General features: G+C 36.4%; 4 protein-coding genes across 9 annotated transcripts; 2 read left to right on the top strand and 2 right to left on the bottom strand.

Moving 5' to 3' along the window:
* The first annotated feature begins 2,968 nt into the window (after nt 1–2,968).
* On the top strand, nt 2,969–5,535 carry cfap144 (cilia and flagella associated protein 144). The gene is made up of 4 exons (XM_051897252.1): nt 2,969–3,755; nt 3,836–3,895; nt 4,049–4,152; nt 4,711–5,535. Exons 1-4 carry the CDS (start codon nt 3,626–3,628, stop codon nt 4,822–4,824), a joined length of 408 nt encoding a protein of 135 aa, XP_051753212.1. The 5' UTR covers nt 2,969–3,625; the 3' UTR covers nt 4,825–5,535.
* Nucleotides 5,536–21,910: 16,375 nt separating this feature from the next.
* LOC127514509 (transmembrane protein 125) lies at nt 21,911–35,504 on the top strand. Of its 5 annotated transcripts, XM_051897418.1 has the most exons (6): nt 21,911–22,366; nt 29,728–30,286; nt 30,381–30,515; nt 30,658–30,716; nt 31,152–31,261; nt 34,197–35,504. In XM_051897418.1, exon 6 carries the CDS (start codon nt 34,261–34,263, stop codon nt 34,930–34,932), a length of 672 nt encoding a protein of 223 aa, XP_051753378.1. In that variant the 5' UTR covers nt 21,911–22,366; nt 29,728–30,286; nt 30,381–30,515; nt 30,658–30,716; nt 31,152–31,261; nt 34,197–34,260; the 3' UTR covers nt 34,933–35,504. The 5 variants fall into 5 exon arrangements, with proteins under 5 accessions (XP_051753378.1, XP_051753375.1, XP_051753377.1 ...); XM_051897417.1 differs by lacking the exon at nt 31,152–31,261 and having other exon boundaries at nt 21,912–22,366; XM_051897415.1 differs by having other exon boundaries at nt 29,728–30,716.
* A 2,827-nt stretch (nt 35,505–38,331) lies between these two features.
* Nucleotides 38,332–53,035, bottom strand: ap1m3 (adaptor related protein complex 1 subunit mu 3). Its single transcript, XM_051897410.1, has 12 exons — nt 52,753–53,035; nt 51,198–51,354; nt 51,012–51,079; nt 50,701–50,831; nt 49,003–49,150; nt 46,498–46,624; nt 43,188–43,330; nt 42,136–42,207; nt 41,698–41,856; nt 40,794–40,919; nt 40,608–40,683; nt 38,332–40,199 (listed from the first exon to the last, which is right to left on the bottom strand). Exons 1-12 carry the CDS (start codon nt 52,792–52,794, stop codon nt 40,177–40,179), a joined length of 1,272 nt encoding a protein of 423 aa, XP_051753370.1. The 5' UTR covers nt 52,795–53,035; the 3' UTR covers nt 38,332–40,176.
* Nucleotides 53,036–53,331: 296 nt separating this feature from the next.
* Nucleotides 53,332–60,216, bottom strand: c6h1orf210 (chromosome 6 C1orf210 homolog). 2 transcript variants are annotated; one of them, XM_051897411.1, is made up of 5 exons: nt 60,070–60,216; nt 56,152–56,269; nt 55,335–55,785; nt 54,336–54,419; nt 53,332–54,210 (listed from the first exon to the last, which is right to left on the bottom strand). In XM_051897411.1, exons 2-5 carry the CDS (start codon nt 56,254–56,256, stop codon nt 53,810–53,812), a joined length of 1,041 nt encoding a protein of 346 aa, XP_051753371.1. In that variant the 5' UTR covers nt 56,257–56,269; nt 60,070–60,216; the 3' UTR covers nt 53,332–53,809. The 2 variants fall into 2 exon arrangements, with proteins under 2 accessions (XP_051753371.1, XP_051753372.1); XM_051897412.1 differs by lacking the exon at nt 60,070–60,216 and adding an exon at nt 56,450–58,591.
* Nucleotides 60,217–72,089: the final 11,873 nt, after the last annotated feature.

Raw genomic sequence — 72,089 nt, 5'->3', positions numbered from 1 at the left:
CAACGGATACAATAGATGCCTACACACCTTTGATGCTTGGCCCCTAATTAAAGGAGGTGAAGTCCAAGCAAAAGACTTTGACTTGTGTTGCATATCCCTTTTAGTAGTTCTGTGCTAATAGCCTGAATGAGACAATCAGTATTTCTCTTCAGGCAGGTAATCTTCTGGACAGTCAACCGCTCGGTCTGTTCTGCTCTTAGCAGATTTCAGAACAATTTAACACAAGCTATTTAAGTGATTTTCAAACTATTTAACATTTCAAGCTAAAGCTATTTAATGTGTTACTCCTTAAACATTTTACTAAGCTCACTTTACATGCATCGAGGCTGCAAATGACAATTAGTATTAGGAATTCAGGTTTGTGAAAATAGATGAAAATAAATTCTGAGTGATTAGACCTGATGTTGTTAATTGTATAATGATCATTTGGGAGAAAACTCAGGATGAATTCAAAACTGCAATGCTTGTAGACTGCAATATGTCCTTATATCAACAAATCTAGCCCAATTTTATTTTAAAGACTAAACACAGACATTTAGGACAGACTGGGTTGTATTATTTGGGTACATGGTCTCATTTTTCACCCTGAATCCTTAACATAGTCCTATAAACAGAGAACATGCTGCTGAAACTTTGATCAAGCTGAGGGAACACTTACAAAGTAGTGCCAATCTGATTTTTCAAGAGAGTTTCCCATGACCAGGTGGCGTCTCCATTGGGCCTCAGTGATGGCGAGTGTATTCAGTACAATCAGTGCCATCAGTGCTGTATGACTCCTGGGGTTTATCTAGCTCAAGCAGATAGAGATTTTGCAGCCGCTCCCTCTGCCTGTGTGACTGAGGGAATAAAGCATCATTTCAGCTGAAGGTGGGCGACAAAGAATGATGGTAGGAGCATTTATCTGAACCTCAACATACACTTACTCACACCTAAACAAACACACACATACGCATTCACATTATCCCTTTGTGTATGAGATAGAGAATTATCATGGTGTGCGTGTAGACAATAGGCCTTGAGCGAGTGTGTGTTTGTATTTTGGCACAGATTGTGGTTATGGATGACTGCTAGTCACAGACATAGCATGGACTCATAGTTAGATGTGCTGGGAACTTTCTCACGTTCTTAAACCTCCAAAAAATCAGCAAGCATCTTTAAAATATAGCAAAACTTTGGTGTAAAACAAAGAATTGTTAACAAGATGGTAAAAAAAATATATAAATAAATAAAACAACAATGGTACACTGCATGTGGTTGTGATGCGCAGAACAAAATGATTCGTCTGTGTTTTGACTGTACTAATGAATTTTAATCCTCCAAGATCAAAGAGCAAAATTCTAATAATTGCACCATTTTATGTAACCTAATTAGATACAAGAGCAAACATTCCCATGTTTGCTCTTTTATCTAATTTGCTCTTGTATCAAATTACATAAAACCCAGGGCTGGGTCTAAGGGGGGCTAGGGGGCTGTGCCCCCCTACTATCCACAGGATACTCAATTATTTGTGATATAAAGTGTAAAACATTAAATTAGTTGAGCGAATTATAGAGATAGTGAGGTGTATTTCTCAGTTCTCCCTCACAGACACACTCAGCACTTTTTTATCTTTTGTTCTTTATGGGATAGAGCCTGCTCAATGCCCAACTCTCATTGGAACTTCCAATCACCTCATGTCTGATTGCTTCTCAGGACGGCAACTGACATGAGCAAATGACAGCTGTTTCATAATTGAGCTCTAGTCACTAGTCCTGGAAATATCAGGGAACTGTAAAATTTTGATTTCCATGCCATGAAAAATCGTGAAACATGGAATAGGTTTGCTCAGCTTTGCTGTTATGCTCAGCTTTAATATATATTCGCTATATATATTGCACACTTTGTTGTTTTGCAAGTAGCCTGTATAATCAAGATCATAAGTTTGCATAGACCTTGCATAATCTGCAAAATGTTAATAATTAAAATAATAATAAAAATAGGAGGGATCATAAAAATTACATTTTTTTTATTTAGTACTGCTCTGACAAATGTAGTTAAGCAATATTACATGAGCAAAAGTTTCCCGAATATCAGCACGATTGCAAATACAACAGATCAATAAACAAAAGTTGTTATTAATTAAAACATTTTGGTCTATTTCACAAACGAAAATGGTTCTGAACAAAGCAAAAGCAGCAGTTGCGTCTCCCTTCAACACAAAGTGGTGTTTTGTTTATGAATGATGCAATGATGGGTGAATTCAAGGAGAGCTGGATCCATACACAGTGAGTTTTATTAACAGAACAAACATAACAATAAATCCAACACGAAGACCAGAGAATCAGGGAACCGAATGAGTACACCAAAACATACAGCCATGTAGGACCAGACTCGACAAGGAACACAAGAAACACCGGGGTTTAAATACGCAAAGGCTAATGAAGAACAGGTGTAGCTGATAAGTAAGCATGGAAACAAATGAGGGTAACAATGGAGACAAGCAGGTACAAAGCAAACAGGAACTAAACAGAGGAAGTGAACACAGAAACAACAGAAAACACTTCAACCTAAAAGTCCTTAAACACAAGACAGGAATCATGACAAATGAATCAGCAAATAAATGATTCTTTGACTCATTTATTAAAGACCTGCCGCCACCTACTGGCAGTTTCAATTTCATATGAAATGATGATATATAGAAAAGTATAATTTCATTTTTATAGTTCATACTTCTATATTTAACATTTTACATTTAAAACACTAATTTCATAACATTATTCCCGCAACTGTAATTGCAGTGTAAATGCATCTAAATACTACTAGTATAACAATAGTAATAATAGTAATTTCTCTCAGTAAAGCACAACATTGATTTTACTGATTTATCAATTCCAGCATAATGCTAACAAATGACATAGTTATTTATTTAAACAAAGAAATAAGTGAATGAAATTAATTTAAAGGTGTTTTACAGTATGTAACTAACTTTATTTTTAGGTATTTTTTATAGTAATTATGAGAGGGATGCCCTTTTTTCTCACTTGAGCACCTGCCTCCCAAATGTCTGTGCATGGCCCTGATGAACCATTACTGTTTTTATGTTTTGTGATGGTTGTTCACGAGTCCCTTGTTTTCCCTGAGCAGTTAAAATGAGCACTGTTCTTCAGAAAAATCCTCCAGGTCCTTCACATTCCTTTTCCAGCATCTTCTGCATATTTGACCCCTTTCCAGCAGTGACTGTATAATTTTGAGATCCATCTCTTCACACTGAAGACAGCTGAGGGACTCAAACACAACTATTTCACAATTCTTGGTTTTTATTCCACAACAGTTTTGCACATTAAACACAGCACTTTACATGAAAAAAAAAAAAATCTTTATTATTTATTCACCATTGAAAAGGCCTACCACTGAAATACATTAGGACAGAAATACAGACAGATGAACGTCTGTTCCAAGCTAATTACTGGGCTTTGAGCGCCCCCGTGTGGCGAAAACAATATAGCATTTTAGCGCTTTATTTACGGTTGCCAAGCAACAAGATTCTTAGAGAAGAGGAAAGTGTTAGCCATTGCTGGAAGTGATTCGGTGATCATACCAGCAAACATTAGCAACTTTAAAAAGAACTGATAACACTTTAGTAAATATGGCAAAACCTAAAGAAAAAGACCCTGTGGACATAGTTCACCAGAATGCTATTCATGTCGAGACAATAATGAAGGAGCTGAGACACCAGAAGCTTTACACGGAGTTTAACATCAACCCCTTCAAGAAACGTGAGTGCAGAGCTTCACGTATGTCTGAGTTTGACTGCTGTAAATGTTTAAAAGAGCCTCTTTGGGTTTTTTTTTTTCAGTGCACATTCTGACTGACAAGCCCATGTCCAACATCAGCTACAGAAAAGAAGAGGAAGACCGTAAGTATTTCAACTACATTTGACGTAACATTAGCAGAATGACGGCAGTAATAAAGTTAATAGTACTACTATTAAATGTGCTCACAATTTGGGTGACTGGGTTTAATGGTTTTGTAATTAGAATACATTATAATGACAAAATGTTTTTTACAGCTGCTTTCCTCCAGGCCATACATGCGGCCCGTCTGGAGCCAACAAAGAAGTACTCTCACCCTCAGACTGAAGCACAAGAGATAGGGTGGATGTCCAGTCCTCTAGTAAGTTCTTATCTATCTATCTATCTATCTATCTATCTAAAAATACTTCTAAAACATTTATTAATCTTAGTCAATGTTAATTACTAACACTTTTAATTACAACATGTTTCTAACACATTAAAATCAAAAGTTATATGTGTTAATATTATTTAATGGACCTAAGCTAACATGAACTAACACTGTCTGAACAGTTGTGTTTTTATTAACTAATGTTAACAAAGATTAATAAATACTGTAACAAATGTATTGCTTATTAACATTAACAAATGGAACCTTATTGTAAACTGTTACCATATTTATCTACCATATTACTATACATGTAAAAACAAAGAGACATTTTGAATGCTTATTTTGATAAATCTGCTAAATTCAGCAGCTTTTGCTTCTAAACTTGCTATTTTTTTTTTTTTTGGTAACTGACTTAATTTTAAATTTGCAAGCCCCATAGTGAATTTACTCCCAATTTACATATCATAGTATCACAGATTACTACAGTATAAAATAGAAAACATCTTTCATAATCGTCCTACTAATCACCTTTTTTGTGCAATACTTCAGCTTGTCTCAGACCGCAGTGACAGAAGATTAAACTTTCCACGGCAGAACTCTGAAATCACTAAATACATGGAAGCTGCCTGGCGGTTGAAGGAGCAGACACAGAATTTGGGATGACTGTTTGGGATATATTTTCCTGATGCCATATAGCACTAATGCAGATAAACAAGCCTGGATGGTATCTGTGAGCACTGCAAAGTGGGCATTTTTTGTTATCACAAATAAACACCATAAATGTGCAAGTACAAATGTGTTCTTACCATCTAGCAAGGCAGGTCATTCGATTTTAAGACACAGCCGGGGTGTTTAGAATTTCAGTCGTGTATCTGGAGATATGTAAAAGTGGGTCAAATGGCCACCATTCATCACATGAATGTAACTGCTCCTGTCTAGCAGAATCTCTGCAAAGTAAGCAAAAGAGATTAGTTCATAACTAATCGATCTTAGATAATGTCATATTATACAGAAACAGGATTCACAGCTTGTTGTGCAAATGTGCTTTTTTTCACAAGAAAAATCAATAACTCTGACCATAATCCACTGGCTGTTTATTGGAGCATATTACACTTAATGTATCGGCCACTCAGGTCAAGATTTATTACATTACTTCCCCCAAAAGAAATTCTGCCTTTATATGAAGATACAGTAATATTTTTGCTGCTTCTTTCTTACAGAGATGTACTGAATTGATTTACTTCCTCGCATTTTTGGTAAAAATTAGGACTTAATATGATGTAGAAGGATGTATCCCTGGATAACCAAAATGTACAATAAAAACAAGCTTTTGGAGCTTTTCAATAAAAATAAATTTATGGATTATTAAAAAAATGTTTTTGCAGTATATTTTGAGATAATGTGTCAAGAGATTTGAAAACCTAAATGTTTTATTAAAGGGATAGTTCAGCCATCATTTACTCACCCTCATGTTGTTCCAAACCTATATGAGTTTTTTTCTTCTGCTGAACACAAAAGAAGATATTTTAAAGAATGTTAGCAAGCAGACAGTTGACGGTAGCCATTGTTTTTTCTTTCCATACTATGGAAGTCAATGGGGTCCATCAACTGTTTGGTTATGCATATTCTTCAAAATATCTTCTTTTGTGTTCAACAGAAGAAAGAAATTCATACATGTTTGGAGCAACTTGAGGGTGAGTAAATGATAGAACTTTCATTTTTGGCTGAACTATCCCTTTAAGTGCTTAAAGTTTAATATTTTATTTAAATAATAAATATATATGTTTTATATTATATTATATTATAACTTCTATATAATTTGGTCATTGGTGAACTTTATGACCTTCTCTCTAAGACACCTTTCTAGCCAAAAGTTTCATTCGATTATAGTCTCTAAATAATCCTTATCTGAGTCATCAAAACTCCTTTCCTCTCCTATGAATGGCTAATAATTGTTGATCTTATTAGTGTACATTAGCCATTAAGTATTTAGCTGAGGTGAGCATTACTTACAATTAGAGTTTTCCTTGTCCTGTTTCCATGTAAAGGAACCTTACAGATTGTTGGTTTGAAACCATATATACTGATTAACAGTATAATGTGACATAATACTATATTAATTAATCTTTTTGTGTGATATGAACATCACAACTCTTTAAGTATGTGTCCTAGATATCAAAACGCAATCCAAAAAGCATGTCACATTAAATTAGTTTCTGTACTTGCAAAGTTTTCATCTTTTCTTTTTATATTAAGATAATCAAACAATATGAATCTGTAAGAAGTTAAAGAGTCCACTCAGCATCAAGGAGTCTGTGGAGGTCTTAACATATCCTTTGATTAGTCACATCAGCCTCAATCAATTTGTCAGCAAAGGGTAGGAAGGGGTGACTGTCTAAATTGATATTTCAAGTCAGCACCAATATGCTGTATCCGACAAGGAAATGTACTTCACTGCAACATCGAGATGCTCAATAAGGTCTTAAAAAGGTTAATTAGAATTCTTCTTAGTTTTCACTCATTCTGATACTAATGATCAGAAAAGTTCTTTTGCCCCTTGTTGGCAGTGCAGTTGCTGGATTTGATGTGATTTATTGAAGTGTGTAGAGACGATTGAGTGCTAACACTGCTTTCATCTGTAGCCACTAGGCCCTACGCTGTGTAGCACTTCAGTGAACACACAACAAACTCATTTTTATCACTCTTTTCTTGTTCTTTTTTCTCTGCTTGTGTGCATCTAAGTGTATCAAATTAGATCGCCAACTAAGAACACTGGCAGCATGCTAAACTGTTTTCAGCAGGTACAGCACATATTATGTAGTAACATATTCGACTAAATTGTTAGTGGGTGAATGATAAAATGATTTAAATGTTCCATACAGAAAATAAGGCCTTCCCTTTGGATTTAGTGTTCCACAGAAAAATACAACAAATCCAAAAATCTGGAAATATTAGTGAATTTAAAAATAGTGATTTCACTGTGCTGCATTCATGCCATGTCGTAATTACCATAACTTCGAGATGACAACATGTGACGTTCTACTCGGAGCTGTTCACATCCTCAGACTGGGAATTATGCATTTCTATAGCACCACTATCAACGCCTAAATGAATCTGCAGCAGTCACATGGTACAAGCAGAAGTTGAAATCTTATAATTGCGGTAATTACGACATGGCGTGAACGCACCTATGTTCACCCCTGGATTTATGTTGACGTGTTTCCTGTTCCTTGTGCCATGTTTGTAGTCCTTGGTGGTCCTTTTGTTCATTGGTTCCCCCGTTCATTAGTCTCGATTGTTCCCAGGTGTGTCTTTTTGGATTGTTAGCCTTGTGTATTTAATCCCCAGTGTTTCCTGTTCTTTATTAGGTCTTCCATGTATGGATGTATCATCTGTGTCCTCAGTTCTGTTCCTCGGATTTCTGGTGTTTTTCGAGTTTATTTTGTACCTTTATCTTTATTAAACACACTGCATTTTGGATCTAGCTCTACTTTTTTTCTGAGTTTACGGCGTTATTGTTCTGTGTGAGAGCGTGTGTACTCAGGGTTCCCACTCATCCTGGAAAACCTTTAAAACCTGGAAAATTGATGACAAACTTTCCAGTCCTGGAAAACTCATGGAAAATGAGAGAAAATGTAAAATGTCCTGGAAAATCTTGTTGTTGTCCTTAAAAATTATTTTTTAAAAAGTTCTTCAGTTTTTTCTTAGCCAAGAACAAAGAGTTTATCACTGGCCAAAAACAATTACCTGCAGAAATCACTTACAGAAAGTGCGATGTTCCGGAATGCTGAGGTTTGACATGTGAGAGTATTATTTTCAATGGTGTTTAGTCTTGTGTTGCCACTTGCAGCAGTTAGCTAATGCTATTAACTGCTTTTCACAACATTGCAGAACTTTGTGAGATTGTGCTGCAGTGATTTAAAAGGGAACTCTTTATCTCACAAATTCAAAAAAATTCTCACAATTGCGAGCTTACATAATTGTGATATAAACTTGCAATTGCATGATATAACGTCAGAATTGCGAAATATAAAGTCAGAACTGCATGATATAAACTCGCAATTGTGATCTAAAGTAGGAATTGTGAGATATAAAGTCAGAATTGCGTGATATAAACAATTGTTATAAAGTCAGAATTGCAAGTTATAAAGTCAGAATTGCGTGATATAAACAATTGTTATAAAGTAGGAATTGTGAGATATAAAGTCAGAATTGTGAGATATAAAGTCAGAATTTTGAGGTATAAAGTTAGAATTGCGTGATATAAACAATTGTTATAAAGTCAGAATTGCGAGTTATAAAGTCACTAATTTTATAGTTATGGCAACAAACTGTAGCTACGCCTTTTAAAGACTTAGAGAGCAATATATTACTTTAGAGTGTGATCCTTGTCTTTTATTCCTGCTATCGTAAAATTGAAAATGTCCTGGAAAAGTCCTGGAAAATGATCGCTGAAAAAGAGTGGGAACCCTGGTACTGTGTAGAGGGAAACATGCTCACAAGCAAACTAGCATAATGTCTGTCTGTTGAGAGTAACTGCTGGTGTGATTCACTGGCTAGCTAATTTTACTAGCTAATTACTGTCTCCTATGGGACACAAAGTAGTCTTCCTTAAAACTGGAAGAGGCTAAAACATGCTGAATCATCCAGTGAGTCACATTGCAATTTTTGTTGATGTTTTTGACTTAGGGACGTTAGGACTAATTGTTAGTACTAATTCATTTTTACTACTTTAAGTAGTATTGTTTGGATATGTTAATTCCAAGAATTAGTAGCTGCAAACAAATCAAAAATGTGTATAAAATGTAATAAAATATACACTACCGTCCAAAAGCATGGGGTCAGTAAGATTTTTTTTTTTTTAAAGAAATGAATACTTTTATTCAGCAAGAATGCATTAGATTAATCAAAAGTGACAGTAAAGACATCTTTAATGTTACAAAAGATTTCTAATAAATTAATACTGTTCTTTCAAACTTTCTATTCTTCCTAATGCTGAAAAAATGTATCTCAGTTTCCACAAAAATATTAGGCAGCACAACTGTTTTTTCACATTTATAATAATAATAAATGTTTCTTGAGCACCAAATCAGCATATTAGAATGATTTCTAAAGAATCATGTGACACTGAAGCTGAAAATTCAGCTTTGCCATCACAGAAATATATTACATTTTAAAATATATTAAAATAGAAAACAGTTATTTTAAACTGTAATAATATTTAATAGTATTGCTGTTATTGTATTTTTGCTCACATAAATGCAGCCTTGGTGACCCCAAACTTTCGTTTATCCACCTTTCTCCTATATGCCCCATGATGCTTTGTGCAAATTATGGGAGTAACTTGTGAACAATCAGTGAAAGGTTCGCTCTATGAATGCAGAAATAAGCATTTTCAAAAACTGGGTACAATGAGATTATTCTACTATTCTTCTACTAACCCTTAAAAGGACATTTAAAAGTGTAAAAACATTAACAAATTATTACCACAGACCGAATAACCCCTGATTATTTATGCAGCAATATTACGGATGTGTTAAATATCACTGTAGTAATATACAGTATGTCTGTATTACGTAACACGTTGCCTTAATCAATATGTTAAATAACTGGAACATTGAGCGGTAATATTTCAAAGTGATTTCATTTTCATTTTGACCGACAATAAATATTGTATTTACCTGATTTAGAAACATTCCAGTAAACACTACTAACAGGGATTAGAAGTGAAAAGGAGAGACAATTACACTTTAAAGCATCCGTGTAAAAACAAACCTGGAAAGAGACGTGAGGATTTGGGGAGAAAAACAAGAGATTCTTAGGGCATTCCAGTGAATTATTCATAGGATATATTGTAAATTAAACCAGGAGAACAGACCACAAATGCGCAGTATATGTTGTCTTTTTTCATACTGTTATAGCGGAATACAAGGGAAAAAAGATTGAAAAAAGCTCTTGCCATAGATATTCTTGTTATACAATGTCACATTAAAATACCAAGCGTTACATTATTCTCTTGAAGTCTGAACATAACAACACGAAGGAAATTTTACAGCTCATTCAGTCAAACGGGATTATTTGTGTAGCCTTATGATTTTAAACGATTTGTTTTATCTTTTTGAGTGGAATTTCCCCAAACCGGAAGTGCCTCACATAATATAAAAAGCGGAAGGCTCGTTAGGGAAAAGGAGGATATAAAGTAAAGGAATTATAAAAAATCCGTCTCCACTATCACAAGGGGTCAAGGGTTGTCTTATGTTACCCCCTGCTGGTCGTAACTACATCAGCTGCACACAAAAATGATATTTCTTTGTTTTTGGCCAAATATGAATCTCTTCAGGTTCCAGAGTATCATCAAGTTGAAAAACTCATGTATTATATTATGCATTCAGCATTGTTTTTCCTTGCTGTCCATTTTTGAGTCACGACCCTCCAGTTGATCCCTACTAAGAGAACCACATTTCCCTTTTATCTGAAAGGGTCTTAAAAAATAAATCAGCTGTAGTGAGTCACTGAAACATTTATGTGTATGTGTTAAGAAAAATGTTCTCACAGCTTGAAGTGTGGCACAGATTCAAATTCAGTTACTACTGGGTTCAAACATTACAGCATTCTCACAGGGTTTTGCTTTGGGACTGTGTTGATATGAGAAAACTGATGACAGAAAAAAAATGCAGGCCTATCTTTCAACATATCAAATTGTATATATTTACACCCTGGAGCATTTGTTGTTTTACTACAATACAACTTTATACCACTGAGTGTTTTTTCACTATGTACAGTGTGTTTCTTTTTTAGTGTGAAAAAAGGATATATAGTACAGATATCTTAAAAGCTGGCATGCTTCTGTATTCTGATGTGGATCTGTGCCTCTGTGCAACTGACACAGATCCCCACAGCCCACTATAGTTATGAACCCAGTCAGGCTGAGCAGCATCAGATCGTGTCTGGGATGATTAGTTCATCTTACGTGACTCTGGTCAGCAAGCACTGACAGAGTCTGGCTGTATGGCATCATCTCCGTCTCGACGGAAATTGCAAAGGTGAGGGATGCCGACTGTACCTGAAAGCTAATATGCTGTAACTGTAGCCAGAGTCACACACTAAACTGGTGCCTGGTGGTTATTATGCAGTTAAAAGGACTATTCTAATCCTTTGACCATTCCCTTAGCAAACCTAATTGCAATTGCAGCCTGATGTCTTAAATCATCCTCTGGGAAAGTTAGGAAAATGTTCTTAGTACATAAAATGGAAACATTCTGTTAACGTTTTTCACAATGCTTGTGTACTAAAAAAAGGTTTATAAAACATTTATAAAATTGACTTTTTGAACATTCAATAATAATAATAAATAAATAATATTTCCGTAACTTGGGAACATTAGAAAAACATTCTTTAAAGTCGGCATGAAAAGAAGTTGCGATAGTCTTTTCTTCCCTATTGTTACATCAGAGTAAAATGGCTTCTCGAACAAGAAAAAAATGTAGGGCTGGACTTTTGTCCATTGGGAATTGAATGGATTGTTGGATCATTGTGGTTTGCTATTGCTGCTGTGAGTGACATTGTTCCGTCCTTGCGGCAAAAAAAACGAAAAGAAAGAGATTGCGTTACTCCCTAAAAAAGTAACTAATTGTGTTACTAAGTTACTTTTTATGGAAAGTAATGTGTTACATTACTTTCACATTACTTTTTCTCATCTGGGCTGGGCATGTTTACACAGCGAACACAACTCAACATGGGGACAGGAGAGTTGTCAGTCAATAAAACAAAGTAACTTGCGTTAAAGTAACTCAAATATTTTGTTTTAAATTTAAAAGTAATGTGTTACTTTACTAGTTACTTGAAAAAAGTAATCTGATTACATAACTCGTGTTACTTGTAATGTGTTACCCCCAACACTGAGTATAACGTTACTCAAACACTAAAAAAACTGATGTTTTTAACGTTCACATAAGTTTTGGAAAAAAAACATTATACATTAGCTAATAATAGGCAACTTAAATTTCTTTTCTGCTGAAGTGTTTCTGTTGCCGTATATGCACTCTATAGCATGGAGTTTGGTTAAAGACTGTCTTCTGTTGATTGGTTTTACGTGGAACATCCTCAACAGCAACAGAGGCAGAGAGCATGGCTAAGCTCTGTAGTAACACAGGACTTGCTGTCTCATCAGAAATGAAATGCATGTTTGCTGTGGGGTGAATACAGCTTTCTGAAATTACAAAGACCCAGTACTGTTAGATGAGTGTAGGAACCAATTTATGTTTCTTTTTTCCTTTGTTGTTTGTGTATATGTTTGGGCAGAATGGTGTGTTAAGTTACCATGTACCACTGGTGCAGCTGTGCTAGTTGATGAGTCAGCACTGACGAAGGCTCATGACTGGCCTGGGAACCTATTTTGTGAAGGCAGACTAAACACATTGATGCACCTTCTCCAGAGATATAGCACTCAAATGGCTTCAAAGGTCACATTAGGCCATTAGATTCTCCTATATTAGTTGACTTTACTTCGTTGGCAAGATTTTAGTTAATTATCTATTTTAAGATAAAATAGATAATTGATTCTTTGGAGATAGTTTCTTAAATTGGCACATTTCTTCTTTTTCTTAAAAAAAAACAAGCAGAAAGCACAGTCTTTAACCGGTAATCCTAAAAAGACTTTATTTTCAGTCAACCAATTATGACTATTGAGCATACTTTTCGTCATTCTAATTCATATTCATGACCCATACAGATAAAGTTTACAATATGTCTTGTAGTGTTCCTATAATACATTATTGTGTTTTTCTGACACAGTCTGTCAGAAAGAAGCTGTATAAGTTGACAAACCTGTATGAGTTTCTTTGTTCTGTTGAACACAAAAGAAGATATTTTGAAGAATGTCGGTAACTAAACAGTTGATGGGGACCCATTGACTTCCATAGTATTTTTTTTTTCCCCCCATACTATGGAAGTCAGTGGGGCCCATCAAGTGTTTGGTTATCGACATTCTTCAAAATATCTTCTTTTGTGTTTGGCAGAAGAAAGAAATTCATACAGGTTTGGAACAACTTGAGGGTGAGTAAATAATGACAGAATTTTCATTTTTGGGTGAACTATCCCTTTAATGTAGTATTTTGCATGACCCTCTTTTAAAGAAAATACAGCAGTAGTTACTTTGACCTGACACAACAACAGATAGAAAGGAGAAAAGTTCATTGGAACGTCAAACATGGACATATTTTAACATAATGTATAAATTCAGAATGTCAAACCAGGTTTAAAATGCAATAAATGGTCAATACATGTATATTAGAAGGACCCATTTGACAGGCTGCTTCTACCTTGTAATCTTCTGTTGTCATTTTATTTTTCACACCCAAGCTGTCTCACCAACAGAAAACATTGTTTGTGCAAGTCCACGGGAGGCCGAGCTCATAAAACTGGCCCATGTGCGAAAGCTGGCCATTTAAAACACATGGCATTTCTCTCCCACTGTGACACTGATTGGAACAGAGCAGGCAGATTAATCAAGAGAACGCTGGCATTTCGCCGAGGACATCACCACAATCGCGAAGGAAATGCGACGTCGGCTTCCATCAATCCGGAGGGGCTAGAGAGAGCGGCGGGATGAAAGACAGAGTGATGAAAGCCGGGCTATAATCACTGTTTTTTTACTCTCCAGCTCCTGAAAAATTAATCTTATTATTCCTTGATGCAAGTGATAGCAGTCTGCGTGAAGGAGGATGTCTAAGACTTCGAGATGTGGCTTAAGTGACAAATACGAGGATTTAAAGCGTGTCCAGTTTACGGATGAACTGTCCTCAATATGAACTCTGCCCTCTGTCAGTGCGGTGCCAGTGTTTGATTTGCCTCTGTCTATATTGGGCTTTTTTCACACGCTTTCCAATTTCTTCACTTTTTTCCATTATCCTTCTAGTTTCTGCTTGCGTAGTTGTTTCTTGTTTTCTTCCTATACCTTCAATATTATCATCATTTTCTTTTCTTCATCCCTGTTCCCTACGGGCTTTGCGCAGTAATGGAGCATGCAGTCTTTCTCACAGCTCCTTACTCTCTCTCGCACACACAAACAAACAAACGCACTGTCAGGAAGACCACATATCCAGGTAGGGAGTTTGAGTTGTTAAAGAGGCAGATGGAGGAGAAGGAAGACAGACACATTCAGGGCATACATGTCAGCTGAGATACAGACCAGCCTGAGGATTGACACAAAGATCTTAAAGATGATCATTCATCATCCTGAATGTGTTAAAGGGAAATCAATTTTCCTTGATGTTTTGAAATAAGAGATTTTTACACTTTTTTCATTCTGTGACCTTACTGATCTTTGCCACTTAGGACAGCTGAGCATTCCCTAAGCTCTGCCACTTTCGGTTACTCAGACCAAGGGGTCAAGGTTAGCCACTACTGCTGACTGGATGCCATAACTACACCATCTGGCTGCAAAAAGCATCTTTCACCATTGACGGCTATTCACTGCCAATGCCTGATTCTTGGAGGGCTCTTAAAGTCACCATGAAATCAAAATTGACCAATCTTATTTTACTTTTTTATATTGCAGTAATTATCAGAAATTACATATCTGTACACATTTTTTTAAAATTCATGTGCCCTCATAATCTTTAAACAAAATAAATTCCCCTCTCTCTTGCAATGTCATCTCTTCTCTGATGATGTGTTTACTGGCGTGGGGGCGGGACAATCTGTCACTCATATGAGATCACAGAAAATAGCAAACCACAACAATCCAATTATCCAATCAATTCCTGATGGACAAAATCAAGTCTCACCCTACATTTTTTTTCTGTTTCACTCAGATATGCATTAAAAGAAAAGACTACTGCAACTTCCATTTCATGCTGACTAAATATGAAAGGGTTATGTTTTGCTTTCTTGCTTACTTAAAGGGATAGTTCACCCAAAAATAAAAATTCTGTCATTAATTACTCACTCTTATGTCTTTCCAAACCCGTAAGACTTTTGTTAATCTTTGGAACAGGAACACAAATGAAGATGTGAACAAAAAGTTCATAAAGAGATCATAAAACTAATCCACATGAATTGAGCGCTTTAGTCCAAATTTTCTGAAGAAACTCGATCACTTTATATAATGAACAGATTAAATTTGGGCTTTTATTCACACATAAACATTGATCAGCAAACATAAACAAAAGCTCAACCAAACCTGCTTGACGCGCGAGAACAAACGTGAATATAAGCCTATAAGCCTAAATTTAATCTGTTCATCATATAAAATGATCGTATCTCTTCAGAAAATTTGGACTAAACTGCTCAATTCATGTGGATTTGTTTTACAATCTCTCTATGAACTTTTTGAAGTGTCAAAGTATCAGTTGCGTAGCTGTCTATGGAGGGACAGAAAGCTCTCAGATTTCATCAAAAAGATCTTCATTTGTGTTCTGAAGATAAACGAAAGTCTCACAGGTTTGGAATGAGATGAGGGTGAGTAATTAATGACAGAATTTTCATTTTTGGGTGAACTAACCCTTTAAAAACACTTCAGATCTTATGATACAGTAAATCTTGTCTGAGACCAAACATGTTACTGTAAAGAAACCCTAATGTATTTCAGATTAACTGTACTGATAGGCCAAATTTATGGTTACACCTTTAGCTGTTTCCTATTCCTCCAATATTAATGTTTACATAAATATTCATTTTTACATATTAACTGATATCCCATATGTTTAATACATACTTGCTAATTCAGCGTTCTGACCTTTAAAAAGGCTGTGAGTGTATGTCTGAAGGGAACTGACTGTCTTCAGTTTCAATTACATTTCTTTTCATTTTATCTCTGTATGATGCCTAATAGTGTTAAAAGCAATACTGCTTTGTACAGGGGTAACCACCTTCAGAGACTGAATTTGCATTTTCATTCAATCTGCTGTTTTTGTTCAGACCATTGAAACGTAAATAATATTCCATAAATAAATGTTACAATGTCAGTTTTGATTTCATGGTGACTTTAGGCTTCAAGTAGGACAATACAGGTAAGTGATTCATGTTGAAGATAAGGAGAATTTCTCAGCTCAGCTGCAACTGATGCAGTGATCGAAGATGGGCAAATTACAGGAACTGCTTCCTTAAGCCACATTAAATAATGTATATAAAGAAGCAGCTAATTTCAAAATATTTGAGTAAGGGGTTTCTGCTACATATCTGCTGACCAAGAACACAGTTCATCTGGGACCAGAGCGCATAGTGTGAATTTTAATTCTGGATGACTATAAATTCTGAAATTTGAGCTGAAGCTAAACGATCAATGTATGCATTGGATAAGCACTGTGAGCAACACACAAAAAAATCCAGTTACATGGATTTTACAGCCCCATTTATCATTGTCTCACTGTCATATACAATAGCTGCTTCTAAGTCCCTGGGCGGTAATATTTACTATAATTAAAATTTTAGAGATAAACGGTCTGCGAAACCAGCAAAAGGTCTCATCCTATTTTCTCTTTCTTTCTTTGGTTCAACAGCCCATAAAGAGGGATCAGTGAAGCGAATGTGTGAACTGAACATATGAGGTATGACCAGCAGAAACTGCAGGCATCCTCACCTAGACAGAGATCTAAAAAAAGATGAGCTTTTAGGGCAGTATATACATATATATATATGCATTTATGTGCATTGTATGAAATCAAATATCAAGTACAGAATCATCATGTCTCTCATTGGTTGAACAGGTTAGGCCACAGTAGCAGTTGTAATAAGTGTGATATTTCTATATGAGGCTCAGTCAAGGTGACTCTGGGACTTGCTCTCAGCAGAGAGCCAGCAGCAAGTCCGCAAGTAATGAATAATCACACACCATCAGCATGTGGAGACACACACCTGTTTTAATAATCTCTCGCCCTCGCTCTCACACACATACACTCATTTTAAGATAACAGTAACTGCTCAGCTGTCCCTGCGTATCTCCCTCGCAAAGCATTTGACAGAGCACATCTATTACCTGTCTTTTATTCCTTCCTCAAAGCCTCCAACATCAACCACTGCACTGTCCATGAATAATAACTGCCAACACAAGCTTGTTGATGTGTCGCAACTGATGTGTGACACTCTACATGCATCTATTCTTGCCTAGAGAGACACGCTATATTTTATCATCAGCATTATGAGAAGGAAGAGAGCACACACTCAGGGTCACACAAACTAAATTGAAAGTTTACATTGTCTTTTAAATGTCACAGACTTGGACTGGGCTTTATCATCTTTGGGTAGCAATTGAATTGAGTGTAGAAAGCTACAAACATAATTGGCTATGAAATTAGACCAGTTATCAAAGACAGAAATCCAATGTCATGGACAATAATTGGTCATTTCTAAAACATAAAGGCACTGGGTGGCCCAGTTTGGCCATGTAGTTCAGATTAATATTTGACCTGCCAACATTTTTTCCTATCAAGAGAGAGAGAGACAGAGAAAAGGTTTTTTTTTTGTAAAAATATTAAAGTTATACATAAAAGTATATTAAATTATTTTATTAAACATTCTTTAAAAATGTGTTAATAGCTAGGAAGTGTACTGCTATAATTTAACTAAAATTATTGTTTATAATTTTCAATCTATACTAACTGATGCTTTTAAGACTAGTTTCACCATTGTAATTTCAACAAAAAATAATTTATGTTAAACAGCTGGATAATGTTACCTTGGTAACATATTTACATAATCTAAATAACAAAGCAATGTTCAGAAAAATATGAATCAATAAATGTAAGCTTGGAGCGATTCGGGAGAGAACTGGCTTGGAATGCTTTCAGACCAGTCCCGGGCCATCAGGGCATTCGTGTTGTACGCCTGATCTGTTTTGTTGGAGCATGCATGTCTTGTTGGAGTATGGACGTGGTTAAAGTTGGCAGAGAGGTTTCTCAGAGAAGAAGTAATGATTTTATGGTGGTTTAAATATATATCCCTTTCATGCATAGAGGTCACTACAGTGGACAGCTATTCAAAAAGCATTTTCAACCTCTACAGTGGACCTAGTGCATTATCCTATACATTGCCACCAAGTGGCAAGCCATAGTATGTCAATTTTTTTCCCCTCCAAACCAAGATGGCCGATGGCCAGTCAGAAATGCCAAGTTTCTTCGGAATATCCATTCCTTCTATCCTAGGAGACTCTTGCAAGTAAAAAAAATAAAAAAATGTTGTAGCATCAAGCTATATCTAATGAGTCATATCACAGTTAAATTTTCATATTACAGTGAAATTCTGATTAATCATCTGTCCACTAAATTGGACATCATGCATCACTAGCTATATTTCAGCTACAATTTATACTATTACTGGGACTATTTAAAAAAAAAAAAAAAAAAACTTCATCTGCAGTAACTTTTTTGACTGTAAATAAATGCATGTGTTGTTAGAATGTAATTTGCATTAACATCAAAAAAGTAATGTGATTACATACGTAATGTACATTACAAGTATAATTACAAGTAATGTATGTTACTTGTAATGCATTACTCATAACAGAAAAAGTAATCTGATTACGCAATGCACATTACTTGTAATGCATTACTTCATAACATCGAAAAATTAATCTGATTAACGCATGTTACTTGTAATGTGTTACTTTACTCCTTACACCAAAAAGTAATCTAATTACTTAATGCACATTACTTGTAATGCATTACTTTACTCCTTACATCAAAAATGAATCTGATTACGTTATGCATGTTACTTGTAATGCATTACCCCAACAGTGCTCATTTCAGATGAGATTGAAAACACCTGATCTCTAGGTTTTCTCAGAGGAGAACTATGGTAGAAATGTGTCCATCTTGATCATAATCAGAATTATCAGTTAATAAGGGTAAATCAACACACTCCGGTAGACTGAAGGGAGCATGAGCATTTTCTACATGATTTGAGCTGGGTTTCCACAGTTGACAGGTTGAAGAGATCTCTGATGGAATCACGTCCTCATGTTCTGATATCAAAGACACGCAAAGTTCAACTTGTATGAAGTTCAATTGCATTTTCAATATTTTGTGTTTATATTTTTTGTATATATTTTATAGTTTTCACATGATTTTATTCATTGGTTTGTTAAATACACACAATATTGCTGGGTTATTATTACTGTATTATGTTTAATTCAGTATATCTTCAGTTAAATCCATAAACGCGTGATGTCCACTCAAGTGGACATCTGAAATTCATTTAAAAATCTTGTTTTTCATGCCCTAACAGCAATAATAACACACACACACACACACACAAAAAATCCTGACTGAGGTTATCATAATTCATGCATGAAAGAGACATATGCAACCTTGTACAATTGCTGCACAATTCTACTTCATATCATGATGTGGTCTGATTAAGTTCTGATTAAGTGTGAAATCTGTCTCATTTAGCTTAATGGTCTTACATATTGTAGGACAAAAGTAGATCACCAGTTTGATGAGGATTTGGAGAAGGACATGGTTTTGCAGAGACTCTAACTTCAATATATGTATATTCAACTTCAAACTTAACTCATGTCCTACTGAACACATGTACGCAAATATATGCAACCTCCTTTAGACTCAAATGCCACATTAAACATCAAAGCATAGCTGAAGACAGCACTTTGCTAGTATTGGCATGGCATTGACAGAAAACAGCCTTGTACGAAACATAGCATGTCACTTCAAGGCCTGGCAATTAGAATACAAATGAACCAGGGATGAGGCAGAGGGGGAATAGATCAGCACTAATGGCTGAAAAAAAAGATCAATGCTTGGGTTGCTTTCCTCTGGGTGGATGGAGCAAAAACTGGACCCTTTCCACAACAGAAATGCTCACCAAGAGCAGAACATCACTCAAAACTTCACGTCACCGATGATGCCCAAAGTGTGTGTGTGTGTGTGTGTGTATCTTCTCCTTCCCTTGACAGGAGAGTGATAAAGAGAGACTAGTGCACAGGTTCATGAATGACCTTCATAAATATGTAAGCTTCATCCCAAGAGCCCAAGAGACTAAGGGACAACATCAAAGATCCAAAAGACCTGTACATCAGGCAGCATGAGGTGGTGAAGCCAACATCTGTCACAAGATAAAGAAGGAGCATTTTAGCGTGCTAAAAGAGAGTGTTCCTTGGCTGCAATGTTTTTGCTGCGTGTGTGTAAATACAGTTACATATTAATATGGTGGCATAATCATAGTGTTAGCAAACTTGTGGGGTGATCACACACTAACAAGAGGGTGTTTTGTGTATATGCAGTAGGACACCTCTGACTGACAAACAGAACATGGTTTGTCAAACATGCACTTTATTATTCTAATAAGAGAGACTAATGATTCAAGAAGTCACCCAAACTGGTGCACCTTTCTGATTGTATTGAGACACCAGCTCGCGAGCTGTTATCTGTGCGCACAGCCTCATACCCCCCCCCCCCCCCCCCCCAAACCCGCTCACACGGAGAGAGAGAGAGAGAGAGAGAGAGAGAGAGAGAGAGAGCGCTCGAACACCGGATTAATTCCTCTTCCGCGTTTACTTGCGCTTTAACGGACACATACACACAAATTTATATCAAAATACCTGTCTCAGCAAGTATTCTCTTGGTTATATCATAAGTGTCATACAGTTGAGAAAGAAACCGGATGTGTGTCAGTTATTCGGTCCGTGTTTTCCTTCTTAAAGTGACAGCAGCCAAATATTCTTGCTGTTGTCTGTCATTAATGTTAGTAATATATATATAAAAAAAATCATTATCATCATCTACTATGTTCGAGAGAAAAGAAGATAGTGAGGAGAGCAGTCAAGAGGAAAGTGATGAGGACAGCTTTTAGGATAAGTGTGTCGCGTAAAGTGTGAGTAGCCTACCAAGTAACATCTCCAGATACCCCCTTGAGAACCAGACCAAAAAAGTTATGTGCACCCCTGCCTCACAGGTATGTGCAAATGCTCTCTCTCTCTTTCTCACACTCACACACACACTTTGAAAGATGGTAAATAATTGCACTTATCAGATTACATAAATTGTCAAAACTGTAACTGGTATTCATTATGTTTGGCTGTCATGTAATTTAGATGTTGATACTTTACAAACACACAAAATAATCAAACAAGTTGACAATCTATATGCATATCGAATGATTTACTGTTATCCAATATAAATTGGATTAAATCCTGATCCTAGTCACAGTTAATGAGAACAGATGAATTGCAAATGAAAATTCTTATGTTAATGTAATTATAAAAAGCAATTACTTTAAAGTAAACATGAACTCAGAATTGAATCCTATATCTATCCTATTTTATTAATACAAACTTCCTAATATTCTTGTGATTTGCATTTAAATAAAAAACTGCAATCAAAATGTAATAACTTGCTCTGCATCGGAAACAAATTTCCTTTTTCGCAGCACCACCCAATCCTCTTATTTTTACCCCTCGTCAATCAATTCTCCGTGTATTAAATTAAGCACCGCCCTGTTTTCGCTTTGATATACTTTAAATACATCACAATTGAAATAAAAGTTGCAAACATGTCCACATTTTGTAATAAAAACCGTGTAGGTTATCAAAGTAAATTGAAAATAAACATAAGTTTTGAATATTTTAAAGATGTATACAACAAGTTTTAAAAATTCACCATTAGGCTACCTATGGAAAAACTACCATCTCAATAACACAATTCTATCAGTAGCCTGAGTGATCTATTCATAAACACTGGTCATGCTAGGGTTTCCGGTTATACAGCAAACAGAGCAGGTAACGATTTCCAGGTAGGAGCATTTTGTCACGCAGACGGTGCTTGAAACGCGACGCAGCTTGAACAAACAAACAGAAAATTGTTTGGTGTTTTTAATTGGCGTCTTTTAACGTCAGACCTTTGGACTAGAAGCTTCTTATCGCTGCAGGTGTCCCACTGGAGGGGAGCGGCGAGGTCACACACACACTCCCCAGCTGAACTACAAGCTCCGCGAGCAGAGTAGCAATGAGAGGAGAGACCACTCCTCCGAGCGGAGGGCAAAAGTCCGGGCTGAACGAGCACTGCACCTGCAACGCCATTCGCGATGACAACCTGATATGGTCGGGATTACTGAGCGAGACTTACATTAAACTTGACGTCTCTTTTAGCTGAGCGCGTTTCCCCTCTCAGACATATCGTCTGTATGTTTCTTGCTGTGTATATTAGTGGCTGCTGTGGTTCGGGATGGTGTGCTGCCTGCCAGAGCATCACAGGTAAGAACGGAAGCGTTTTGATGTACGCCTTCGTACTCTTTTAGGTTTAATTAGAAATATATTTGTTACGAGTTATACATTAGACAGATAAGAGGATATACACCTTGATAGAGCATCGCAGGACATGTAAACTTTGTACTGGAGTTTAAGGACTTTCTTCTTAAAAAGTGTGCTTTTCACTTATGGAAATTCGTCTTAACATGAGGAAACATTCAGGACATTTTGTAAACAAATGTATGAAGGGTAGATATTCAAAACTTTATATCATCTATATACGGAGATGGGAAACATACAATGTTTACTTACGAAAAATGTTATGTTAATTAGGCTACTGTATAAAAAATGGCTATAAAATGTCCTTTTTTTATGTGACAGGGAATCATATATACATTAACCAATATCGCACAAGCAAGAGTGCTCTACTCAATATGAACATGTTGTGCTGATAGTAGCCAACTACAATAGGACTGATATTGTGTTGTTTAATATAAAAATGCAAGATTTGGCCACTTTTTTTTCTCTGCCAAGGAAAATAGTCCACAATTTCATGTCACCCAGATACCTCAAACTCAAGCTGAGTGATTTAAAAAGTGAAGCGTCCCAGAACACAATATCAGCACTCCTAAAACTTCACTTTAGGACTGTAACTAACTGTTCACCCATATATACTGGATATATGGACTTAAGCACACAAAATATTATCTTGATAAATGACATTAAATTATATGATTATTCACCAGTGCTTTCAACGTTGTTACATCATAAAACAAGTTCAGCACATTTTCTGTATACGCTGCATGTCATAAGCTTTATCAGATAAAATATGAATAATTAAGCCTACTAAACTTATCTCTTAGCATTTATAAAGCATTTTAATACTTTTTTTAAACATTATAATCTAGTTACTTGAGAACATGTGTGATACTAATGAACAAAATGTATTCATTTATTCACTGTAGCAGGTCACACACTTGTTAGTCCTTTTGCAATTATGTAAACAAACATCTAGTGTACATGCCATTCTTTTTTTCACATCTTTTAACAGTAACATTGTATTATGACAAATATGCAAACTACATACTACTTTTTTGGTGTCAGAGGTGTGGAGTGTCTTTCTCACATGCTGCCATTTCTGGTTTCTGGTTTCTGAGCTGACCAAAGTAAATATTCACACAAATTACAAGTCAATAATATCTGTGAGTTGTGTAGAACACCAGAAACTGGCGGTCAACATATATAATTTAAAACAAATTTGTCCAGTATACTAGACATTTGGAATGAGGAAGTAATAGAATTATCAGATGACGTTTATTGTGGAAAATTATGGTGTACATGTTAAACACATTGTGGTTTAAAGAGTAACTAATATGAGTCAAGTGAGAGGAAAAAGGAGGAGCTGCAGAACTGTACTACATAACAGCCTATAGGGAAAGAAAAGTAATGTCCCCCATCTGTATAGTTAAAATTGTTCTGTATCATAAAATAAAAGTGAAGCAAATTATTTTAATGCTGTAGGTGCCCTTTCTATGCAGAGTGTGAACAGTGCTTTACAGTGACAGTGTAATAGTTTAGGAAGAAGTAATAAGATAGTAATTAATCATGGTTACCCTCTTTTAAACCATTGTTAATGCGATGAATCGGCTACACTGGAGGTGTTGACAAAATGTCATATCATGGATAGAAAATAAAATTACATTTATGACATTTTATTGTTTTATTGCGACTTAATTGTTGGGCATGTACCTACAATGACATATGGTAACTAGCCATCCGGTAAAAGACATGACAAAATAAGACAAGGAAAGTAGCACAAACAAAAATGCAAATGTCAGATAGTTCTAGAAAAAGTGCCAAATGTTCCATCATATTATACTATGGTATTCTTTGAAGTATCTTGGAGTGTCATGTAAATATATGGCAGATGAATATGTTCTTTCAGTTCCATGGTAGCATCATCTGATATCGTTACTGGTATTTACCAATACTTTTTTTTTTAAATAAAGGATGAACATGCATATTTGGAGTTATGATAGAGAGTTTTGACAAATGTATCTGCAAAGAAAGAAAGAAATCTCAAAGTTATGCTTCCAGATGCCAAGCAAACCAACACTCTGGGCTCCTTCCTCATTCTTTCCTCAGAGATCGCACAGATCTTTAAAAACGACAGGTGCATGACAGCACTCAGCAACATCCAAACATCCCAAGAGTGTATATTCCAGAATATTCTGTGACAGACACAGAGACAGCCAGTGAGAACGAAACCGTGCCCTAAAGAGTGAAAGAGTAGGTCCAGGTGTCTTAACCGTACTGGTGTCTATGTCACAGATGGAGGTCAGGTCACAGAGTGGAGCTCAGTGGCCAAATTGGATAGTTGCCCTATTTTTGTATTGCATTAAGCACTATGTTCACATTTCTGCTGTCCTAGAGGCCAGAACTGAACATTCTGGATGCTGTCACTGTTTTGAGAATGAAAGGAAGAGAGGTAGGCAGGAAGAGAGGTGAATGTTTTTTCCTTTTGTCAGCAGTGTGGAGCTGGGTGGACGGGCCTGTTAATTGGTGATTTAATTAGTGTTTAATATTGCAGCTGTGCCCAAAACAGGAAAATCAAGCACCAAACAGCAGTAAATACAGAACCGTACCAGACAAAATAGCACCCTTAAGGCTGGAATACACTACATGACTTTTAAAATCTGAACTGATTTGAAAACACTATGAATTGCTGACTTTGAAAATGATTACAGTGAAAAATGGGTATCATACTAAACGTTTGAGGATTACACACTACCAGACTTTCATGTTGTGCTGAACACAACAAAAATATGCAGAAACATGCACCGTGTTGCTAGGAGATGCATGACAACTGAAAACAATATGTGTTCTAAAATCGGCTCAAAATATAAAACATGTTTGATATCCTCCGACCGGATGGAATCACAGTCTGAAGCAAAAAATCTGTGCCCATCATACACTATGTGTTCGCATTTTCTGCTAAATCTGTCAACTTTTGAATGGAATACATTAGAAGATTTTTTTTTTTTTTTTTTTTTTTTTTTCCACAATTTGCAGTCTGGAAGAGTCAATTCTAGTTGCTGAAAGTTAGAGCCAGTCTGCAGATTTTGGCCAGTTGGAGTTGACAGATTTGACAGAAAAATAGTGTGGTGTATGATGGGCACAGACTCCAATTTTTTAGCTTCAGACTTTGATTCCATCCACTCGGAGGATATCAAACATGTTTCATATTTTGAGCCGATTTGGGGGTTGAGTGTGAGTTTGTTGTTTTCAGAACAACTTGAAAGTCTGAGTGTGTGATCCTCAGATGTTTAATATGATGCCCAGATTTTCTCGCTAGTGAAAAGTCGCTAATGTATGATGCCTAATAGGACAGTGAGAGTACATGTATTCTTCCCAAACTATACGAGGAGGTCACGGTTCGGTGCATGCAATCAGATGACGAATGCAGTCAGTCACGGGCGATCAACACTCATATCCATAAGGGGGCGCACATGGTAATATAACGCTGTTTGCTAACCGCCACAACAGGAAAAAGAGCACAAGAAGAACAGCGCATACGAGAATGACTTGAGCACTTGAAAACAAAGTCCACTAGATAGTGTGCACACATTGAATGCGTCTTTCTGTGCTCATGGACATAGGAGAATACTTTGAAAGGCTCGCACACTCAACTGAGTTCTGGAGCGGAACGCGGAAAATTAAGTATAGGAGGGTTGGGCTTAAGCTTTGAATGTTTAAATATAGTTTAAGTGGAGCAAACTGTAACACTCCTAATTCACAAGTTTTATTTTTCATTACTCTTATTTATTTTGTACTTTTATAACACAAGATGCTTTTGAGTTTTGTAGCTGATTGTGACCAAATACCTTTTGTTTTTTATCAGCAGTGCAAAAACAATATGACCTTTGCAAGAGTGCATTCTGTTTACTGCTTAGTGCTTAATTAATACACTATAGGAGGCTGTACTTTACCAACTAGGGGACTAAATGTTGCTAGGTGGAACAAACTGTGATTGCACTACAGTCTGTTCAAAATAAAATAAAATAAACCTGGCATTGTGGATTTGTTCCTTTGTCAAGTAACACTTTTAGGGTCCAATTCTCACTATTAACTAGTTGCTTATTAGCATGCATATTACTAGAATATTGGCTGTTTATTAGTATTTATAAAGCAGGTATTAATGCCTTGTTCTGCATGCCTATATATTCTACATCCCATAATCCCAATACCTAAACTTAACAACTACCTTAGTAACTATTAATAAGCAGTAATTGGGGGTTTATTGAGGCAAAAGTCATAGTTAATAATTAGTTAATAGTGAGAATTGGACCCTAAACTAAAGTGTGACCATTTCTCCTATTGTACTGAAATCGTAACGTATACTGTGACTTTTGTGTACTTTACACCGCTAATGCCTAATGTTTTAAAATTTGTTCCAATTTTAAAAGTTGTGTACTGCATTCAAGACTTTCAACTACCCAAAATCTGCAGACTGTTCTGACTTTGGACGCATCAACGCTACTTGCCAAAACTGCAAATTGGCAAAAATCGTGTATTGTATTCCAGTCTTTACTGAGACATATGACTCATGTTGTTTCTACGGTATTTGCACACCCATATAAGCTGTACCAGGTCTATTGTTGTCGAGTTAATCATACATAGAGGACATGGAGATTTTACGCAGAGTAAGATTGAGTAATCTGTCTTTATAATGTCATTTTGTGTTCTATTTCCTTCTACGAATGTGGCGGTAAGCTGCAGTAAGGGTTTGGAATGAAGGAGTGTTCTTTAGGGAAAGTGTACTGATGGAAAGAGAGGATGTAATGACACCACTGAGTCTTGAAGTGAAATGATGGAATAAGGTACATGACATATGAGCTGTGCTTTTCAAAAAGGCTATTCCTCCCCAGCCACCAGAACGGCATTGCAACATAGGGGGAAAAAAGAGAGATAAGATACTGAAATTGAGTCAGAAACAGAGAAATAGTGCGGATTTCTCAGTTGAAATAATAAGAGATTAAGGGTGAAAAATCAAGGGTGGTTTATGCAGCTCTAAAGGCAGGGTCCAGGCCAGCTGCTGTTTGCGGTTTGTTCCTGAGGTTATGCCTGACAGTAACTTGAGCCATGTGTGCAGGCTGATAAAATGTGGATTAAGCAAGAAGGAGAGGGGCAGCAAGAAGCATAACCGTAAAAACTCACTCTTGGCCTTTCAGGACCCAAATCTTATTCAAAATAGTTTATTCATTCCAACATAACTTAGTTAATACTAATGGATGAAATTTAGAGTTTTAGCATGTTGTGTGTTTGTGATGTCATTAGCATTGTCTGTATTTCATTATAATGTGTCCTTCTGTAAAATCTTACGGATCTCTTAAAGCGTTAGTTCACCCAAAAATGAAATTTCTGTCATTAAGTACTCACCCTCATGTCGTCCCAAACCCGTAAGACCTTCATCCATCTTCAGAACACAAACTAAGATATTTTTGATGAAATACGAGGGTTTCTGAAGCACACATTGGCAGCAACGTCATTGTACCTTTTGAGGTCCAGAAAGGTACCAAAGACATCGTTAAAATAGTCAACGTGACTACAGTGGTTCAACCTTAATGTTATGAAGTGACGAGAATACTTTTTGTGAGCAAAAACAAAACAAAAATTAAGAATTTATTTTACAATTTGAACTGTTGTCATTTTGTAAACATAGTTAACGTAGTGAATGCAGTTCAGCGATGTTGCAAATCGTCCCTTTGCGCCACCTGGTGGTGATTTCGTGAAAATCATCACATGTCACAGGGTTGTATTTACACACGGCAGTAATAGGCATGTTGGTTGAGTACCTACTGTATATATATATATATTAAACATTTGAGGAAGAAACAGACTTGCTGAAGAGTGGTCTGTAGTAGGTCTACTACTACAACTAATAGGTCATCTGGTTACTTTGCACCTAATGTTTAATGAACACTGATTTAGAATGTAGTAACGTTAATAAAATGTTTGTTTAAAGTTATCTGGCCTATAATAACATTAACAAAACATGTTATTTATACATTCATTGAACATTTTTCTGAAACATTTTTGTTGGATGCTAGTCTAAAATTTTTTAAATGTTACTAACTTTTTTCAGATGGTTCAGAGAGCAAAAGGAAAGTTTCCATAATACTTTCAAAATTATAAAATAGAGAAAACATTAATGGAATGTTTTCTCTAACGTTTTCTCTAACATTCACATAACTAAGAATTAAAAAAAAAAAAACATTTAGAAAACGGGACGTTTTAAGCCCGGAACACACCAAGCCGACGCTGACGAACTAGTGGCGACGAAAGCAGACTGCAGGGTTGGCTCACGTCGGCAGCGTCTGGGTCCAAAGTTGCCCTGACACACCAAACCGATGCTAGACACCCAATGGCCAAGTAGCATGTCCGTTCTGCGTCTGCGTAAGAAGAAATGCCTTTCCGTACCAGCAGGTGGCAGTAGCTGAACAGCCAATCAGAATGATCAGATGGCCTGACTGACCGACAAGCTCCGACGCCGATTCAACATGTCGAATCACCCGAAAAAAAGCAGACGAGGACCAACTTCAGCTGACGATGTGGAACACAGTGAGAAAACTTAGTCGGCCGACGAACAAAAACTGCCCAATGGCCGACCATCGGCTTGGTGTGTTCCGGGCTTTAAAGATTCTGAGAACATTCAGAAGTAACATTTTCTAAACTTAATGGGAATGTTAGTAAAACGTTCCTTGAACAAATTTTTTGTTAGCTGGGTATATAGTTGGGAAGTATGCATATTCGGATGCAGCTAACATTTCTCTCACTTCATCCACCATCTTGGATTTATTTTTTTCATTGAACTTGTTGCAGTGTAATATCGGATTGATTACTCTGTAAAGCATACATGCAGTGCTGACTTAGAACGTGATTTATATGATGTATCTCAGAAGGCAACATAATTAAATTCCCTTCTTTTTGGAACAACCATCGTGGTGAGTGTGCACTTATGATGCCTGAAAATGGTGCCTCCATAGGAGCTAATATATGGTGAAAGTAAGCAGACATGGCTTCCGAATATATTGATATTACTTGAAAAAAAGCTTTAAATAAAAAAATTATATTTCATGAAGGTTTTCTGGACATTTTCCAGCCACTTCCACATTGCCGCAAAGATTGTTCTGTTACCCCCATATGGAAAAGACAAGTTCTGCCCCTGCTCAGATCTTCACAGCAATTTCCTCCCTTAACAATCAAAAGCAATTCGTTAAACCCTGATGAATTAGACATACTGCATATCCTTTACACATCCCCTTCACATCAAGCTATCATTCTTTGCTTCTTTTGTCTCCACACAGATAGTGACCTGTTTCCTCCTGGCCTGGAGAAGGACTCAGAGACTTGCTCCATTGTTTTTGTCTAGCAACCAGGCAGAGAAGAGTATGCTAGACAAGGCATCAGCTGTTGTATGGTGACCGGAGACAAGACAAGAGCCTGCTTTATGAACGCTTCTTTTGCAGATACATCAGAGACGTGCAGTCAGAGATACAACAGTGTACCGCTTGACTAGAGAATGAATAGTGCGCTTGGCCTGCCACAATGCTCAGCATTCACACCTGTCGGGAAAGATGCCGTTTGCTCTAAATCTTCAAGAAAACCACCAAGCTTCAATAGCCAACAGGAACATGAGCCAAGAAAGAGGAGGAGGAACACTGTCAAGATGCTACTAAAGCTGAACACCTCTGTCCTGGTTTGTGGATCACTCAAGCACTGACAGCCAGGGACATTTTGCCTATGAAATAACCTCAGAGAGACCTTGCAGGCAAACTGACTGTGGACTGTTTTTTAAATTGAGGGCTAAGTTGGACGGCTGTCCAGCCCCAAGGCTGCTACACTGACAGATCAGCCATTTAGAAGGTTTTTCCATCAATACCATGTCAGCCTAAAGGAATCTAAATAATAATAATTACAAATGCTTTAAAACTAACAACTGCATCTTGCACACTTTCAGTTTTCTGGTCGGCCTGGTTATGTTCATGCAGGCAGTCTTATAAATATACTCTGGAGTCTGGACTGCACCTGTCAGTGACATCACAAAACTAAAGAGGAAAACTTCCCAAGGAGCCACTGCAAATCAAAACCAAAAGTCAGTATATTATTAGAAATGATTTAAGTATAAGCTGAGGTGAAGGACACAAATAATAAGCAAGTCCCAACCCTGAGGTGATCTAGAATATTTCCTTGCTGTCCTTTCTCTTTCTGCACTCTGTTGGGGAAATGACTGAAAGTGAACGCACCAGTGAATGATCAACTGCTCTGCCACTACTTTATACAGTAATTCTTTAAGGTGAGTACACTTCTACTATAACATAAGGCACTCATCCAAGATGACGTTCATGATATTTTGATAAAAGATTCAAAAGGCTGAGTCTACTTAAATAGGATTGAAGGGCTAATGCAGGTTGGACTACCTGGGAATGCAGAAATAGTACAAAAACCTACAAATTGTACAAAGCAAATGTTTTTGTTGTTTCAAACCTGTTCTTTCTTTTGTGAAACACAATGGAGATTCAAATTCCGACTTTTAAGCATCACAAAGTGGTCCATATGATTATATTCAAAGTCTTCCTACTTTCAATGACTATGACTTTGTGTTTAAAGGTGCAATGTGTAACATTTTTGGAGGATCTATTGACAGAAATGCAATATAACATACATAACTATGTTTTCAGTGGTACATAAAGACCTTACATAATGAACCGTTATGTTTTTATTACCTTAGAATGAGCCATTTCTGTCACATACACCGCGGGCCCCCCCTCCATGTCAAGTCGCCATTATGCACCAGCATATTTCTACAGCAGCCCTAAATGGACAAAAACTTTGTTAGAAGTAAGAAGAAACCTCATTGCTTCACACAAGCTACTCTCTGCTCTCTCAGACGACGACATGTCGGCCAGATGGCCATCGTAGCTTCTCCGAAAGGGAGGGGTGCAAAGGATGTCGCTAAAATTTACACACTGCACCGTTAAAACAGACCAAAATTTAAAGGGTTAGTTCACTTAAAAATGAAAATTATGTAATTTATTACTCACCCTCATGTCGTTCTACACCCGTAAGACCTTCATTCATCTTCGGAACACAAACTAAGATATTTTTGATGAAATCCGATGGCTCAGTGAGGCCTCTATTGCCAGCAATGTCAGCGAACTTCTCAAAATCCAGAATTACTCAAAACATATTTAAAACAGTTCATGTGAGTACAGTGGTTCTACCTTAATATTATAAAGTGACGAGAATACTTTTTGTGTGCCAAAAAAACAAAATAACGACTTTTCAACAATATCTAGTGATGGCCGATTTAAAAACACTGCTTCGAAGCTTAACATTTGTTTCGAATCAGTTGTTCGGAGCGCCAAAGTCACATGATTTCAGCAGTTTAACAGTTTCATACGCAATCTGAATCACTGATTCAAAACAAAAGATTCATTAAGCTTCGAAGCAGTGTTTTGAAATCGGCTATCACTAGATATTGTTAAAAAGGCATTTTTTTTTTTTTTTTGGCGCACAAAAAGTATTCTATTTTAATACTTTGTTACTTACTGATATCCCTCCAGTGAAGATAAACACTGAATGAATCAATGAGTCAGTAAGTTGAACTCAAGACGCAGATGAATCTAATTAATGAACAAATCAATCAGATTGGTTTTGTGAACTGGATCATCAGATTCATTGAAAAGATCTCGACTCAAAAGAATGAATCATTCACATTTCAAGAAGAGACAGGATGGGATTTTCAGTTACTGAATTAATCTTTGGTCTGTTTTTCACACATAAGATTTAGACACAATATAACAGAAACGTCTTATGGACCACTTTTATGGTTATTTCACTTCTTTTTTAAAGCCTGAAAGTCCCCATTCATAATGGTATTGAAAAAAGTGACTATTATTATTCTTTAAAAATTCTACAGCATTATGACAGAATCTCTTCAACAATCAATGTAATATTATCATGGACTTTAGTATTTTTGTTTTTATAGGCTTTCTTGATTGACTTTCTTCATGCCTCACCTCAGTCACAGGGAAGCAGTATGTCAGTGATATGAGACTCATTTCCACAGGGACTTAATTATCAAAGCTTCACAAACGTACATGTAAACAACCCCTATGGCTACACATGCACTTTGAACAAACAGTGCAAATGAATGACACTGGTCCTGGATAAAAAGAAATATAGTTTGTCTTTGTCCGTGATTATAATGTATGCAATGTAGTTTAAGAGCAGATGCGGTTTGCTGGTGCAGCAGTGCTGACTGTGAAGGCAAAGCCACTTACGGGATTGTAAAGACAAGCTGTCCTGCAACCTTGAGGGTCACAGGGACCACAGAGACAGGCCATTTGTAAAGGAATTAAGGCTTGATCCCCTGAGCAGAAGGGAAATTGTCTTCTCTAACTACTTAAAATCTTTATTCTCTCTCTACACACATCCACATTGTCGTCCCCAGCCACATTAACATGCTTTAGACTAAACACAAGTGTTTATATTAAACCTTGTTTCCATTGTTTGATTACATCATAAATTGATTTTAAGAACAGCTTTATAAATAAAGCTGTGTTTTAATCATTAAGCAGCTTGGTTTGACTCCAGAATGGTGTTTTAAAACCTCACTGAATAATTTACATAATATTTGCATATTGCATATAGTGGCGGGAGAGATGTGCCATTTAACATACCAGTAACAGTATAACCTGTTCATCATTTTGAATGGAAAAAGAATGTAATAATGCTAAAGTGAAAACCTGTTAATTGCTTACTATAATAAAATGCAGTTTATATATAGTATAATTTATATTGAATTTAATGGGTCATTTCATTTATATAATTTACAGTAAAATGATCATTTATAGGGATGCAGCCGATATGAACATTTTGGCCGATACCGATAACTGATAATTCTTTATATTTGAAAGCCGATAACCGATATATTGGCCGATCTCACCACTAAAAGCCATGTCCCAATCACATTATAGTGTTCTCATTATAATGTTATCTAGCCTATATGACAGACTTGCATGGCACATGTTGCACCTTTTTGAAGTGATTTCAATCATATTTCAAGCAATTCAAAACCATAACGGCAGATAGTGCGCATCTGAAGTGTCTCAGCTGAAGGAAATCTATCCATTATTTATTGGTTTATAAAATATTGGCCAAATTTTCTTATCGGGCTGACAACGATAACATTAAAAATGAACATATATTGGCCGATACTGATATGGTGGCTGATATATCATGCGTCCCTAATAATTTTATAATATATTAAATTTATGGTGAAAACACGTAAAAAGATGTCTCCAGAAGTCCCAGCATGATGCGGCACATTTTGGTATATTTTAAATAATTAATCGTGTTTCTTGCTATTTTCACAATCAGTTACACAGTTTTTTTGTTACATTTTATGTTATTTAGTTAATGTTTACAGCTTTATTTTATTGATAAGTGCTACCCTGATGGCATTTTGACAGCCTTTAATTGATCATGTGCCCTTTTATTTTACTACTTGAATTTTTATGGTAGTTATATGTATTTTAAGGTAGAAAATCAGATTTTATATAGGTTATAAGTAGGTTGGTATATTACAGTATATCAATAATAATTAAATATTCAGTAATAAACTGAAATATACAGACCAAAATGCATTTACATAATGCCTGAAACATTCTCACTGTGAATCTCTTATTGTGAATTGAACGGGATTTTTTTCATGTTTTGTCAACTGTACACATGGCAACTTCTTACCTAATTTCCATCTTGTTTTCTCCAGGAACTGTAGCCAGGTGTCCTCTCACGGTTGGGACCAGTCCTGAGCACCATTAGCAGTGAACATCATGTCAGAGCTGGAGGATTATTCCCCTCCGAGGGGCCACCCCCATCCTGACCCTGCTCGCATCCAGCAGAACCTCCTGGAGGAGCAGGTGGAGCTCTGGTGGTTCAGTGAGCCACGCAAATCCTTATTATGCTACTGCGCTTCAGTGGCCTTGATCTTAGGCTGCGGCCTGGGCGGCGTAGGCCTCCTTTCCACCACCACCAGCCTTTCCAGCGAGTGGCGGCTGGGCGCTGGAACCACTCTTTGCCTTCTCGCTCTGGCTGTCCTCCTCAAGCAGCTGCTGAGCTCCGCTGTCCAGGACATGAACTGCGTGCGTAGCAGGCAACAGATCAACATGATAAAAAGTGGCGGTTTATCTGACGTCCTCATCATGTTGATCACGGGAATATCTCTGCTCATCTCTGGGGCTGTGCTCCTAGACATGGCCTTGGCCTACCACATGCCCAAACCCGGCAAGGCACTGAATGATATGTATATATCTGGGTTGGTGATGCTGGTGGTTGGGAGTTTCACAGTGTTAGCGGTCAGCATTTATGCTGCAGCATCTTTTCTCTTAGAGAGGACAGGGCCTGGACAGAGACGGTGGGAGAGGACAGTGGGGATCTTCAGCATTTCAGGCCAGATGCAGGCAAGGAGAAGAGAGACTGCTTCGAGTCTGGCCCAACTGATATAACTGGGACTGCAAAATAAATACGCCATTCTTTCACTGAACAGGAACTAAAATGCTCTCAAAGAAACGTTGCACCTATTAAACTAAGGCACAAATCACATGTGACATTTACAATTGCGTTTCACAAACAAACTGATTTACATTTTGGCTCAAGGTTTTAGGCATTAAATCTTTGAGGGTATAAGCACAAACATTCATCTTTTACATGCTTCATTCCAATAAAGTACAGTTAAAAGTACTGAAAAAGCACAAAAACAATCTAAAATTTGATCTTTAATGAATTGATTTTAGGTAAAACATGCTGCTTTCTCTTCATTGCTATTGGACAACTACATTATGTGTGTGTGTGTCCTTGATGGCTTTATTTATGCGGGCAAAGGTGAGCATACCAAGCGGTTGTCCATCTGAGGATGTCTTTAGTGGCTCTGATGTGTGTATGTGTGTGTGCGTGTGTTTGTGTGTGTGAGTGAGTGAATTGACCAGCTGTGTCATTTTGCATGCCTGTGATTTTACACTACAATCTGTGCAGGCGAAGCTATGGATCAAATAAAGGATCAGAATGTCAATCTGGAGAATGTGAGCATGTTTTGATTTTATTGGTGTTTTTGTTTTGTTTTTTGTAATTTTTCCAAGAAAAGGGGGATATTTTGATTGTAGAAGTTGATTTACACTTTGATGCAAATTATTGGTATTTTGTTCTGAAGGGCTTATGAAAAACATTTACAAACAGATGGAGATAAACAGATGGCAGGTTGTAGCCATTTAGTGGAAATCTATTTCAATTTGTACGCATAATAAACAAACATTCAGGCTCTGCCGTGACAACTTTGGAGAAATTACTTCAGAAAAGCAGGCAGCAACACACCTCGGACACACCTAAGCTACATTGAAAGTAAGGCAAGGCAAGTTTATTTATATAGCACATTTCATACAATTCAAAGTAATTCAAAGTGCTTTATATAGAAAAGAAAATAATAAGATAACAATAAAAGCCTCACAATGTGGTGTGCGGTGTACATTACATTATGTGGTGTACATTACATAAAAAGAGAGACCAAATACAATTCTTTTTTGTATTTTTACACTAATGTTCTATTTATTAAAACCAAGTATAAATTTCATCAAGTTAGCGTTTTTACGCATTTTTACAGTTATTCCAAAATAATAACTAAAGGCAGTAACAATTTAAACAATATATATTATTTATAAAATAATATTCAGCTTTTCTTTTTTTTCAAGTATAAATTTCATCAAGTTAGCGTTTTTACGCATTTTTACAGTTATTCCAAAATAATAACTAAAGGCAGTAACAATTTAAACAATATATATTATTTATAAAATAATATTCAGCTTTTCTTTTTTTTCAATAGTAAATTTATTTTCAGCAGTCATCAAGCTTGTACACACTGGTCACTCACTCGCAGACACATAGATGTACCTTTAATTTCACCACGCTGATTGCTCACTAAAAACCCCCGCAGTCATCATGTTTTCAGGCCATTTCGAGTTTGATTTTGTCATGAAATAAAGCGGTGATATCTAAGTGACAGTTGTTTACTTACTTTTTAATTAGTCTTTCCATTAACGCCATCATTAACTGTCAACCGATGTTGCAGTCAGACCGATTCGACGAGAACGCGCACGAAAACAAGAGGCGGGATTTATCGCACAAACCAATCATGTCCAATCATAACCGATCATATCCAATCAAAGCGTGATGGAGGCACTGCCTCCTCTCACGTGACTTTCCCCCATTCATTCGCAATTACCCCCCACTAAACCCACCGCACACTATACGGGCTCTGCTTTGTTTCTATGAGCTGAAGGGAGGCACAAGAGGCGCGGGCTTCCCGCTGTAACTTCACCTGCGGGTGTCGCTGTTTGTCAGCGTTTCTTTAGAAAAACGAGTGACTTTTACACCTTTTAATGTCAAATTTTGTAATATTTGCGTTGTTTTATTTTTGTAATATCGATTATTTTCTCATCCAGTTTTTTTTGAGGAGGCACTGCCTCCCTTGCCTCCTCGGAGGAAACCCCCCTGCCTCACATGCTATCTGGATTAAATACAAGTTTTCTAGTATGAAATTGGACCTGAACGCGAAACTCTGAGAGAATTTTGATGCCCGAGATTTTCTGAGTCGCCTGGGCTTGTTAAACTATTGCGTATTTACATATATGAATAACCATTTGAAGCATATTGTAGCCTATGTTTTATACACAACGAATAGAGTGAATTCAGGTTGATTGGGACACTTTTTCCAAGTCATCTCAATGGCAAAAAGTGTCCCAATCACTCTGAATTCACCCTATAGTATGTTTTTGACCGAAATTCCAGAATCGTCAAGCTGATCTAGATAGGGTGGTGAATTTTAATATGGTTGTCAATGTGACCCAAAATTTTATTAAAGATTACATATCTTCAATACATTTTGGCTTTAATAAGATGACCCCAATAAATAGGCAAGAATAAACCTGGTGTCCTCCATTACTATTCTTTCCAACAACAAAGCACTTGAACTCGACCAGCTTGTAATCACGAATTTAGAAGTGGGAAGTACATTTCCGATAACATGTGAGAGCAGCATGACTTCATCCACCCCAAACATCTAAAAATTATCCTGGGACCTGATGGTTAAAAGTCACTGCAGAAATGGCTCTGAGAAAAGGCCGAGCACGTTTGATTGCAGATGCCACATGGATTGATATTTAATTTTATATTCATTGACATTCATGCATTAACTCTGTCCAAATACTTTTTGGGGCCACCATAGACTGCATTTAGTCTTAAATAGCGGTTTATCCATCACAAAGCAAGATTCTTTGTGTTCTCTTGGCAAAGCAATCTTTTATTTTCCAAATCACTACTTTGTATTATCTATAACTATATAAATAACAGAAAGCTACTGTCTGGTTAAATTGTTTTTAGTTTGGTCCCTCTTGAATGTTTGATGAATTGTGTTTGAGAAACCATGCAGCTGAGTCATTCATCCATACCCTGTCCTGTGAAGACAGAAGTAAATTCTGAAAGGGCCAGTAATGGGCTGAGGGGGACCGTAATCATGGGCAGGGGGTGGCTGGGTCGTGTTGGGCAATGCCTGTTTTACCCACAACAAGCTGACTATTGTGCAACAGCTCCTCAGTCACCATGTAAACAATAGCTGACTCTGTGACCCATTGTCACCCATCTATTGCTGAGACTGATAAGAATGAAGGCGAGCAAAAATAGCAATGCGTACAACACCCATATTCATGGATGATTGAGAAAGAAAATATGTTATCCATTTGCTCATATTCATACCTCTGCATAAAACAGCAATTTATTTCAATAGCTGGAATATTCATATAGGTAAATAAACAAAAAATGGGCCTTTCCATACAGCGCAGAAAATAATCACAAAACGCTTGCCAAAACAAAAATCCATTTATTTTCTCACAATGACCTTTAGTATAGTATTACTATTGAGCAAAAAGGTTGTCAATAGAAAAAGATCAAAAATACATATTTCAGATTCAGTGTGAAATAAATATCAGACGTTGTCACGCCATTGACCTTTGGTATATAAATGAGGGAGGAAGCCGTTTTGACGTGACAAATAATATATTCTGCTGCCTCTGCAGAGGTGGCAGACAGTATTACACACACACACACACACACACACACACACACACGTCGCACTGATAAAACAAGTGGTGCAATGCATGCTGAATGAAAGGAAATCTGGGAGGATTTTCCCAGTGTGAACACTTACAATGACCTACAAAAAAGTCATGTGTGATTAGATGTGTTGACTGCTGTGGATTAAAGAAACAAACACAATCATAATTAAAACAGCATCAACATGGAGTTATTTGCTGTTAGGTAATGCCATTAAGCACTTTTTATTTTACCTTTAAAAGTGTCTAGGCATTCGTGGTATTTTGAGTGAGCACAAACGAACCAAACCAAAGATAAGGATACGGACCGCTGTGGTGAAAATATAGTGTTACTATGCTGTCCTAACAGTACGCTGCCTTATTAATCATTGATTTTGAGCACAAGGTATTAATTTCATTGGGCCTGTGGTTATGTTTACAGCTCTACAGACATAAGATCATATCACACTGAAAGATAGTCCCTCCACCTACAGCAGAAATGAAAATAAGCAGCTTAAGTTCACCCAAAAAATCTCATCATTTACTCACAATCATGTCGTTCCAAACCTGTACAGTGCTATTTTAGTATCATTGATATACTTTTATCATTTTTCTGTTTTTATTTTAATTTTAGTTGAAGTAATTTTGTTTTGTGTTTTGGTCATTTTTATTAGTTTTTGGTCACACTTTATATTGTGTCCTTAACTACTATGTACTTACATTAAAAAAAATAAGTACAATGTACTTATTGTGTTAATGTTGTATAGCAAAACACTTTTGCTGCTATTGAGGTGGGATACGGGTAAGGTTAGGGACAGGTTTGGTGTTATGGGTAGGTTTAAGAGTGGGTTAAAAGGTAAGGGAAGGGTCAACAGTGTATGTAATAACAGAAAAATGTAATTACATGCAGGTAATTAATAATATAAGTACATTGTAAAAACATGCATGTACATCAGTGCATTGTATCAAATGATTAATTTAAATGTTAGTATGTAATAGTTAAAGACACCTGATATAAAATGGGAGAATAGATTTTATTAAGTTTTAGGTTATTTAGTTATTCTGGTACTTCAACTTAAACTAAACGAAAATGAGAAATGTTTGCTTGGCAACTAGCTGAAATAAAATAAGTTTACGTTTTTTATATTTTATTTTATTTTAGTAAAGTAATGAAAATAACCCTGAACCTGTGTGTTTTTTTTCTTGTGTAGAGCATAAAAGAAGATATTTTGAATGTTTCAACTGCTTTTGTTTATAATGAAAGTCAATGGGGTTCAAAATAACTTATATTGTATAGACAAAAAGTTTATTGCGTTTAAATAGAAGAAATACATACATGGTTTGGAACGACATGAAAATATCTCTTTAAATAGAACTAGATTCTAGGAAGTTTCTGTAATACGACCTGAAGATTATGTTCCAAAATTAGTCAATCAATCATAGTTTCTCAGTAACTTTGTGGTTTGACTTTGCTTGTTTAATTTGTAAAATCTGATCTCAGACAAAAGCAATAGGAAGGGTACAGCCATCTGACTGCTGTGTGAAAGGCAGTAGTTGTCTCGCTGATGAAACAGGACAGACAGAACACACAGCATATGCAGGCGCTGTCCTCTCTCAGTTGGTCCTCAGCTGATAATCTGTCAAAAATGTTCACGCAAAGTCAGAAAGTACAACTAATAAATTGTATATATAAAAACAAGTACATCAAAGTTTATTTGAAGGCATTTTAATATGTTATTGACATTTGGGTGTTTGGATATATCTGAAGAATTCCATTGTGGCTTGAAGTCTGCTCTGCATTTCTTATGAATAAGTGAAGAGGGCTGAAGGATTAGAGTGACTCTCTCTCCTCTGGTGTCGCTGATGCAAATGGAAAACTGATAGTCTACACTATTTCAAACTGAGTGTGTGTGTGTGACAGAAGACAGAGTAAGGCTCATGTTCACTGAACTCTTAATGCAGGGTGAAGGTAAACTTTATATCAGAATGATATTTGAGAAAGCGAACGACGCGTGTGTGAGAGGGAATTTCTGAATGTGTCTTACCTCCACTCTGAGTAATATAACGCACCCACGGTAATGCCTGGTATCCGCTCTTCTCGATAATCTTTAAGTATCGCACCTGTTACCACACATAAACAAAACTCAACAAAAAATAAATTTAAGTCTACCGCACAGTGACTATTATCAAAGAATATTTTGTGAGGTGAAAGTGTGTTTTGTGTGCCTCACCTGAATGCCCGACACTGTGAAATATGGAATCTCAAACTTTACTGTAATTGGTCGCTTGGCCTCAAGTTCACCACTTTCCACACTTGGCAGTCCAAAATGAGCTCGCATCATGAACTCTTTCCCACCCTTTAACGAGTAAAGACACATCATTATTTTTTGACACATCTAACTGTCTAATTAACACTGCAAAAATCATCACTTCAGTAATAAGTCCTAATTAACAGTTCGGTTCTAAATGAGTCTTCTGAGTCATGGTTGATACAAATTTTCCTGTCTTTTCAGCGTTTCAACATCCGTCTTATAGCCTTTCAAGCCTCAAACGCCAAAGACATCATCAGGATTTGAAAAACATTCTTGACTAAATGTCTCACATGTCTGTCTTCTTAGAGAGAGAGGAAAAAGCTAGGTTTTGCAACTATCTAGTGGTAATGATAAGGCGCAGAATCATTAATTTAGTATGTCTTTGCTTGTACTATGTTTGATGTCAAGCATTTAATTTTTTATATTTTGCATACATTTTGTATATACTTTTGCCATTGATTATAAAGGATAGAGGGAAAGAAATAAACAAAAAAAAAATATGAAAGGGAATAAATAAGAATTAAAAACTATATAAAAGAAAAATAAAATAAATTTTAAAACTGCATTAAAATATATTATTATTGCAAGAAATATATAAACTGTAAAAATGTATTATGTTTGCCAGTAATTTTGGAGTGCTGTTAAAAGTGTGAAATAGACTCCCTGTGAAATCAGCAAAAACGTGAGGTGATGGATTATTTGACTTTTTTATTTATATCTCAAAATAAGTTTTTTAGAAATCTGAAAAAAGAACATAACTTGCAGTGATTTGAAGCGACACAAAGATCTCAAACATCTTGCAAAACACATGTATAGTACTTACAGGGAAGGACTTAATGTTCCATTCTACAGCACTCTTCTCAGGAACCCATTTAGCCTGGCCTGTGGTGGTCTTAAATTTGGGGGAGTCAGCGTCACTTGGAACAGGAACTAAGATGGACACATTGTTGGCAGTGGAGCGGCTCTTGAACTGACTGCGGGCCTGGAGAACAGATGGAGGAACTATAGCACAACTTCACACTCTAAGTAAAACTTCCAAAGCTACACTTCCAGAAACTAAAGTTTCAGTATGGCAAGGGCAATAGGACAAAGCATGTTTATGTCAGAATCTGACAAGCCTTTGGACACAGCTCAGGTAAACTCCGAGCCATTCCCCAGGACAGAAGCCTGAAAGCTAATTATTGAAACCAGGGAGTGTGCTGGAGAAGGCAAAGCAAGAATCAGTGGAGTGTGTAGATTGTGTATATGTGTGCAGCTCTACCTTAACCTTGATCTCTACTCGACTGTGAGAGAACTTCTCTATTACGCTCTCAATCCATATTAGAGGCTTCACCTGTCAAAACAGAGGAGTGACAGAGAAAATAACAGAGCAGTGAGTCTACTGCCACTTATTGAGCCACTGACTTGCCTTTTTGACAGGTAATCTTCTTAAATCAATTAAATACAGTAATATTTTCCAACTATTATAACAATACGAAATGTTTCTTGAGCACCAAATTAGCATATTAAGATGATTTCTGAAGATTATGTGACACTGAAGTAATGGCTGCTGAAAATTCAGCTATGCCATCACAATAATAAATTCAAATATATTCAAAACAGTTATTTTAAATTGTTATATTTCACAATATTACAGTTGTCACTGTATTTTCATGGTGAGCAAAAGAGACTTTTATCAAAAACATTCAAAAAAGAACATAATGACTCTAAACTTTTGAACGTTAGTGTATACATTTAGTCAGTTATCATCTTTGAAATAAAAACATTTACATTTGAAAGCAATGTTGTATAAAAAAGTCTTTAAACAAGCAAATTATGAGTCACAACAAAAAGATGTTAAAACAGTGATGTAACTACATGCAGTTTATTGCTCACGCTGGAAGTGGAAGATAAATTTGAATGCTTTACAATGCATATACTGCAGAAATAATAAGAGTATTATGATATTCCAAACATAACCTTTGATTCATGTTTTTGTTTTGGTCTTTCAATTTCAAATTCTTTTCATTTCAAATTCTTTGTATGGGTTTTGCCTTTGAAGTTCTTGTCTTGTTTTTTCATCATATTCATGTTCTTTGATTCTTGTATGTTTTTATTTAAATAAAGCTCTCTGAGACCTCATCATTACAACGGCACAAAAAGTATAATACCAAATACTTTGTAACTAAGTTACAAATCAACCCGTCTTTAAACGTACATTAATAACATGATAAACTTTGACATTCTAAATTACTACGCATTATTATGACATCTATCTTTGACAAAACATATCTAAACTCATTGATTGGAGAGTTGTGTAGATGCAGGACTGACCGTGGTGTTGAGTCTGTAAGACATGAGTTCGGATTCTCCATCAGGTGGGATGAAAGAGATAGTCCGGTCGTTCTCGAAGCGAGAGAGACGCACACACTGATGAAATTTCACATCTTCCAGCTCCACAGACTTACTCTTCTCTCCTGAGAAAAAGAGAAACAGAAGCCCAGAGAGAGAGCACGGTGAATTCTAATATAAGAAAAGTGGTCGCTGATGATTCTAATTTGTGCAAAGCTAGTTAATCAAGTTGAAAGCTGCCCACGCAAACACCATATTCACACACGGAGCGTTCTAATGTGTTTCCTGGAAATTGCAAACAATAGCACTTTTGTGCACCCAGGTAAGTGTGAAGGTAGTTTATTTGTTTGACCTCAGCAAAGAGAAAGGCAGTGACTACAGAAGAGCTTCTTAATGACTCGGGGCCTCTGAGCCCCTAAACTCACTAATACCACAGAGCTGTGGGATTTCACCAGCACGCTCACAGCAGGAATGTGTGTGCGCGTGAGCCATTCTCTTTATATTTATGAATGTATTCTGCTCTATCCAGGAGTGACATTTACAGTGGAACATGAAAGAGCTCTCAGAGGTTTGAGCTGGAACACAGAGGTCAGATCAGAAGCTTTGGGTGTCTGTGTCCTCTGCTGCTGATGAGACGTGCTGGGAGCCGCTGCAGCACCTACTGATGACATCAACCGCAGGGACTAAAGGTCGGGAAGGGGTTAGGATGCTCTCTTATAGCTCTCTGATTGGATCCCCAGGGTCCACAGGCAGAGGCTTCGGGGAAAGTGATTGGTGTTCAGAACCAGAGGTAGACTTTTAGGTACACATCTTTTGACGCAGCAGTAAATGTGCTCTAAAGATAGCAGGTTTGCCCTATAATGTTCTTTATAATATTACTATAATTAGAAAAATAGATAATATATAATATTCCCCTGCGACTCTACAGAGAACAGGCAGTTTGGAGGATGGATGGATTGAACTATGTACAATATGTCACATTTTCTTGCTTCCATTGAAGCAAAAGACACTCTTTGGGATATTCTCAAATCATGCTGGATAACATGATCATTATACAAGTTAAATCACTTAAAATGTAATCCTTAATATAATTTGTAATGTTTTTTTATTTAATTAGAAAAAAAAGTAAGAATCAGAATCAACATCAACAGAATCAACATTATTACAAAGAAGACTGTCCTATATCTTAACCTTTACAATAAAAGCCTGTAGAGGGCAGTGTTTCACTTGTTTAATTTTCATTCTACTGCTGAGCTGAGGAGAGCTATTTCTGGGTTCATATTAGGACGTAATTGCAACTGATGCAAGAACAGAATTGCACCTTTTACCTTCAGCTACGTTTACAATAGTTCAACTTTATTGTGGGAAGTGTAAAGGAAACAAGTAGGTTGATTTCACTTCCCTGAAACCATATCTGATAAAACAGTTTCCTGTAGAAGTAAAATGAAAGGGTGACTTGAAATGTCTATGAAATGTTGGCAAGCTGCAGCACAGCTTGGTTAATAAATGCATCTGCTATTAAATGTGCAATATGCAACTTTTTGTTATTCAAAATTAACAAAAGTCAATACACCATCAATCCTTATTACAAAACGTGTTTTGTCTTAATCTGATTCACTATGGTAAGTCCATTATAAGTGTTCATATTTTAGACTGAGTGGGATGCTTTTCGTACAAAATTGCGTACTTGCATCATATCTCATCTACTGTTGTCAAAAGCACTAACTTCGATACCAAGTCGGTACTGAAATTGTAAAAATGTGACGCTTTGAGCGCTGTTGAGCGGATTCTTAAACACCTCTGCTTGGCGATTGTGTTCACGCGCTCATCAGATATGTTTGTGATTGGCTATAATGATCAACACATGGGAGCATTTGAAAGCACATGGAGGTGTTTGAATTTAAAAGCGTTTTGAAAGCGGGAGCAGGAACGTTTGAAAGCAGCCATCTATCAGCGGACTGGTCCACTGATAGACACCTGCTTTCAGTGTATCTGTGTAAGCGCTCAGTGTAGAGCATCATTGATATCTATTTACAACATGTTTTTGAAGTGTTGATCATTGTAGCCAATCACAGACATATCTGATGAGTGCGTGAACACAAAGGCCAATCAGAGGTGTTTACGAATCCGCTCAACGGTGCTCAAAGCATCAAATTTTTAAAATGTCAGTACCGACTTGGTATCGAATTCGGTAATTTTGACAACAATCTCATCATATCTGTAAATAGAGAAAGATTGTTCTGCCTACTATGACACATACGGAAGTGGCATACATTAGTTGTCACAACGAGCGAGAAAGGTTGACATAGAGCACACTAAATCTCGAATCTCCGGGAAATCACCTGTTTTAACAAAGAAAAAAAAACACACCAAACAGAGGAGCTTCTGCTTGTAAAAAGTGAACGTGACAGAGCTCGTAATAAAATGAGCATCAAGATTGGATTGTCTTTTCCTGTTGATCCCTTCCTTCTAAACTAGTTAGATATCTCTTAAGCCTAGTAGTGAATATTTTATGAGCAGTAGGATAACCATATTCATCCGCACAGTCACGCAGAGCCGAAGCACAACCAAAACAATGTTCATCTGCAAAATGCATGCAGTTTTGTTTTTTATCACTAGAGGGCCAAAAGTTACATAGTGTACCTTTAATTTATTTGAACAGAATTTTCTTGCTCAATTTGATATAGATTTCCTTTCTGTTGGATATTAGTGAATCTGGAGCGCTACTGTTCTTGAATGCATAGCTGTATTTACACAGCACATGCAGAATGCATAAATGAATCCCGGTCTACTGTGAAACTAACACCCGCTGGGTTAGGCCTGGGGTGGGGATTAACCTAGAGAAACAGAATGAAATTCACCTAACAAGTGCAAATGAGAGAGTCACTTAGTATAAAATAGGTTAAGACAATCAACTGACTGCTTGACTATCAGGCCTGGGAATTAGGTCACCTTCTGCACTACTAAAAAAAACCCCATCAATTTAACAAAACAAAAAGAAGGGTCAATTTAAGGCTCAAATGTGTAACTTTGGTCGCCATTTGTGACACCAAAAGAAACTGCAAAAATAATGACTGAAAACCATGTTTTTCATGAACACTTCCTCCATTTGCTATTGCTCAGAAACCAGTAGGCACACCCCAAACTTATGCCACAAGAACTGCCACAGAGCGAGAATCAGCCAACAAATAGCTTACTTATAGTTGTCTCTGCATATTAAGCTGCATTTTTACATCGAATAAAAATTGATTTCAGTTCTCAAGACAATTTACTGATAGTTGTGTATACTCACGCCCAGTGATCTCGAAGAGAACTTTGTCATTGAGTCCAAGTCTTAACTCAGGCATGCCTGACAGAACGACTTTGAGTTTGATGCAGCCCAAAATCTCGCTTCGTAGAACACTGCCTGTAGCACTGACCTATAACGAACAAAACAGAGAAGATAAATGCAAAGCACAATCAAGAGTGGCAAGGTGCGATATTGTATCATCACCATTACTGCCATCTACAATTTATTACGCTCTGTCGAGCAAGGCAGTAACAGTGTGATTTGTGCTATAATGCTTTTGCAAAGAAAGGTGTGAAGTATGCTGTGATAACTACGAATATGAGAATGTAATATATTATATTATGCTAAAATATTAAAAGCATACAAGCTGGACTCTGAAGATAGATCTAAACCTTAAAAAGTCCACGTCGAGTCAATACCTCTGAGGGCTCTCAGATACAAGAGCCAGAAAAAGCCAGAGCGAGAAAGCTGCACGGATGAATAGCAATGCAGAATTAGAAAGCAATGGGACGTGATTTAGCTCTTAATCAGAAGAGTGGTGCTGCTCAGCGCTACTGTCTGCCAGCGTTTAGACCCCGACTCTGAGGAGCACTAATGAATCCATCAAAAGCCAGTCCAGGTGGGGGGGGCTGAGAGTTAAGGACCAGAAAAGAAAGGCAACAAACTCTTAAAGACGGCAGCTGCTTCCTCCCTCTCTCAATCTAAGGAAGTCTGGAGATCTGACCCTTGACCCTGAAAACATGAAGGAGGTCGGCTGAGGTACAGTAGGATGATGGAGTGATAGCGTGGGCTGTTTGATGTCTGTACTGAAAAAGCAAAACTGATCCAGTATGTGGAAAGTTGTGTTTTTTTACACAAGGGAAGTAATGTGCTCATTTTTGTATTTTCACTATAGTATACATCAAGTTACTTTTTCAAGTAAGTAATGCATGTTATGCTATTGTATTTATTGCAATTTTTTTACTTAAAGGGTTAGTTCACCCAAAAATGAAAATTCTGTCATTAATTACTCACCCTCATGTCGTTCCACACCCATAAGACCTTTGTTCATCTTCGGAACACAAATTAAGATATTTTTCATAAAATCTGATGGCTCAGTGAGGCCTGCATTGCCAGCAAGACAGTTACCACTTTCAATGCCCAGAAAGCTACTAAAGATATATTTAAAACCGTTCATGTGACTACAGTGGTACAACCTTAATGTTATGAAGCGACGAGAATACTTTTTGTTTGTCAAAAAAACAAAATAACAACTTTATTCAACAATATCAAGTGATGGGAAATTTCAAAACACTGCTTCATGAAGCTTTGAAGCTTTACGAATCTTTTGTTTCGAATCAGTGGTTTGGAGCGCATATCAAACTGCCAAAGTCACTCCCCCCAGTGGTGAACCACTGAAATTTCGAAACACTCATGATGTAACATAGCCTCGTTTACTGAAATCACGTGACTTTTGGTGAAAAGATTTGTAAAGCTTCAAAGCTTCATGAAGCAGTGTTTTGAAATCGCCCATCACTAGATATTGTTGAATAAAGTCGTTATTTGTTTTTTGGCACACAAAAAGTATTCTTGTCACTTCATAACATTAAGGCTGAACCACTATAGTCACATGAACTGTTTTAAATATGTCTTTAGTAGCGTTTTTCGGCACTGAAAGTGTTAATTGTCTTGCTGGCAATGCAGGCCTCACTGAGCCATCGGATTTTATGAAAAATATCTTAATTTGTGTTCCGAAGATGAACGAAGGTCTTACGGGTGTAGAACGACATGAGAGTGAGTAATTAATGACAGAATTTTCATTTTTGGGTGAACTAACCCTTTAAGACTGCTTTTTTCATTGAATTTATTTAATCAAAAAATACAGTAAAACAGTAATTTTTCAAAATAGAAATACTATTACAATTTAAAATAACTGTTTTAAAATGTAATTTATTAAATGTCTTCAGTGTCACATGATCCTTCACAAATCAATATGGTGATTTGGTGCTCAAGAAACATTTCTTATTATTATCAATGTTGAAAACAGTTAGGCTGTTTAATATTTTTGGATGTGGAAACTGTGATGCATTTGCTCAGGATTCTTTGATGAATAGAAATTTCTAAAGAACAACATTTATTTCAGTTCGAAAATTTCTTTCAGGTCGTATTGACCCCCAAACTTTCGAACGGTAGTGTACGAACAAATTTCACACCCTGAAATTTGATTAGGACTAATGGGTCAAGAGTACTGTTCTTGCACCCACGCATTATCAATATATTAATTAAAATGAATATGAGCAGCATCTACGATGACTGTGATTTTATCAATCAGAATATATTCCTGAATCTTTTATTAGCCCTGGAACAACACAGTCCCTCTTCCCAACCCTATCCATTAAAAGCCTTTAAAGTCATAGGGAAATCATAGGTTAAGAAGAATGATGTTGAAGCCTCAACTCTAAACCACGCCTATAGTCTGACTGGTTGATTGAGGAATGCTGTCCCAACAGTATAATTAAATCAGCTCACCAATAGGTTAACAGACTCAATGACATCCATGAAGACTTCATTTTTCCTGTATTTGATGCCCTCTGACCTCCAAGACACAGCATTTGTTACTGTAGCTGGGGGCCGTGGTGCTCCCACCTCCAGCTTATGCCCCTGTTGGGTGATGTACCTGTCATGGAAATGAAAAAAGATGATTAGGTCAGGGTAACACTAATAATGACCAGGAAAACAGGCAACATAAAAAATTATCTTTATATTATTATATTACATTATATGCAGATTAATTATTATATCAGCCCACCACTGCATGTCAGATATTACCAATGTGATGAACATTATTACATCCTGACGTCAATCTGTCATCTGTCACAGACTTAGCTTTACAGATCTAATTAGATTTAAATTAAAATGAGTCAGTGAAGCAAGTAAATTCAGTAGGTATATAAACAGACCTCTGGTGTTAGAATGCTGAGAGAACAAGGACTCATGGGAAGAACATGGCTGCCCCTAGGGACAGACAGGCTGACAAACACCTGACCTTGTTTTTCTTTTTTTGTATTTTCATCACTTACATTAATGTAATGTTTTCTTTACCACACATCCTTTACTTATTACACATGAAAAACACGAATGCAAAAAGAAATTAGTGTGACTAACTAACATTAAAGTGAGTGTTCAATCACCCCCGATGAACATTAGCATCCTATTAAAAACACCACAACAAACCACTTAATATTCAATACATAAGTTTCCTCATTCATTCTTAATCGATTCTGCGTCAATGTTGTTTTTAGAACAAGGTCTGGGAACTGTAGATGTGTATGTGTGTGTGCTCAAACCTCAAGTGTCTCCAGCTGACAAGGTATTGTGTTGCTGTCAGTGAGAGCTAGCAATAATTAGCTATCCGCTAAGTGGTTGCTTGCAAAACCAGGAAACTGATAAGCACTTATAAACCTGAAGGAAGTTTATGCACAGACATACAAATTATATGTACTATGTTTTATTGTTTGTTCTTTAGCCTTTTAATTTGCTGGACAAGAAAATGCATATTGTGTTTTCTTGTTATATTGTTTATTTAGCATGTTCTACTTTTATGCTTATTCTTTTTTAAATGCCTTGAGTATCAGCTAAAAACGCTATATAAAGTAAATGTATTATTGTTAGAATTAGTAAGATGGTCACTTGCATGACACAGCTGGTTATGTGATATTAATATCATTTATTTAGCTAAACGAGTTCACATTTTGAATATTCTTTAATCTTCTAAAAGATAAACTACTGGAAAGATTTAAAGTCATGACAAAATGTTAGTTTTCTTCCGTATTGAGACTGTCGTTCCACTGGGAGATCAAATTATGATATTTTAAAAGAAATTTTAAAAAATGTAATATATGAATGGATGAATTGTTCCCAATAAGATTAATAAGATGGTTTTAGAAAATAGATATGATGAATTATCATTTCATGCCAACTTTTAAAATGTCTCTTTATGCTTACCTACTATATTACATTTCTCTGGTCCAAACATCTCTCTGTGTATTATAAAAAACTATTAACAGCATTTTGTTAAACTGTGTTCTCTGCACAAAGCATATACAGTGACTTATGAATAGCACTGAGCTTGAATAGTGAATGACGATCCTTCATGGCTCTGTTTGTAAACGATGAATACTGTTCTCTGAGGAGTGATGGTTGAATGGTGAGTCTGTCAGAACTTACTCTAGTAAGATCTTGCTGTCAGTGGTCTGAGGGAATCCAAAGTCCATGACTTCATCCATTAGCTCATATACTGTCACAAAATTGTCTCGAATACTCTCTTCTTCCAGTGACTTGAAATATTCAGTGAACACCTGCAAACAAATAGTCAATACAAGACTACTATACTAAATGTACATACATTTAGTAAGGATATATTATAGTGAGGAAATATGCTATGGCAGTTTTTTTGATGTTTACACAGTCAACAAGATTGTGCTGTGTAAGGTTTTATTGAAGGCGCTGTCATGTTGATAGATATAAAACTCACTCACCTCGACTAATTTGTACAGGAAGGAGTATACAAGAGCAGCATTGGTATTCTTCTTTGTTACTGCAACCACTGAGTAAAATCTGTTAAGTGGTTAATACGCTAAAAATTTGCAGAGCTATTACTATACAACAGTAGGACAAATATTCACAAAATTATATTTGTACATTTACAAGCGTATAGAGGATACAGTACAGGTTGCTGTGCTTTATCCAGAGGAAGTGGGTGGAGCCATGAATAACCACTGGTGACAAATCTTCATCTTCCTCTCTCTTCATCATTATGGGCATGAAGTTGTCAATCTCATTGACGTCTATGTTGCCCATGTAGTTCCGGCATATGAGCACCTTAGAGATGGAAACAAAGTTGAAAGCATGAGAATGTCATAAAACGGAGTATCCCAATTCTGATCCTTGAAGACCCCCATCACTCCATTTTTTAGGGGAAAACTGACAGACATGGATTTTAAGGTTTTTTATTTTTATTTTTAATTGATAAGATATAATTTATGCATTAAGTGCAAACCTTTTGGCACCAGTCATCACGCAAAATGGATTTCTTGTGCCCTCAAAAGTAAACACTTGTAATAAATTCTCAGGCCAAAAGGACACTTACAGCACAAGGTTTATTTGCATAGACTTAAATCAGCCTGAGGAAATGTTAACAGCTCAATCAATAAGAGTTATCAACCAATATCTATACAAATACCTCTACTAATCAATCCAAGATGCAATCAAATACTTCCAAATAGTCCTGGTCAGTTTACAGGTGCATTGAAGGTATATAGTAGGGTGAAACATAAAAGATCAGAGAAGTCTGACTTTAACATGGCTGGTGTTAAGGTATTCCTTCAGATGGAGATATTGGATTGCTCTAGGGCACAGACAAGACTGCTTTCATCAGCACTGCCAAAATCCAGGGGTATATTGGAAGGTAATCCATTCCACTGAGACCCTGAGGCTTTGTTTTCATGGAAACACTCATATCCATCCATTACAAACTAATGTGTTCTGAGCTTCTATATATATATATATATATATATATATAAATAAATCTTTATATTCTCTTATTTGTGTGTGTGTGTGTGTGTGTGTTCTTGTATACATGGTTTATGTGTATATGTGTATAATGACATGGGTATTACAATGTAAACATGGCTTAAAAAACATACTAAATGGTGTTTTCTTGAAATTCAAAAAATGCAGACAGTTTTCTGTGATGGGTAGGTTTAGGAGTAGGGATAGTGTAGGGGGATAGAATATACAGTTTGTACAGTATAAAAACCATTACGTCTATAGAGAACCACATATGTGTGTGTGTGTGTGTGTGTGTGTGTGTGTGTGTGTGTGTGTGTGTGTGTGATATGTATCAGAGATACTGTGATTTTTGGATTAAAAAATCCTATATATACTATATACAATCCTATAAAATATAAAATTAAAAAGAAATGTTAACTTAAATAGGCAGTACTTAAATACAGAAACAAGCAATATATGAAACAAGAACATTGAAACTGCCTTTAGTGAAGTGCTGTTCACTTCAAGAGTGTGATGTGGAGTGTAGCCTATATGTAATGTGCCATACTGACATGGTTGAGTTAAGTGAGTAGTACATTGAATTTACTTTCGCAATTGATCTTTAAACCTCGATTATCTGTAGCTATATAGGTTTCAAATAAAGTGACACTGTCTATCCTGAGAGTATGAACTGTACGACCGTCCTCCGACAGGTGCACGCGCTCTTACCTTGCCTTTCAAGTCCAGGATGAAGATCGCGGACGCTGCCATCCTTATCAAAGCTGTTGTATGACCGGTAGTAACTGACAGGTGGTGAAGTTTCGTCAATGTTGGTGAAGTTTAATCACTCGAAATGAAGAGAGATCTTCCCCATCCCTTGTACACGCATCTTCCGGGTTTGGAGGCGTCTAACCGGTTGTGCAGCTTGAGCTTGTTGCTGTGCTGTACACTGTGAGAGACGCGACACGTCAAAACTAGAACCCTGCCATTATAATTAACGAAGCGATCTACACTTTTCAAGTTTTGACGCGTCTTTCGATTACAATGTAGAAGCGGCGTGACGTCACTTCAACTACTTTAAGGTGACAAGACAATACTTTATTAAACAGTAGAGATGGATAAAAATCCCACTAACACTGCATTCGTTTAGTATAATGTGAATTCCATGTAATATTTACTTTGTGTTATATACCATTTATAAACAATATCCAAATATATATAATAATGTCAATAATAAAATTGTAATCATTTATCTCTAGGCAATAAAGTGCACAACGGCGGCGCCCAGTGGCCAATAAAAGAAAAACATTCAAAAAATCATTTATTTATTTTAGAAATAGTAAAACATACAAAAGACAAACTGTATAAGGTCCAGAAGGCAATTAATAGTAAATGTAAATGCAAATTAGAGAAGGACAAATCTTTAAACGTTAATGATTATCAATATCCTAATTTAAAATAAAGTTTTATAATAACTTTCATTAATAATGTTAACAAACGTATATAAAATGCTTAACAGGTCATTAGTTTATTAAGGTCTACATTCAAATGTAATTAAACTTTGATTTATATATTTTCAAATACTTTCATAAAGTGTCCTAAGATTCTATTTAGACATCTATATAAAATGTATGAATTTCATTTCATTAGATAGGCTGGGGACACTGTATATTCATTTTTCTCAGTGAATAGTTTAACTAATTATTATGAAGTATTGAATGTTTGTTAGTAACTTATTAATGCAAGTTATTATAAATTTTACCAAATAAGATTAGACTTAATGAGCCTAACCAATACTAAATTCAATCTCCTCCTCTTCATCATCATCATTATCATCAGTCAGTGCTGCTGCTGCTTTTGTGGCTCTCTCACTCTCACTTGCTTGTATATAGTTATCTTCAATAAACCCATCGTCATCCTCTTCGATGTCATTAGTAGATGCAGCTGCACGAGTCCCTGGGCCACCGTGGCTCGAGAATCCCACCTCAAAGTTTGCAGGGTCACACTGACTCGTGGCATCTACTTCGCTGAGCCTGGAGTGTCTGTAGCTTGCCAGATACTTGTGCACAACTTTGAATTTGGCCATCAGAGCGATAAGAACAGAGAGGGTGATAGCTGACACCAGAACAGCCACAAGGACCTTCCAGCTCTCTGAAGACGTTTTTGGATCATCAATGACTTTGTGCTCTGTTTCAAAAAAAAAAAAATTGTATTTATAATGGTTAGCTGCATCTCAGCTGTATGCAGGATTAAAAAAGTTGGAAATCACAGGTAATAATCTACATTATAAAAGAAAAAAAAAAGATTTTGACCATTAATTGTACTGTTTGTAGCGTTTGTTTCTGCTGTGAGTAGTTTACGGAGGAAGGCTCCATGGTTGACTTCCTTAGAATATCCTGCCATGAGAAAAATAATTGATATTGAAATTAGAGTTTGTCCATTTCAGAGAAAGACAAAATGTCTTGGGGCATTTGAATTTTTTTGTCCATATAAATATAATTAATACATAGAAAATTAAAGAAATGGCCCATCTACAATAATTTAGTCCAACATGCAATTCACTCACAAAATTACTGGAATACACATTTTTATGATGAGCTGTTTTTTTTTTTTTTTTTTTTTTTTAATTCCTGTATTAAAAATAATATAAATAGCATTATTTTGGATGGGGCACACAGTCAAAGAAAAAGAAGAAAAATCGAAAACATAATTAAGTAGTTTGGCATAATCTTGTAGGCTATTATTATTTCTTAGAAAAAAATGGCTTCACTGCTTATTAATATTTGAAAAACCTTTGTCCACAAATGTAGACAATGTGGTGCAACCAACAAGTAGAGAAAAAGCATAAAACAAGAAATTATATGTGACTGTGTGTCAATTTAAGTCAGTTTTAAAAAATATTAGATAGTTTTACCTTTTTATGACAAGGCAAGATTAGCATTGTTAAATGTCATATGGCATGACTCCCCGAAAATGTAATCATGTTTATGAATTTAAAATTCATAATAACAAGCAATGTTTTGTGAATTCAATAATTGAATATTTAAAAATATTTTTTAAATAATGATCAGGATGGTGTGTGTTATAACGTTTTACTTGATGGTTATACCACATGACATTTTTAAGCCATTCAAATAAAACTTTTCTTGAAAATGGTATAAATTGGTATGATATGATGGTGAAAGTGTTTTAAATCCATATAAAAACCGATATGAAATCAGAGAGTACATTTCTAAGGAATAGAAACTAGGTAATATACGTCACTGACCCAAGTAACAAACAAAATAAATACAAGACAATAGTTTTCATACCATCATTGTGGTCATCCTGTGTCATGTGCTTTGAGTCTCTGATCATCTTTACTCTGTTTCCCACTTCCTGTCTGTTATTCAGTTCTCCTCCGAGTTGAACAAACTGATTTAATCTCTGGTCTTGAACTGCTGCAGATGGAATGTTCCCCAGGAAGAGCATCTGTAAACTGGAGAGGCTGGTCAGAGCGTTTGCCTCCACCACGGCCAGTTTGCACCTACTCAGGTCTAGTACTTTAAGAGAAGAAAGGCTGTAAAGATGGTCTTTTAACAGTAGGGGGAGGTAGTTGCCTGATAGGTTCAGTGTGACCAAGTGGCTGAAGAGGTTCAGGCGCTTGAAGCTGTCACTGTGGGTTAAGTCTAACAGATTGTCAGACAGATCCAACTCGGTCACATTCATCCAGATGTGCTGTGGTATTGACGTAAGTGTTTTCCCACTGCAGTCAAATGCAGCCTAAAGAGAAAGAATAAAGAATTATATGATTGTGAAACTTACTTCTGGAATCAACAATAAACAGTCTTGTGTAATGAAACGGTATCAGACATATGAGGATTAAAAAACAGCATTTACATGAAATATATAATTTTACCCTGTTCTATAAAGATTTAAAAGATAAAAAAAGATTACCCACTTGCCGTTTCAAATAAAAAATATAACAACACTTTTATTTTCTCACGAGATAAACTACTTCCAGACTGGGTAAAACTCTGTCACCAAAAACAGGAAACAAATGCCTACAAACAGGATACTCCTGATGTAGCAGCACTTGCTCTGGCTCGGGGAACAAAAGAGGCCAGAGTGTGTGTTGTTTTTCCTCACCGTCTCTCTGTTGACCGTACATGGACCCACGGTCTGGAGTGTGTAGCATGATCCTGAGACCCAAAAACACAGGAGCACACACACTGTGTGTGTAGCAGACCCCATGTTTTCTTGCTTCCTGTAGAAATCACAATTAAAGAAAGATGATAAATGGCAACCAGAGAAGTGGCCTTGAGTACGGCGAGAGTTTGAGTTCTGCTGCAACTTTATAAATATATAACTTTAAAAAAAATATATATATATATATATATCACATTTAGTCTAGAACTACAATAACCATCATGTTTACATACTTTACCTCTGCACTTTATTTCTCTCAACATGGGGATGGGAGAGCTGTCAGTCAATAAATGTGAAAAAGTAACTTGCGTTACTTGTCTGAAAAAGTAACTTAGATATTTTGTTGTAAATTGAAAAAGTAATGGGTTACTTTACTAGTTACTTGAAAAAGTAATCTGATTACGTAACTTCAAGTTACTTGTAATGCATTACCCCAACACTGTTAAAAATACACCACATGACTCGGCATACACCCTACTGCAAACAACATCATATTTATGAGACATACAAAGTAAACAACAAGACATTGTACAGTCAGTGTAGCACTATGTAAGGAATAATGTACAGTCAGTTATGCCAAATAATCCCTGAAAGGGTCATTTAGAACACAAAGAAGAAAAGATATTTATAAGCCTGAAGGGGTATATTTTATACAATATTTCACTTTTTAACAAAGAAATAAATAGTCAACTCCAGAAATATTGGCACCCTTGGTAAATATGAGCAAAGATGGCAGTGAAAATAAATCTGCATTGTTTATCCTTTTGATCTTTCATTCAAAAAAATCACAAAATTCTAACCTTTCATTGAAGTAAAACAATTGAAAGGGAAACTCACATTATGAAATAAATGTTTTTTTTCCAGTGTATGCTGCACACAATTATTGGCACCCCTAGAAAAAAGTAAAATATCTCTGAAGTATATTCACATTCATATTTATGTTTTTTGTTTTTTTTTTTCATTTGTTTTTTTTTTTTTTTTTTTTTTTTTTAGCATACCAGGGTGACTAGGAGCATGAAATTGTCCAGCCATGACTTCCTGTTCCACAGGAGTACAAATATGAAGAAACAAAATCCAAACTCCCTTAATCATTCATCACAATGAGTAAAACCAAAGATAGTTCTGATGTGCTGCAAAAGATTGTTGAGCTTCACAAAACAGAAAGTAGCTGTAAGAAAATAGCTAAAGCATTGAAAATCCCCATTTCCACTATCAGGGCAATAATTAAGAAGTTCCAATTAACTAAAGATGTTACAAATCTGCTTAGAAGAAGACATATGTCTATATTGTCCTAATGCACGGTGAGGAGGAGAGTTTGAGTGGCCAAAGACTCTCCAAGGATCACAGCTGGATAATTGCAGAAAATAGTTGAGTCACTGGGTCAGAAAGCCTAAAAAAAAAACAGCACCTACATTACCACAAGCTGTTTGGGATGGTTTCAAGGAAAATCCTCCTCTCTCCAAAAACAAACTCCAGCATATTCAGTTGTCAGACACGACTCGAACTTCAAACTGGGACCGGCTTCTATGGTCAGATGTAACAACAAAAAAAGAGCTTTTTGGCAGCAAACCCACCAGATAGGGTTTACCCACAGATAAAAAATCGAAACCTGACCACTTCTGCTAGAAATCTTATAATGGGCCGTGGTTGGATCTTCCATTAGGACAATGATCCAAAACAAACATCAAAATCAACATAAAAATTTGTCACTGAGCACAAAATGAAGCTTCTGCCATGGCCGTCCCAGTTCCCTGACCTGAACCCTATAGAAAATGAGTGGGGTGAACTGAAGAGGCGAAGCACCAACAGGGAGCTGGGAATCTGAAAGATTTGGAGAGATTCTGCATGAAGGAATGGTCTCTGATTTCTTGTCAGGTGTTCTCCAAACTCATCAGACATTATAGAAGATGACTCAGAGCTGTTATCCTTGGGAAAGGATGCTGCAATAATTGGGTGCCAATAATTGTTGCCAGCATGAACTAGAGAAAAACATTTATTTCATAATGAGATTTACCCCCTACTTTCAATTGTTTTACTCCAATGTGAAGAAAGAGTGATACCAGAGACATTAAACTAACACCAGCTATTTAGGAAATTCTCTCCATGGGACAATGGTCAATTATACAGTTTAGTCATCATTATGCAAACATATTTAACCACAGAATGCTGCAACTGACCAATCAGAATCCAAGATTCCAGAGAGTCACGTAATAAGGTGCAATAAGGGTAATAAAGTACAAAAAAAGTGCAGTACAAAACAATAAAGTCAATGTGTGCTGCTAAAATGCATTTCAAAGAACTTGTTCATGACTAGTTAAAAAACCTAAAAAAAAATAACTTCTGTTAATGATTGCAAATATGTTAGATCAAAAATAAATCATAAATCCAATAATAATACTGTTATCTTAAAACAATTACTGGAAACAGTGTAGGGTAAGTTACTCTAAAAAAAGTAATTAATTACTAACTGCTAATTACATCTTTAACAGTGTAAGTAGATTACTGTACTAATTACTCTCACTAAAAAGTATGGCATTACTAATTACTTTCTAAATCACATATCAACCTTGACAAGTTGAAGAATACAAGGATAGACATGAAACTGCACTTAAGTACTCAATACTAGAAATGAAAGATTGACTGCTTGTCTTATCTTACAGTAAAATAAAAAAGTGATGTACTGAACAAGACTAAACAACCCAATCTCATAAGAAAGCGTAATTATTTTAAGAGGTGGTGATTTTATATGAATTTGTGCAACTTGTCCACATGCTTTAGCATTTCCTGCTTATCTCCTTGTGACTTCCACAGAGGCCACTTTTCATAAAAGGTTCAATCATTTTTTTATAGGGGCCCTTCCTCTCACTCCCTCACTCTCCCACTATTCATTTCAGCACTGCTGGCAGTAAACACTCCTCAGGAGCTGCTTTTATCTCTTCCTGTCTCACGACGCCCCCGTAACAGCATACCTGCAGGATCTAAGAGCCAGCCAAATGGAAGTGTCTGCACGTACGTATCATTATAAATGTGAGAAAGATATCTTTAGAAAAGGTGTGGTAGAAGTACAGTAACTGTCCTTTATCTTCTTATGCTACTTGTAAATTAACAGCCCACAGATGTTTTCCGAGACCTCTCGTTGTGGGTTCGAACACACTGTGGAAATACGGCACAAAAAGGAGTCTTTCACTTGACCTCCCCAAGATCATGTATACACTACACTCCCTCCCCTTCTACTCCTGCGTTGTTTGTTACTGATTACATTGGCACTAAGGTCTTTGTATTGTAGTTGTAGCATATAAAAGAAACTGAAAACTAAGCTGTTTAACACAGTTTTTGACTTATCAGTTTATTTGTTACCTGCATTAAGTTCCTGAAATTTTAAAAAAAATTAAAACTTCTATGTTTATGTTTATCCTTAATATATAAGGATAAACGTATGAAGGATATATATCTTTTTAAATTAACTTCAGTGCAATGCACAAAATAACAATAGAATAGGAGTTGGTTGGCCTACCTTTTCGAATTTTAAAGTCTTAAAGTAGATAAAGTCTTATCCGTCAGGCTAGTGCGGTTTACTATATTGATTCCCATAATAGTCTACCTTCTCTTCCCTAGCAGTTGGCTTGTTGTGGTTGACAACAGAATGTAAAATGACATGAGGGTTGACAGGAATGTGTGATCATTAAACATTAAACTAGCAAGCTAGAATGATGTATTAAGATATTGTCCTCCTGCTCATATGGGACTTTGCAATGCTTTTGTCATGTTACAAGCTATATAACAAACATATACGTACATACGTAGTGATGAATGTAAACATCAGAATTCATTGAAAAAGTGCATAGTGAGGCAACTTACCTGAGATGTGGTTCTTCCGGTTATTAAAAATATGTCAAAACTGATGTTTTTTGCTCTTCAGACGTCACATTTTATCATGGACAGGTTCATTTTTGTTAGCCATTTCCAAGATTAAGGAAATGGCAGGTAGGTTGTGCAAAGGTTGTGTGAGGTGTGTCTTTAGCATGCCATTCTCAGAGAAAGTTAATTTGTAACTGAATGTGGAATGGGTCACTGCTTCTTTTCTTTCACCTTGCAGTTGACATTTGAACTGATGGCACAAATAAATGATCTTAATCCTTTAGTGTTCAGTGCAGGTGGTGGTCAATTTAGTTCACACTGTGGTACTTCATGTCAAATTTATATTTAAGGAATGTTTTTACTGCACTCCATGTTTTGTACAGTTTACAACATTACAAGGACTGCATTGTTTGTTGACTTAAACTCCAGGGGCCGTATTCACAAAACATTTTATTTAACCACTTAGAGTTCTCCTAAATAGCAGTAAAAGTTCTTAGGTAAGAGTTTCCTTTTAAAACCTGTTCACAGAGCTGCTGGGACCAACTTTTGCTAAGGAATGGGGAGAAATCTTAAGCTAAGAGAAAAGGCAGGGTTGACCTCATTGCAAAGGATAATGTCAACAAGTTGACTAACTATGCCCACAGTGATTGGCTGATAGTGGATGGATGTCTGTCAGTGATTTAATCATATTGTAGAATGAGGTATCATGTTGCCATATTCAAATAAAGATTTTAAAATGTAGGCTAGTGTTACTAATTAAACAAGTATATGTCCTCGAGAGATTGCAGAATTCAAATACTCTTAGAGCAAAAATTTAGGAGTCCTAAAATTGGAACTGACACGGCCATTATTTTTAAGAGTTTCTCCTAATTTGGCAAGTTAGGAGCTACTTTTAGCCTTAAAAGGGATAGTTCACCCAAAAATGAAAATTCTGTCATCATTTACTCACCCTCAAGTTCTTCCAAGCCTGCATAAATTTCTTTGTTCTGCTTTACACAAAGGAATATATTTGGAAGAATGTTTGTAACCAAGCAGATCTCGCCCCCCATTGACTGCCATAGTATTTTTTCCTCCTAATATGTTAGTCAATGGGGGGCGAGATCTGCTTGGTTACAAACATTCTTTCAAATATCTTCCTTTGTGTACAGCAGAACAAAGAAATTTATGCAGGCTTGGAACAACTTGAGAGGGAGTAAATGATGACAGAATTTTCATTTTTGGGTGAACTCCCTTTAAGATGTTTTATGAATATGGCCCCATGTAAATATCCCATGTATAATTATTCATATTACATTATCCAAATTATGTATACTGTACATTTCATGCAAATTGAACACATATTTTAACTATATTTAACATTTATATTTTTATATTTATATAATACTAATATTTATAAAATTTATATTGTATTTTGTATTTTTTAACTACAATAGGTAGCTATTCATTAAAAGAGTTTTAATTATATTTTGAAATAAGTAGGCTATAAATTGTCAAAGCTCTCAACTTTGATACCGTTATAAAGATTTGGTACTGTATGTGTGCAAAAAAACAAAGAGGAAAGGAAGAATAGAGAAACACAGCACTCTACAAGTACGAGCACAGCTGCGATGCCTTCACTGTGTTTAACAGGAAAAAACAACCTGAGCTCCACAACAATGGACAGTTAGTCTTATAGGAGACACAAATGGTCAAGGTGTCCGTGTTTGGCACTTAAACTGCTGTTATTGCTGTTTGCATGAGAGCATCTGTCAGCATCCGGCATTTAACACCATTATTTTACTTTCTTTCTCTCTTACAGGCTTTCTCTCGACCCTCACAACAATACATAGACAAATCACAAAATTTGTCTATGATTAATGCATTCTTTTATACTATAGCTCAAACAGTAGAGCATGGTGCTTGCAACACCAAGGACATTGGTTTGATTCCCAGGGAATGTATGAACTGATGAAATGTATACCTTGAATGCAATATAAGTCACTTTGGATAAAAGCATCTGCCCAATGTAAATGCATTTGTTTTTCTCCTATATGTTTGTTAACTTCTATAATTTGCCCCAAATCCACCCCAATGTTTTGAAATTTGCCCCGGAATTCTTGTGTCCAGACCTATTGTTTAGCTAGGAAAGCCTGTGCATCTGATCACTTAGGTAGTCTTACACTCCTCTTTGGCATCTGAAAAACACTCATTTCCTTTGGTAATGGGAGCTGAAACCCTAGTTCCCTGCAAAAGAGAAGTGATTTGTCCAAATGCTATGTTTTTATCACTTCATTTTATCAAGTGTTTGAACATTTCCACTTCCACTTCTGTGTGAGCTGTACTTATACATCAGTACACTTTTGACAATAGAGCTTTTTTGCCCCCAAAATTTCACTAATGTGACCGCACCTTAAGGCAAAACATTTACTTACAAAAAGTGGTGGGCACGCAGTATCACCGCTAAAATGTACAGTCTATTTATCTACAGTATATTTCAGTAAAAAATTGGTATCATCACTTTAAAAAAAAAAAAAAAATGTGTGCGTTTCATTAGTGAAGATACTGTTTTTGATGCTGGGTACACCTGTGAACCACTAAAACACAACATTTTTATTGACAATATTTCTAAAAAAGATGAAATAGATTAAAAAGATGTGTACTAAACAGTCTGTTGGCTAAACAAGAACAAGCAATGCAGTTGGGAAATGAATATTTTGAACTGATTCTTTTCAATTAATCAGTGGAACTGGTTGGAATCATGAAGTTATTAATATCAAGTTATTATCAGTTTGCGTTTGAATCGACTGTGATTCCAGCATAAATGACTCACCGATTCAATTGTTCAAATAACAAACTGAATCAATTATTTCCTTGGTACACATGCATTTAAAGAAATGACAGCTTACTATTATTAATATATAACACATGAATAATAGTGAAAATTTCAGTTTTTGATGATTTTTTCTCTTCTTTAATTTTTTTTTTCTATAGAGTAATTTGCAGATTATTTACTTAACCAACTACATTTCTGAGTATCTTGCCCAACAGCACTTATTTGTTGTAATTTGCAGTGGCCATGTGTATAAAAAGCTTATCAATGTGAAAACATTTGAAGAGGTTTGGCAAATAATAAGATATGAGAGGGAACTGTTGCTCTTAGACAGAAAAATGTGCTTCAGAATCTTCCAACTTAAATACAATTGTAAGTAATACAACAGAGATTCTATTGTCAGTAAAAGTTCCTTGCAATAATCATTTCTGGGAATGAAACTACATGCTGGACAACAGGGGACATTCTTATACATACCACCGCTGTGAGTACTGCTTTGTGCAGTTTTAAAATACCTGTGTCAAACTTACATTTAAACATAAAACTGATGGCAGCGGCCATCAGTACAGTTCATTCATTAAAATCACTATTAGGACTCTCATGACTGATTCTGTAATTTTAGCAGCCTTTGGGATGTCATTAAGAGCCATTGTGCAGAAGTGTTCTGTAGGACTGACCGGTGCATGCTCACCACTGTACCAGCAGGAACTCAAAAATTAATTTGCAAGTTCTGGTTCGTACCCAGTGCATGCTGTCTTAGAGGCGAGTGTCCATTACTCGAGTTGTTTTCTAGTGGGTCTCATGGGAACCGGGTGGTGGGCTGAGCAAACACTCAGCAGACAGGAGACCAGCGGTTCTTCCTGTTTCTGCATGCATACTGTTTGATTCCTGCCAGTTTCCTGGTCACATATCAGCTCCCGCAGCACTGCTTCCTTTCACAGAGTCTCCACTGACTAAAATAGGTGAACACGCTCTGTGTGACGCTCATGCACTCTTTGGTAAACACTTCATTTTAGTGTCCTTATTACACTTTACATGTAGTTATTGAAGTAATAAATATCAAGTTCTGTCATGAAACTCTAGATGGCGCAGGCTGATATGTCCTTAACTCAATTTGATAGCGATCATGGCTGGATTTCCCGATAATGTTGTCTTAGCGCCCTATGAAGACTCTAAAGGTATACCTTAACTAAAGTTATACCTTTTCTAGGTGTGTTCCCCGAACTATACCTTAGAAGGCTGCTTAAGGTATACCTTCTTAAAGGGGACCTATAATGCCCCTTTTACAAGATGTAATACTCTGGTGTCCCCAGAATGTGTCTGTGAAGTTTCAGCTCAAATTACCTCACAGATCATTCATTGTAGCTTGTCAAATTTGCCCCTATTTGGGTGTGAGCAAAAACAAGCAGTTTTTGTGTGTGTCCCTTTAAATGTAAATGAGCTGCTGCTCCTGGCCCCCTTTCCAGAAGAGGGCGGAGCTTTAACAGATCGCGCTTTGGTTGCTCAACAACAACAAACCTGGAGAATCTCAAGCAACCAAAATGACGATTGTCAGTAACGGTGTTCAGCCTTAAATTTCTGATGGAGAGTCTCAGGAAGAAGTTCCAACTTTTAGAATGCATCTGGACGTTTCTGAACGGTTAGTGGATAAATTTATGTAGTTGCTGTGGAGTTGATTCAACACATCGTCTAGCATGTGCCGTCATGTTAATCTTTTGTGCAAATCCAGCATTGAATTGACCCTCGTTTATGAAGCAGTCCGGCGTAAAATGACGGCATGGAAACAATACTTTACTACAACAACTCTTCCTCTTCTCTAAAGCAACCCAACATGGCCTCACCCCCTTGGTTGCGTATCCGTTTGTTGTAGTCCTTAAAAAGCGATTTCTGTAAAAGAAAATATCTCCCTTTGCATTGAACTTTGAGCATCGTGACTTTGCAGATGTTGTATATGCTCAAACAGCAACATTACACACTAACTAAAGTTAAAAAAGTGAAATCATAATCAAGGATCCCTTTAAGTGCGACGTTACCAGGTGTTGTCCATGGCGGTGGTGCTGAATTGGTTGATATCAATGGCTCGAGAATCGATAATTCACTCTATGCAGGGGCTGCTTCACTCATTATGTGAGAAAACGGGTGGTCTTTATAAAACAAGCACTTACGAAGTTGAAATTGCATTTATCAGGACTCATGGGATCTAAAAATAATCCAAATTGCAAACTAAATCTATATTCTTATCTAATTTATCTATATTCTGGGAGCTCTATATTCTAGCTCAGCCCCCAGCAGGAGTTTAAGGTGACCGTTATTTTAGAAAATTATTTTAGTATTTAGTATTAATTCCTTGTAGTTGCGTCATGCAGCTGACAGATTTGTAGGTATCGCATTTTTTTTTTTTTCATTTTTTATGCAAAATTTTCACAAACTGGTTAACTAGGCCTATATCATGAATTATATGGTACAGTATATTCCCTGAAATACATAAAAGCAAGTGGCCGGTGAACTGGGAGAGTAAATAGAGTAAACTTTATTGTTTCATACACAATGTGTATCTGATATAAATAATAAATAAAACACTAAACTGAATAAAACACTTCAACAAATAATATAATTGAAAGGATTATTATTGCAGCTTCCATAGACGTTAGCGTATGGAATTTGAATTTAACAAACTATAAATATCTTTTTTATATAGCCTAGTACTTCATTTAAATGTCTGACACCTAAAATAAACCTGATGTGGTTGAAAACACTAAATAGTTGTGATATATGACAAGCACTGAGCGCATCTGTCTCTGGCTCAGTGCCAAAGCACTTTTGAATTTAGCAATTACATACTGAACATTCTAATCACAAATTGAAACTGAGGGGGCACAAATCAGATCTGAGGGGGCTCATTATCTACATAGCGCAGCGTAGCAGATCTTTTCCACCAAGCCCAAATTTCCAGACCATTACCATGTCAATCTCTCTCTTGTTACTGTAAAATTACATTAAATGTAATCTATTACAGTTATTCACTGTATATATTACGGAAACTTTCTGTTAACAAATTAACAGTTTTTACCATAGCATTTTTTACAGTCTTTTACTGTTAAAATCAAGATCATTTTACAGTGTATTCATTATTCTCTCTCTCTCTCTCTCTCTCTCTCTCTCTGTCTCTCTGTGTGTATGTGTGTCTGTGTGGGTGTGTAAAAACAGTTGTGGAATAATATTCTTCCAGGGTCTCTACAAACCTACACTACTGACCATAAGTCCTGTTTTGATTATCACTTCCTCACCTTTGATCTGATTTAAAGACACTGCATTCTGTACTGATTGAGGAAAATGGGTCAGATGTGTTCACCTATCAACAAAACATTTCCAAAACCACAACTTGTACTCTCTCATCATTTTCAGCTGGGGTCATATCCATTTGTTGATGTTGAACATAATAGAGTCACGTTTTGGCTGCCTCTGTGATTTTGCGCTTTAAGCGTATGCCAGCAGCAGTCTAAATCATTCAATTACACATTGTCAGAGACGACACACACAGCTGTAACAGATCTAACAGCAGCAGATCTATAGGAAGCACCGCTTCTTTCATCCATCCTCTCCAGCATGCTCTCCAAATTCAGTCTGTGTAGTGACCCCTCGCTGACCTCTGCCGCTCCACGGCCTCTCTCCATCCTATGTTATACATGGATCTGAATGGCACTGAAAGAGCTGGACCCATGGCGAGATGCCCTGCTGTGTGCGGAACATGGATTTCCACTGTACTACCACACCCTGAGCCAACATGGAAATGAGAGGCTAGACTGATGTTTATTGTTCTTAGATAAGGTCTTATATATTAACAATTCAAATGACAATGCTAACCATGTAAGCAATACTGTAAATGAACAGCTGGAGTCATAAAGATTTATGAGTTCAAATTCAGGGTTTATGTGCAAATACTGTAGGTTGTTGATAAATTACCCTAAAAAAAATGGTAACCTAAAAAATGTGCTTCATGTGGAAACATCTAATTTAATTGATTTTATTCAAATAAAAAAAAAGTTATTTAACGTTACTGAATCAACCTAAATAGGTTAGGTTGATTTACACCAAAAGAACTAAATTTAAGGGTAAGGTCAGGTACAAATACGTCTTTAACGTAACAATTGCAGGTTAGCACTTTTTACAGTGTCAAAAGTTTGGGGTTGGTAAGATGTTTTAATGCTTTTGAAAAAAAGTATCTTATGCACATCAAGGCTGCATTTATTTATTTATTTATTTATTAAATGTACAATTTCAAATTACTGTTTTAAATTTTTTATATTTTAAAATGTTATTTATTCTTGTGATGACAATGCTGAATTTTCAGCATCATTACTCTAGTCTTCAGTGTCATGTGATCCTTCAGAAATCCTTCTAATATGCTGATTTGGTGCTCAAGAAACATTTCTTATCATGGTTAGTGTTGAAAACAGTTGAGCTATTTAATATTTTGTGAACAAAAAATTCAAAAGAACAGCATTTATTTGAAACAGAACATTTTTGTAACAATGTAAAAGTCTTAAACTGTCACTTTTGGTCATATCCTTGCTAAACAGAAGTATTAATTTACTGAAAAAAAAAAAATCTACTGACCCCAAATGTTTGAACGATATGTATACATTTTATTTTATGTTAAATGTATATAAGGGATTTAATTAAGTGCTGTACTGCTAATCATTTATTATCAATCAATCATTTTGAATTAAGTTGACAAATTTAGTTTACATACACAGTACTTAATTACAATTATGTATGAATATGAGCTTAACAAACATTTTATTAACAATCTCCTAGGCAATCCAAGTTCTTAGACAAGAAAAGAATGGAAAAGTAGAGTTAGATAATGCTTGATATGGATGCTCAGTGGTTAGGGAGGTTAACAAGAACGTTTGGATTGTTTGTGTAGGGGTGAAAGGAAATATGAATTGAGAGTGTAACAGTGGCAGGGTGAAGATGTCTCTGGCTGCACACGCACTCTTGAGACAAAAGCTGAGGAGCGGATTTGCCCTCTCACCTCTTTTCCCCTTCCTTTGTCCCTTGTTTTTTACTCTCTTTTTCTCTTGTACTTACACACTCCACATCCTCCTATTTCAGCTTTCCTATCCTTGACCCTATCTGTTAAAGATCCACTTATCTCCATCACTCTACAATTGGCTGAAAACACGAAGACATCTTTCCCTCAAACCACTGTGTTTATTATTTCACGGATATGAATGGTTAACTCTTCCATGCCAGATGGAATTTTTTACATGATTGTTCCATCAGCCCTATGGTGAATTTGCATGAGCTTTCACCAAACATCACTTCAAGATGTGTGGGAATAAATGACGGATTTTCAAGGAGAGCCTTTATGGTTGATTCCGTAATTTTCGCCCCGCTATCACAAGGATTTCCGGCAGTGACCTAAGGGTATAATGGAGCACCTATAGCAGTATGGGTCCCATGGTGAGCTTCCTCAACAGGGCTGGATGCCCATGAGACCGGCTCCTGTATCGCCAGCACGCACTCTCACACTTCCACATAAAATGCAGCGGTGCTCAAACAGTGAGTTGGTGCGTGTGGAGTCCTGCCAGCTCCCATCACAATGGGTGGAAATGGGAATTTAATACAAACTTTCTCACATAGCCACAATGCATCTAATAACACTCACAGCTGTCCCCTCCCTACTAAATAACACTTACGATTTAGTTATTCTTATGCGTGAGATTCCCACAACTGAAATTACTTAAAGGGATAGTCCACCCAAAAAGTTAAAATTCTGCCATTATTTACACACCCTCATGTCATTGCAAACATGTATGACTTTCTTTCTTCTGTGGAAGGAATTTTGAAGAATGTTGGTTCCCATTGACTTCCATTGTATTTTTTGACCATACAATAAAAGTCAATGGGAACTGTGTTACTGTGTAAGGTGCTTACCAACATATCTTAATTTAAAGGATTAGTTCACTTTAAAATGAAAATTACCCTAAGATTTACTCACCCTAAAGACATCCAAGGTGTATATGACTTTATTCTTTCTGATGAACACAATCTGAGTTATATTAATAAATATCCTGACGCATCCAAGCTTTATAATGGCAGTGAACGGGACCAACGAGTTTGAAGCTCAAAAAAGTGCATCCATCCACCCATCATAAACGCACTCCACACGGCTCCGGGGGGTTAATAAAGGCCTTCTGAAGTCAAGCGATGTGTTTGTGTAAGAAAATCCATATTTAACAAGTTATAAAGTAAAATATTTAGCTTTTGCCAGACCGCCTTCCATATTCAACTTAGGAAGAAAGTGTAAAATGCCTCTCGCAGTTCAAAATGCTTACGCTACATCCTACGCCTTCTGGTGTAATTTTCATTTGAATTCTTTAAGTTCTTCTGAAGAATGAAAGTCATACAGGTTGGAATGACATGAGGGTGAGTAAATGACAACAGAATTTTCATTTTTGGGTGGACTATCCCTTTAAAAAAAATTATAGACTTTTATTAAGTTATTAATTAAGTATTAGTGGTGCTAAAGAAAGTATCACTGTTATTGCTCTTACTTGGTGGTGTTTTGAATTGGTATGGTAAGAAACCACCTAGCAATACCCTAGCAACCACCCAGTACACCCTAGGAACGTCCTAGCAACCACCCAGTACATTCTATAAACCACTATAGTGTTGTGGTGCAGTGTTTTGCACAGGAAAAACTTCTGAACACTGAAGTTACATAAAGAGTTTTGATTCCTTTGCATGTGCACTGGCTGCCAATGTGTGCATTGTCTCTTGACCTCAGGGTGGAAAATGAGGCAGGACAAATGCTTTGAGTCTTTGTCTAGCGACAAGAGAAAATAATCAGCATTCATCATCATCACTTTCATAATAAAGAGAAGGTATAAAGCAATTACTACTGGACTACAAAAGGTGGCTGGGACAATAGGCGGCAGTCTGGGGGGAGTGTGGTGGTTAAATCTAGTCCCTCTAAGTACCTTGTTCTTGTGAGTGTTTCTCTCCACCCTGGCTCCATGCAACCACAGAATATGTTGACACAGTGTCCACTACTTTCCCGTGCGGCTTCCTCATCCAAACACTTTCAGCGCTTTATCAGCCAGTTTGTATACACAAACACACATACGCCCCATTACAAAAACACACACACATTCTAGCCAGGACACAACATTAGGATGTAAAGAAACTACAAAAGCAACAATGAAAATAATATTTTTGCACTTAGAGAATATTGTTTTTCTACTATTATTATGAATACTGATACTATTACATTCTGCAAAAAAAAGTGTTCTGTGCATGCAAGTGGCACACTACAGCAAAAGATATGTGAAAAAGGATTTTTTTTTTTTTTGTGAAAATACTAACTTGCATAAGACTTTTGCACAGTATATTGAATTTATCTATTCTGAGCAATGAAAATGTGATGATTTCACTTCTGTGAGCAAATGGGCAGGATGTGAGTGTGACCTGTGAAGTTGACCTGCTATTTGTGTCTGAGCAGTGCAGAGTTCACAGATACTGTGTACCAAAGGTGACAGTGCACGCAAAAGCAAAAAGACCTTCGCCTCGGACAGCACTTCTAAGAACAGTAACACATTAGATATGTCTGGTCTAAATCAGCACTAACAAATCGACAACTAAAATCTGTTTTATCATCTGCGTGCAAAAAAAGAAATCATTTTTTTATCTGTCCCTTGCTCTTAGAGTGGAAAACAGGAAAGTCAGAACAATGTCAATCTGAGTCAGCTTCGATTGTGTGATGTTATCAAGAAACAGACAGAAAACATATATGTGCTCATTTCAAAACCATCCATCCACAAATTAGTGAAGTTGTGCAAAGACAGTGTAAATGGGTCTGTGGACGTGCGGCGGTGGGCTTTTCCTCTGCAATTAAAAACGAAATGACTGAACATTTAGACAAAACATACAGTCAGGGATTGTTTCTCGTTTCCTGGCTATGACTGATGTGAGCAGTTACAAGATGCCTATAGCAGCGTGGAGCTTAGTCATTCAGTAGGCGATTATATGACCATGAGTATCTCTGTTGCTTATGATGGTTTGGTGCCTTGAGAGATGGGGAATATTAAAATACTATATATCCCGACCGCACCACTGGATTTTCAGCTGCGTAAGAAAAAAACAGTTGACAGGGAACATCTGAATTTGTCACTTTATGTGAGATTACCCGATTCCTCTAAATTAGCTGACATGAAACGGTACTTTGGGTACACTTTCCTTCTTAACCAATTAGTATATAAAAAGCTATCTATATGTGCATTAACACCCTTGACACTGTGCCATGGTGTAAGAATGTGGGATAATTGCTCCTTTGAATAATAAAAATAAATGCACCTTTAGTTTAGTAATGGTACTATAACAAGTAGTAGATCTGTTCATGAAGAATAAAATAGAAAATACTATAAAATAAAATAAAATTATGATGCTTCTCCTGTTGCATATGCATTTCCAAAATTGTCCATTTTCCTATTTGGCCTATATGTGCTCTTAAAGGGATAGTACACCCAAAAATGAAAGTTCTGTCATTAATTACTCTCCCTCATGTCGTTCCACACCGGTAAGACCTTCGTTCATCTTCGGAACACAAATTAAGATATTTTTGATGAAATCTGAGAGGTATATGACTCGTCCATAGACAGCAATATAATCAACACTTTAAAGGTCCAGAAAGGTACTAAAGACATCATTAAAACAGTCGACGTGACTGCAGTGGTTCAACCTTAATTTTATGAAGCGACAAGAATACTTTTTGTGTGCAAAAACAAAACGAAAATAATGACTTTATTCAACAATCTCTTCTCTTCCCTGTTATTATCCATACGCAGGTGATGCAGTAAGCACAGTGAAGGATTCAGTGTTTACATCCGAATTGGCCGAAGCTGCACACGTGAGCAGCACGATGCACGACGCATGTGTGTGATGCTGACGCAGGAGCCGGCCAATAATGAATTGCCGTTCTGACACAGAACCTGGAGGCGCTGGACGTAAACAACATATGAGAATGACACAGAAAAGATATTGTTGAATGAAGTCATTATTTTTGTTTTCTTTTTGCACACAAAAAGTATTCTTTTCACTTCATAAAATTAAGGTTGAACCACTGCAGTCGCGTCGACAGGATATATATTAATATTTCTGCGATTATGTTCATCAGAAAGAAGAAAGTCAAATACACCTAGGATTG

Source organism: Ctenopharyngodon idella, chromosome 6 (assembly GCF_019924925.1).
Source record: "Ctenopharyngodon idella isolate HZGC_01 chromosome 6, HZGC01, whole genome shotgun sequence".
Classification (NCBI taxonomy): domain Eukaryota; kingdom Metazoa; phylum Chordata; class Actinopteri; order Cypriniformes; family Xenocyprididae; genus Ctenopharyngodon; species Ctenopharyngodon idella.
This window is presented reverse-complemented; position numbering and strand designations above follow the sequence as displayed.

Excerpts from the sequence above, each read along its gene's own strand:
- cfap144 (XM_051897252.1), top strand. The coding sequence starts at position 3,626 with ATGGCAAAACCTAAAGAAAAAGACCCTGTGGACATAGTTCACCAGAAT. Across the intron at positions 3,896-4,048 it reads CAGAAAAGAAGAGGAAGACC|CTGCTTTCCTCCAGGCCATA; the intron begins GTAAGTATTTCA and ends TGTTTTTTACAG. Across the intron at positions 4,153-4,710 it reads GGTGGATGTCCAGTCCTCTA|CTTGTCTCAGACCGCAGTGA; the intron begins GTAAGTTCTTAT and ends GCAATACTTCAG.
- LOC127514509 (XM_051897418.1), top strand. The coding sequence starts at position 34,261 with ATGTCAGAGCTGGAGGATTATTCCCCTCCGAGGGGCCACCCCCATCCT.
- ap1m3 (XM_051897410.1), bottom strand. The coding sequence starts at position 52,794 with ATGGCAGCGTCCGCGATCTTCATCCTGGACTTGAAAGGCAAG. Across the intron at positions 43,331-46,497 it reads TCTCTTCGAGATCACTGGGC|GAGAGAAGAGTAAGTCTGTG; the intron begins GTGAGTATACAC and ends TCTTTTTCTCAG. Across the intron at positions 42,208-43,187 it reads CTTACAGACTCAACACCACG|GTGAAGCCTCTAATATGGAT; the intron begins GTCAGTCCTGCA and ends CTGTTTTGACAG.
- c6h1orf210 (XM_051897411.1), bottom strand. The coding sequence starts at position 56,256 with ATGGGGTCTGCTACACACACAGTGTGTGTGCTCCTGTGTTTTTGGGTC. Across the intron at positions 54,420-55,334 it reads ACAGGATGACCACAATGATG|GATATTCTAAGGAAGTCAAC; the intron begins GTATGAAAACTA and ends TTCTCATGGCAG. Across the intron at positions 54,211-54,335 it reads TACAAACAGTACAATTAATG|AGCACAAAGTCATTGATGAT; the intron begins GTCAAAATCTTT and ends TTTTTGAAACAG.